Source organism: Triturus cristatus, chromosome 7 (genome assembly GCF_964204655.1).
Source record: "Triturus cristatus chromosome 7, aTriCri1.1, whole genome shotgun sequence".
NCBI lineage: Eukaryota > Metazoa > Chordata > Amphibia > Caudata > Salamandridae > Triturus > Triturus cristatus.
Window position 1 is genome coordinate 1,074,717,301 of NC_140590.1, and position 72,089 is coordinate 1,074,789,389.

The 72,089-nt window shown below is 44.1% G+C and overlaps 1 long non-coding RNA gene across 1 annotated transcript; it reads left to right on the plus strand.

Annotated features, from left to right (window-relative positions):
• The first annotated feature begins 16,521 nt into the window (after positions 1-16,521).
• Positions 16,522-52,648, plus strand: LOC146811112 (uncharacterized). The gene is made up of 3 exons (XR_014965779.1): positions 16,522-16,613; positions 16,698-16,762; positions 50,428-52,648. It is a non-coding gene; the product is annotated as an uncharacterized LOC146811112 (long non-coding RNA).
• The last annotated feature ends 19,441 nt before the right edge of the window (positions 52,649-72,089 follow it).

Consider the following 72,089-nt stretch of genomic DNA (forward strand, 5'->3'; position numbering starts at 1 on the left):
GGGTTTGAGTCGCAGAACTTAAATAACGTCTGTCTCTCATGAATGTAATTCATACTCTTGGTCACCAGCATGTAGGGGGTACACGCTGTTGGCAACAGTTTAGCTGACGAAGCAGCAAAAACGGCAGTGGCAACATATCTGGTAGCAGCAGTTACAAGATCCAAAAGTAAGATTGATGATAACATCTTGGCAGCTATTGCTGCTACAGAGAAGGGTGATAATTACCCTAGAGGTTTCCCTTCCAAATACTCTTATCATTTAAGTCCTGATAAAGTTCCCTACATGAGAATTAACGACATTGGTGACAGATTGATTCCCAATGTGGACTGCAGGCTTTCCTTGATAACAGCCACTCACGAAGGTATGGCTTCTGCCCATGCAGGCGTTTCAGCGACTGTTACTCTCTTACAACAACGTTACTGGTGGCGCGGATTGTATAAACAAACTCGTGCTTATGTCCGTAATTGTGACATTTGCCAGCAGATTAAACCTTCGACTGCTGCGCGTCCACCTCAAACACATTTTGTACATATCTAATAAACCCCTTGGGTGTGTTTATTTGGATCACTGCGGTCCTTTCTCCTCTGATACTGCGTATAAGACTATATCTTAGTTGCAGGGGATTCGTGCACACGTTTTCTATGGGTCTGGCCACAAAGGGGTGCTGATGCTCAAACTGTCATCAGTGAGAATTTTTGCATGTGGTATCCTTCTTTCAGATCAGGGTCCAGCGTTCGCCTCTAAGGCGTACAAGGATGCCATGAGATCTTTGGGGGTCCAAGTAAAATTTTCGTCTCCATACCGGCCTGAGGGCAATTCTGTTGTAGAGCCAATGAACTGTGACTTAAAGCAATCCATGACAGCTAGGGTTTTAGGAACTGGCAGGAACTGGTTGGCCCATTTGTATAGCGTTCAACGTGCACTTAATAATCTCCCTAGAAGGTCTCTGGGTGGGCGGACCCCATACGAAATGATCTTTGGCAGAAAAATGTTTGTCCGGGACCTTGATGGTCTAGACATGGCGGCGGCCGCCGCACCCTTTGACGTAGATGATCATTCTGCTGTGTTACAGAATCTACAAGAGGCTCAAGACAGTCTTGCAAAGGAACACTTGCCCTCCACAACTGATGCTGCACTTCAGATTCCAGAAGCTGGCTGGCTACCTCGAGTTGGTGATCTGGTCCGTGAGAAGGTGGAGAACAAGAAGGAGTTCGGCCCCTCTTATCGTGCACCGGTTCCAGTGCTTGGTGTGCAGGGTACAAGAGCAGTCATTTTACCTCCACTTCCTGGTCGCAAGGATTACAGGTACATCTCCATTGACAATGTCAAACTACAGCGAGTGGACGATTCCTCTTAGAATGACTCCAGCGGTCTATTGTCCATCAATGCTGAGAAATTCTGTTTTGGCTCCGGCAAATACGAACAGGCCTGACATTGCCATCGAGATGTATACAGTTACTAATCCTTTATTGACTCCACCAGCTGGTGGTCCCAATGAAGATACTGAGTATACCTATCCCACAGATGTGTTGTTGCCTGGTGTGCAATCAAGTGCAGTTGACCAGTCTCATTTTTCATTTGACACTAACTCTATTTTTGCTGTTTGGTTTAAAAGACAGTTTTTAATTCCCCCTTGGACTTACATTTGGCTGGTGGTCATATCTATTTTTTTGTTTATGTCCATTGGATTTGTGGTTGTCTTTTTTCGTCTAGTGAATGGACATTATCTGACTGAAAGATCTACAATTAGATTGATTGATGGAACTTTGGCACCCCACTCCTCATCACACATCATGAAGAGGGATCAGACTTTTGTTAATATTACTGCCTGGCCTGTGTTAGATGGGATTGTATGGGATGCTGTAAAATTTCAAATTCATGGCCCTACAGAGGTGATTAATATCCCCAATGTACTTCGTGGTTCTATGGGGGATGTTGTGAAACAAAACATACGCTCTGATGATTGGGATGTCCAAGCCGTAGAGGCTCTTTTTTCTGTTTGAAATATTATGCTGCCTTTGATGCTGAAGATTTGTATTTAGACTCAGCAAATTATGGAGAGTTGTTTTGTTACCAACACTATGGCAATCATTTCCTGCATTAAGCAAACACATTTAGAAATATTGTTAATTACACACAATGGGAACATTGTCCCGCTCCCATTGAAGGCAGTTCCAAAACTTTTGTTAAGAAATTTACATATTTTACTGATTTAATGGGTAACTACACCTGAAGCCTTTTATTTTAAAATATCTGCTGGGTCAGCTTCCAAAGTTATGCTGACACATACAAAATTACTGTATTCAAAGTCCTTTATGGATGAATTGGCTATAGGGGGCTATGAGCTGTGGAAAGATACCATTGATCTTAAATCTGTTTGGGGTTCTAAAGCCTAGCAGGTGCAAGGCTCTGAGGCTTTGCATCGTGCGTGCCTTATCCCGAACCGTATGTTATTTTTAAATTCTACTATTTTTCAGACCACCTGCTTTGGATTGGCTACTTCTAAAAAGATGAATGCCCCTACTGTTCCTGATCTGGGTGCTTATCCAACCTGGGATAATCACACAGATATGTCCCTTGATGAATTGCAGTCCCTAATTACTAATACATCCTTTAATATTTCCACCCTGGATCCTCAGGGATGGTTATTATGGCAGTACATTTCGGATTCATGTCAACATCGTTTTCTGGGTCTGCTCCCCGGTTATACACAGGTTAGAGTAGACCCCCGATTTGAATCTTCCCATTCTGTTACTACCTATTCGGTAGGCAAATTATGTAAAAATTGGCTTAACCCCTTCGACGCTTGTGACGGAGCGGTTCCGTCACGTGCGTCGGTTGCGTTGTGCGCATGACGGAACCGCTCCGTCATGGCCCCGCCCGCGCACGGAATCTTCAGCGCGGCGCGGAAATCCGCGCCGCGCTGAAGGGGTTAAACATTCCACCTCAGTGTCAGTTAAACTTCATTTGTCCAAATTAACTGATGATGTAGATCTGAATGATTTTGTTGAAGGCTCTGTGGGTGGCAGGTCCAAAAGATGGGTTTATGCTATTTACAACGAAGTTTGGAAATTATCTCAAATTGAAGCTGCTTCTAGATTGAGAGCTATTGATGAAACAAATTTAGAAAAAGTGCTTGCTGTCATTGATAATAGCATTAACACTCTTTCTTGCAGGATTTACACATTAGACAATATTGTTTCATCTGTTGTGGACATTGTACAAGATGACATGTCTGTCTTATACCATGGTCAGAATCAATTGCGTTCTATAATGCAGTTTGCATGGACTTTACAAACATTGAAGGCTGGGAAAGTTCCCTGGGACTACATGAATACATCATCTTTATTCTTGCTGTTTAATTTGACAGATAAACAACAATTCATGTCCATGAAGGATGCAACATATTCCCTATTGCATATTGAAAAGTTGGAACCTTTACCGTTCTCTGTGGCCGAATCGAACTCAGCTGTGTGGCTTATCCATGGGTTAATCACACTACTTTTTCCATGTTCAGTTCATGTATGAAACACTATGCTTTAGGCAGATATGAACCACTAGGTACAGCTTTCCTGCATGAAGTTTGGTCACTCCCATTTACATACAGGTGCATGACAGACGGTAAAGAGGTTTATTTAAAAGGACAAGAGTGCACTTCCACACCTGATCATTCAGTAGTTTGTAGGAACATCCAATTGCATGGCGCTTGCAACGTTCACGCCCCAAATTTAGCTTGTATTTTAAAAGGCAATCCTGTGCCAGCGATTACACCAACATTCACGTTATCAGCTAACGGTAGCAATTTGCTTTTAAATAATGAGGCATGTTGCGGGATGCTGGCAGGAATTCCGTACATTGTAACTGTCTCCCAACGAGTAGTCTGTTGTAAGAATGTGCTTTTCCCATCCTCGCATGGGAGACTCGATGTATCCATCTGGCCTTACATCCCAACCTTGAAGGCAGAGTTCAACAAGATGAGCAGAATAAGGGCTCTATTGTCTCAAAAAGAAGTCGCCCTAACTTCCTCTCGTGGAACATTTGTCCTTCACGTAGCTAACACCCACACTGAGGTGCATGCCCTTTTAAATACAGATCTCCCGCTTAATTTCGGTGCTCTGATTCAAACTATATTCAATGCCTCTTCAACAACTGGCTTGGCACATTTTTTCAAAGTTGTGGGCTCCGGCCTTGTGACCTTGTTCCAAACAATATTTGGTGTGATACCGGCATTTTTTCATTCTATTTTTTTCAGTGTCTTCGGCGGGCTGCCATTAATCCCCGCCTTGACTTCTGGTGTGCTGCTGTTGGTTTGTTTGCTCAGCAATGGCTGCTTGATCTATCTGTGCAACATGACAGCCAACCCCGGCTGCTCCAACTGTGCAACCGGATGCTTGAATACTAGGGAACACTACCTCTGGCCACTTTGAGCGTAGCCTATGGATTGTCCTTCCGGTTCTCATACTTTACTTGCGTGCCACCTGTTCTCCATTGCCTAGATTGTCCATTCGAATGGGCTCTGGATTTGTGCCTGTCGAACACGGCGTCTCCTGCCCCGGATTACGATCGACTAATGAGTCCCTTAGTGACTCATGAGTTGGACTGTTCTGGTATCAGGATTATGGCCTGTGGAGCTGCGCACAGAATCCTAGCAAATTGGGATATATATGCGGCAGCCCATGACTTCCTGGCGCAAAGTTATCTTGAAGAACACTCAAGTTGTCCTCTGATTGTGCTAGAGGCTCCGGAATATCGAAGAACATGTATGTTCATTTACTTTATTAGACTGGATGGCTGAATCATTTACTGAAGGCTACAATGACTTCCTTTTGGAGGATGTTGCGATATACTGTGCCTACACGTTGATGGATTAAATTGGCAGTTGACTATCTTACGCACATATTCTCTCGATTTTTTAATTTTTAAGTTTTTACTCCAGACTGGGCTGTGTAACGCCCCTGATTGGGGTTTTTGTTTTAAAAAAAAAAAATTCCCCCAACACACTTTTCGTACTTTCACTACCAATTATACGGATTGGGAATATATGAACTTGGTTCTGTCTCACTCGAACTTGAACTCTGCGTTCCTACATTACTTCCCCATTATGTTCGTGGTCCGATCAAGGGAGGGTGTAGTGAAGAGAGGGTTTTGCCTACACACATTGCTATGTTAGCATAAACGCTTTGGAAGTTAAACGCCATCTTGCCACTTTTCTGCTTTTGCACACAACACTATAGGTAGCTGTTATTATAAGTAAAACTGCTTGCTTGCTTTTTCTTCACATGAGAACGGTCTGTTTTTCACATCCCTAGACGTTCACCGCGACCTTAGTCTGAACACTGTGTGCAGAAACCGTCAAGGTCAAATAACAATGTATGCTGTTGAATTCAGGTTGATCGACCCACGCTTTAGACACAACAAGCACACAGCTGCAAAGAACTGAAACTCGGGTGCCTTTAATATTGCATTACATGCATGATTCAAACACACTTGGATAAAATCTTTCCAGACACAGAGAGCAGTGCTGATCCTGAGATGTGATTCACCTAAGCTGATATTTGAGGTATGGAGTTCCCCATTCAAACCTAGAGACCTTCTATTATTATATAAAACTAGCTTATTAGCCAGGGGAGGGTGGTATACAAGGAATTATAGGACCTGTTTCCACTATCATTGTAACATGATTTCTCCCTTCAGTTTTTTATGGAATTGTAACAATGCTGATGGTTTTATTTTTTATCATTTGTCTGCTTCTGTTAGCCAAAATACTGCATCTTAGAGCACGTAGTTAAAAATAAACATTTTAAACTTTTCCGTGTCTCTGATTACTCACGTTATGGACTGATATGAGAATAACAACAAAAAGGTGTTCTTGATTCCCACCATTCCTGAGAGTATTCTAAGTCGCTTGTTCTGGGTTGTCTAATCATTGGTAGCTTTGAAATGATATGGAGAACGAATGAGACACTGATGCTAGTCGGATAGGGGTTCTGGGTACTGAGGTGAGTTTTTTGGTACACCACAATTCACTGAGGTCCTGGTTTCCTGTGCATAGTTCTGTGCATGAGCAGAATCCCCACAACAGACTAAGCAGGACAACGAGCAATTAGTGTTTTTTTAACCTTTCCCAGTCTTCTGCTTTGTTTTCAATCACTGCATTTCCTCATTGGACGGCAGGTGTTTTCAAAGACAGGAAATTTCAAGACTCTTTGCTGTAAGGTCAGTGAGATGAAGCCAGAAAGTTTGCTGCAAGAGAAGACAATGACATCGACCACCGGCTGCAAAGTCTGACAAATCAGTTGTGCACCGATTACTTGGTATGACACCATTATTCCTTCATTTAGAATCTACTGAAAGTTCTCTTCTTTCTCAAATGGAAGTTTATCTGAGCACAGCTCTAATGAGCCCCGTGGGAATCAATCATACTTGCCTAGCAATGCAGCACCCCATGTATCTGTGAGAGTTGATTTTCTGTCAGTGAAGAACATTAAGAATTGGGCTTATGCTAACATTAGATTGTGTTTATACTGTCCTCCATCTTGCCTCAACATCACATTATATCACTTGATGATTACTTCTGATTTCTGTTCTAAATCAAGTATGGCTAGTGTTCACATGAATAAGGGGAGTGTTATCAAAAATGTTTTCTCATTGTACCAAATCAAGGACACTTCTCACCTTTCCAAGCTCATGCTAAACAGTGTATCTGCTTAGCTGTTCAGTTAAGACTGGGAATGACTGAATTTCAATTTATTACTATCCTGAAAGAATTCTCGAATGTATTCTGTAGTAAAATGTTTCTATCAGCTTGTTCCCTATTTGTACAAAACCTGGGAACCATGGAATACAGAATGTATGAAAGTCTTTGTCTAAAGCCCTATAAATGTATGTGGGTTTTTGTAACCAGGGAGACCCACTTTCTTCACCTTAGAAGGCAAGTCTATGCCAGATTTCACTTGGAACTGTACTGAGTTCCTTGTACTAATATTCAAATGCTTTGCTGCTAAATTTGCTTATAGCATCTTTATTTTAATCTGTCTATTAACTCTATATATAAAGCTTTGAAACAACAATCCTTGTCTGTCATTCTTATGAGAATGTTTCGGAGTTGTTATATGAATTCTGCCAACTAGAAAGAGAGACAGTTCCAGTCAGAGAGCATCCTAACCTACCCCTCTCAGGAAAACAAATACAAGTTGTAAACATTACAAATCACCAGCGTACTAACCAAGTTACTGCCCAAGTACCCGTAAAATAGGAGACTTTAGAGAGCAACACCAATTACTAAATTGTGATTCCAGTCATGTAAACTTCCTAGGTTGTGATTCACTTTGCATACTCAACTGTGCTATATACTGCACGCAGGATGGGGTCGGACTTGAAACCCAAGCAGCAGATGCAGAGTTCAAATTGCAGTCGCCGGAGCCAATTGTCAGGCTATATCGGGTTATCACTCCTGAAAATTTGCCAATACGCTTGAGGGAGACAGTGAAGAAAGTCTGGGATTTTACAGGAAGAGAAATTGGATTGATCAAAGGTGCCTAGCCCTTATAGATTACCCTCTGACCCAATGCTGTTTACACCCAGACATACAAGATGACCCCAGAGGCCATTGCAGGATTCATCCATGATTGAGAGCATGATAGAGCAAGGTATTCTGAAGGAAGTTATCAAGAGTCAATGTAACTCCCCAATTATGCCCATACAAAAGTCAAATAAAAAGTAGAAGATCAATCAAGACCTCCAGAAGATTAACCAAATTGTAGTTCTATGCTATCCTGTGGTACCAAACCCTGCCGTGATTCTATTCCAAATCCCTACCGATGCTGAGTGGTTCACAGTCATTGATTTGTCAGCTGTTTTTCTCTGTACCGTTACACAAAGAGAGACAGTTTCTCTTTACATTTCAGATCCAAGAGAAGACCCTCATGGAGAGTTGTGCCCCACAATGGTATATGGAGAGCCCATCTTATTTCAACCAAATTCTTAAACAGAACCTAGAGTCCCTGCAGTTGCCATGTAGCTCAATACTAATTCAATACAAAGATGATCTGATCACCTCAATGACTAAAGAAGCTTGCAAACAGGACTCTATTGTCTTATTCAACCACTTGGCTAAAAACGGGCATAATGTCTCACTTAAGAAATTAAAATACTGACAGAGGAAAATCATGTAGCTGGAACAGCAAATAGAAAAGGAAGTGAGGCGACTGTCTTAAAAGCGTATAGAAACAGTTCTTAAAATCAAGTTCCCAACTGCTCAGAAACAGGTACGGATGTTTTTGAGCATGGTTGACTACTGCTGACAATGGATCCCAAACTTTTTCTTTGTGGCGAAGACTTTGATAAGGCTGAAGCACGCTGATGTCAATGACCCGGTACCAAAGCATGATGAAAGCATTGAAGCCTTCACGCTCAAAAATTTGCTTTGCAGCACACCTGCTGGAATGCCAGACTATACGAAAACTTTGTGCTCATTTGTCACAAAAAGATGGGTGTGCACTGTCTGTGCTGACACAAGCCCATGGAGACGCCAAAGAGCCCCATTGGCTATTTTTCAGCTACTCTTGATCCGGTGGCCACAGCATTGCCTGGTTGTCTCAACGCGGTTGTAGCAGTTAACCTTAACATACAACAAACTGAGGGAATCATGATGGGCTATCCTTTAATTGTGATGGTGCCACAGTCTACTGAGATCCTCATATCAGATCTCAGCATTGGACAAACAGCAACCAATCCCGCTATGAGAGAATTGTCTTGGCAGCTGAGAATGTTTTCATTCAGAGATGTAATGCACTAAATCCTGCTTCTTTATTACTAACCCCAGAGGGAGATGATGAGTGACTTTGACCATGACTGTATCAGTGTGACCGAGTTGTGCACAAAAACAACGCTCGACATACTGGGTATTCCTCTTCCTGTATCTGACCATACCCTATTTGTCGATACGTCGTGTCTTAGAGACCGACGCAGCATCTTAAGAGCTGCTTATGCGTATGTACGCTGAGCGGGGCAGTGAAAGCTTCTTACTTGTACTATGTAACCTCTGCACAAGTGCCCTTACCCAAGCTTGCTGTACCTCAGAAGGCTTGCGAGTCACCATTTATACTGGCAGACCGCATGGATTTGGAGTTGTTCACGATCTTGGCCAGTTATGGTCACCAAGAGAGTTTCTGGGTTCGGCTGGCACCCCAATACGTAATTGGTTGTATGTTTAAAATTTGCTAAATGCCCTCCAAAGGCCAAAGGAAGTGAAGTATGCTCCACACAAGGGCTGCAGTGACATTTTCACCACAGGCAACCATTATGTGGACTAAGTCGTTCAATACTGCGCTCCTGAGTCCAGCACCTTCCATCTAAATAAACCATGTAACCCAGAGGGAGAGACATTGACCAATATTTTACTTTAGATTCATTGAGATGAAGTAATTACAACACACGGCCACAGAGATAGAGAAGGCTAAGTAGGGAAGGAAGGGTTGCTTGAAAGATGCAGTGGCATTTAGGTATCCAATAAGAGAAAAATGTTTCTTTCGTATTTACTCCATATTTTCACCTGCCTGTGATTGAGAGGCACCTGCATGGTCCAATTCATGTGAGACGGAGGCGACGATGGACGGAGCGCTGAAACTTTTCAGGCACTCACCCCCAGCCACAGATCTGGTTTGAATCCATCATCATTCTTTAGCTCACGTTGCCACCCACTTCAGACCCAGACATATTTAAATCACTCTTGACCCTGTTTCTCATGGGCACAGTCCAGCCCGAACTGCCAAGTTAGGTCTTCCCTGGACCAGAAACAAGCATCCTGGGTCCGATTTCGGTGTAACACCCCTTGACAACCAGGCTAGCTTGAATCCAGTGGCAAAGTGAGCATGGAATCTATGTCTGGGCATACCCTGCAAGCTTAGGGCAAACAAATTAAACACAAGGAGATGATGGATGGAGCGCTGAAAGAACGATGATGGATTCAACCCAGATCTGTGACTGGAGGTGAGTGTCTGAAAAGTTCTATAGTCCTCAGGCAGCATCTCCAAGAGAGGTGACATTTTGCACCATGGCTGCCTGTCATACCTGTAATAATCTCACCAGCATGAAGGATGTAAATGCAAAGGTTATAATCTGTATGCCACATTCACTGCCTCAGTGTCCAATTCAACCGAAACTGATGTGCCAGCTTCAGAAATGCTACCAGCAATGTAACTAAATTGTTCATGCTCCTCAGCAGGGCCGGCTTTAGCGCTGGTGGCACCCGGTGCAAAAATTATTTTTGGTGCCCCCTTGTGGTGTCCTGGGCCCTGGGCTACACAAATGCTACACAAATGAGTGACCCAGATACATAGTTGGGGTACAGGTAACTAGCCACGAGCACATGTACTCAGGCTCTTTAATTGGCAGGGTCACTAGTCCATGCTGGAACACAAGAACATGTCCAGCAGGACACTAAATTCCTCCCAAATTTGATTGAAAACAACACAAAGTCCAATCTGTGGAATTAATGAAAACTTAAACAACAGAGTCTCACAGCATCGAGAGGCTGTCCAGAGGACAGCAGCAGCTGGGAGCATCCAGACATCTCAGCACATGTCCATAGTTTCACCAGCTACCACTGGACATGAACACTTTGTAGCTAGAGTCTGGATTCTTTGACTGCATGTTAGGTGGGTCAATGTCCACTGATGTTCAGTCCTGTGTGCTCTTGCGGTGAAGAGGTTGGTATCAAACAGTTCAAAATTTGGTGCATCAGCAGCGTGGATGAATTCCGCTGTGGAGCTTTCTACTGTAGGTGTCCTGATAATGTAAAATGAAGTCTTGCCAGGACTGAGATGGTGCAGGCACAGTTTGGAATGCCGTCTTCTGCAACCCCTAACTGGCCATGAGCATGTGCACTTGGGCTCTTTTATTGGCAAGGTCACCTGACCGGTGACACCTGTGTTGGATGGGTGTGGGGTGGGTATAAAGGCCAGCCCTCAAAAGAGTGGATGGTAAACTAGTCCATTCTGGAACACTAGAACATGTCCAGAGGACACTCCCCCATGATTTCCTTCTCTGATTTCCTCACGGACAAAATTGCCCCTCATCTCTCCATGGCTACTCTCGCACATACATTTCATTTGTTTTAATGCAATGGTTAAATCTGCCTTTACTAATAAGAATGTATTTCTACCCAAACAAACCCTTTTTATCAACATTAGGAATAGATAATGAAAGACTGGGAAAAAACATAACATCCTAACCTGTTTTATGCAGTCTGCATGCAGCTCTTTGATGATTGTTCATACCAGTCACTGTTCTATATTAGGGTTGTATCTTATGAACAGCTGTAACAAAAGGATCTCTGTGACAAAAGCAGTATTCCACTCGAAATCTAGATCAGTGATCTGCGAGGGAAGTGTTCTTTGCTGCAGGCATATTGACCCTCTGCGCTACTTTATGACGAGTCAAAAGTGCCACTAAACAAAACTCTGATCTTTCTCTCTAGAAGGAACATTAATAAAAAGAGTTATCATGATATTTTTATTTCTGCCTGAAATCTGGACGCACAGGATACTCTGCAGCAGGCACCTTTAAATCTTAAGGTAATGCTACACACACCACCCCCCTTCACAATTCAATATCCAGTGCAGCTACAATGGTCACACCGCCCTAAAGCCGGCCCTTCTCCTCAGAGATCTGTTGAGGGGGCTCCGGCATAATAAGAATAGGTTATATGGTAGACAGCAAGGGCATAGAGACTGAAAGTGGACTGAACATCAGACTGGGAAATGCAGTTGTTGATAGTGTGACCATAGTCGAATGTAAGGATGTTCAGACATTGCAGACCACTGATGAACTAGAATGTATGACGTTACAACGTAAACATTTACAACGCATGTCTTTACAACGCAGTTTTTACATCACAACATCCATTACAATGCATTTTTAGAAACTACATTTACAACGCATTCCATTACATCGCATTATACCATAACAACGCATACCATTACAACGCATATAAATACGTTGCATTTAAGGTAAGTGTTGGATAGTGTAGGGTTACAAATTACTATTCTAACCCCAGTGAGTGCAACAGTAGGGTAAGTGTTGGATCGTGTAGGAGTAACAATTACTATTCTAACTCCAGTGAGTGCAACAGTAGGGTAAGTGTTGGATAGTGTAGGGGTACTATGCGTTGTAATGGTATGCAATGTAATGACATGCGATGTAATGCCTGCATTGTAGTGACATGCGTTGTAATGACATGCGTTGTAGTGACATGCGATGTAAAGGATGTTGCGTTGTAATGACTGCGTTGTAAAGGTAGTGCGATGTAATGACTGTGTTGTAAAGGATGTTTCCCGATGAACTAAGTTTGGATTTGATTATCAACAAGGCTGAAGACAGGGAAGCCCAAAATACAGCCATCAGAGTAGAGACAATTGACACAGGATTTGTGGTCTTTTCTGGGTATTTGCCTCTAGAAGGTCTGCACCTTTGAAGTGAGAGTCTCAGTGGTTGAGACTTGGACCAAAATCAATTTATGCTTTTTTCACCTTCACAGACAATGGTTGAGGTGCATTTTTCACAAACCCAGCCTCCCTATACTCAGCCTAGCATGCCTACCATTGGAGATTTTTGAATTAAAGGTCTGACAAATGGCACAGTTCAGGGAAAGATGTAAAATTCATGAAGGTAACACATACATTTCATGTCAGTATCCTACATGTGGATGTTCTTGACTCAACACGAGCCACATGGCCTGAACCATCAGATTTAGCTGTTTTCCCCGAAAGCCAGTGGTGGCTCTTCTGCTAAAGCGGAGGAGCGTCACCCCACTGCGTGGCAGCAGTGAAGGAAAGGAAAAATAAAATGATAATTACAATGTTATTATCATTTTATTTGTTCCTTCCTGCTGTGGCAGCATGGGGCGGGGCTGCTCTGATCACAGAGCAGGGCAGGGGGGAGTGGTGGACACATCGAAGTGCGCATGACGCTTTGGCCGGCCGTCTCGGGCTGATCAAACAGTCATGCTCACTTACCATGTACTCCATCAAGGCTGCATTACAAGCCCGCAGTCTCAGCCTGAGCGGCGAATTACGGAGCTTAGACCAATCACAATGGTGCATTGCAGCGTTGTGATAGGCTCCAGAGAGCCAATCACAACACTCAATGCAGCGTTGTGATTGGCTCAGGGGAGCCTGGCTACATCCTGGTTGGCAGACTAAGGAGAGACGACACAGGAGATGAGCGGCGAGGAGGTATGTCTATTGTTTTTTTTTACATCTCTTTACCCCCTCGCCCATTCAGATCAGTGCCGAATGCTCCTCCTACTACACGTTAAGCTGATGATTCCATACGCTCAGCAGGAGACTACAGAAGAAGCCAGACAAACTGTTGCTCTTTCCCTACAGGATATCCATTTGCCGTCAACTTGGTGCAGCAGCCGTCTGTCGCATGCTGAGGAATCATCGCAAGGAGGCCGCGGAGTGGACTAGCAGGCATAGGCTGCCCTGATACCAAGGAGCGAAGTTGAGCTCAAGTTGACAGCAATGGGTTGATTTGGAACACCTGTGAGATTCCGATGAGAGTCTGGCAAACTAGGCTTTGGACATTTGTGCATATTTGTGATCTCCCATATGACAATGCTTGCATCTCCTGTACCCCCGTTGCACATTGTAGTATCACTCACTTACAATTAATATATGACCCAGAAAAGTGCAATAATATGGAGCTAGCAAAGTTTATTTCTATCTTTGACCATCACTGCTGACTAACCACACAAATACGTGGGGTAGCTCACTCATATGAATAGCAATATCGGAGTTTAAAATACAGAGCCACATCCTCACCGCGCTATATTTATTAGTTGTCAGTATTACAACCCCTTTTTCTGTTACGGGGAATATCTCACCTCCTCCTTTCCATGCCTTGTAAGTAGGGAGGTCTCTTGATGATCATTAGGTGGCCTGGTAGCAGTTTTTATGACTTTAAGCTCATATATGCTCATACGTCATCGCACAGAGGGCCGGATTTATCATAGTGTTGTGTTGCACTTGCGTCACACAAAGTAATGCAAGAGCAACACAACACTAAAGGCAGATTTACCAAGCACTGCAAGGCCACCTTGTGCAAGGCCAGGTGAAAGTCCCAAGTTCCGGCTGACCGCAATGGAGAGTATTCAAGAACCACGTTAATCCAGCTGAAAGTGTTACCCACACAAGTCCATCGCAAAGAGTTCCGTTTGCAGTGGAGGGGCCCGCGTGGAGCAGGCTGGGATCACAACGGTTATCGCTGTAGCACAAAGATCCTGTTGGGTGTCGCAGATTTGCAGTGGTCGTCACCCTGGGTGGTTCATGCTGTGGCGCAAACTAGCTCTCACGTTGCCCGCAGTTGCTGGCGGTCGCTGTGGCGTGAAGAGTTGGCTCACCGGAGCTTCACATTGGCGGGTGGTGAGGGCAGCAAGATCTTGGAGTGAACAGGCCAGTTCGCAGTTATGACGAATCCAAACCTACAGGACTTCTCCTTTTCTTGGAGAGGGAGCTCAACTGATACAACAAGGGTCTAGGACCTGAGGGGCACCTCTTGGGGATCAGAAACTCACTTCAGCAGAGTCTAGCAGATTTAGGCAGGTCCAGATGCAGGTCCAGATGCAGGTCCAGCCAGCAGGGCAAATGCAGGGAGGCTTATGTCATGTTCCTGTAGCTCAGAACAGGAGGTCAGTCAGCTAACCCTTGGAGTCACTTAAACCTGAGATGAAGGGTGTAGGTCGAGTTTTCCTTCTCAGCAAGCAGGGCAGCAGGCGGCATAGCAGCAAAGTAGCAGTACTTCATACTTGGTCCGAGGTTTGAAGTAAGAGAAGCTTCTAGAGGTTCCCGCCCGAGAGGTGTTTGGAATTTCCATCCTCCCTGCCAGGGCTCCAGCTTGTCTGAGGACATAAAAGACTAGTGTAAAATTCTTTGTGAGTGTTCTCAGGCAGAGACTTTGAAATGTGCAAGTGTGGTAGGTGACAGCTCTGCACCCCATCAAGTCAGAGATGGTTCATCCTGCCACCACCTATTTCCCTAGTTCTCACTGTTTGTGAGAAATACACAAAGACCATCTGCCAGCTACACCTAGTCAAGTGACCCAGAACACAGGCTGCAGGCACCAAATGGTTGGGACCAGAAAATGGCAACTTTCTAAAAGTCAAAAAAAGGGGGATAGGCCTGAACCGGATTTATTTCAATAAACGCGTTTTGATTATTTATACCTTTTCTTTAAACTTCTTTAGTACTTTCAATATATACTCAAACACAGAAAAAGACAGAAAAGTCTACATACAAAAGTCCATATGTGCATTGTTAATTCAAATACATTAAACAACAATTAATTTTACTAAATACAATGAAAAACATGCATTAATAAACATGCATCCAACAGTTTAAATGTTATTGTGCTAACCTTAGCAACAGAATCTGAATGCTGATCCTTAGCTGTCTCAAAGGGCTTTTGCGTTAGATTTAAACAAAGGAAGGGGGAAACACAGGGAACACTTCAGTGTCTCATACAGGGAACTATCCTCCATACACAGACTAAATTAAATGTAACATTCCTCTGCGTTCTTATCTTGTGCCAACGCGTTTTGAGTCTCTGGCATTTAATACTGGGACTCTCGTCAGGGCTCTTGAGTTTAACAGCGGTGTTGTTTGTCTAAAGAAATGGATGTATAAGAATAAGTTTTTCGAATTAATAATTTAGACCCCCTTCTTTTATTTGATTGATTGATTGAAAAGTGCGAGATATAAGCCCTGTGAGAGCCTTCTCCAAGTAAAAGAGAAAAAAGCCCTAGAAAGACTTGTTTGTGTGTCAACGTATGGCCCTGACACTAACAAATTTTGACAAATTATCCTGAACATTTGGCACCTGCTTGAGAACCTGGAATGTCCTTTTCCAAAACCACTGTTCGCATGGAAGAAAAATCCCAGCATTGGCCAACAAATAGTGAGAGCCGACACTTCCACAACCAAGCCAAAAAGCGACCTATTGGCACAGTGGAATTTGAAACCAATTGGGGGCCACCGAAAATGTGGCAACTGTGTAGCCTGTTGTAACATCATTGAAGGCACAGAGTTTGTTCATAACAACATCAAATGGAAACATTCCGAGTTCACAAATTGCAAAACAAGAAATGCAATCTACGCAATAATCTGTCCCTGTAAGAAAATCTATATAGGGAAGACTAACCAGCAGGTTAATACTCGAATCACTCAACATAGGTCAAGAATTAACTTTGTTGAGAAATCCCACAACGAAACACAATTTAAATGGACAGTATTGGCAAGCTTTAAGTCCTCAAAAACACCGACAGATATTGAGAGTGCATTACTACATAAGGAAGCATACTTAATTCTGAAATTTAATAGCGCAATGACAGGCCTGAATAGCATGACTGAGCTATCAAGAATATAAACACTACAATACCCATAATGCAATATTCAAGCTTATCCTAAAGCATTAAAGCTATGACCGCCCAAAATGAAGGCAAAAACTACACTTCCCATATATCTAAGTGAGAAGCCATATTTGGGTGCCTCCATTAGGAACTGCCCGAGCATCACGCGATAGGAAGAGATGAAAACAAATGCACGAAGAATGAGGTATGCCGCCCGTTTAATATCTTAAAAAATATACGAACAATAATCGACAAAAACGCTAAATGCGCTCTGATATTCTTCTTTCAGAAGACGCGAGTAACTAAACTGAAAGTCGGCATAAGAAGATGCGACCATGCAAACATTGCGCAGAGGTACGCCATAACCATAAATCTTTTTGACACATTGCTTTTGTGAATTAAACACTTAGCTAATAAAGCGAAATGTGTTTCAGCATTTGAAAAAATATCGGACCGATTAGCAAGGACTAAGAACGATCGAGAAAAGAAAGCACCCCGTCTTCAGGTATACCAAAAAGCTTTTTAGTGATACACATTAGCGATTTACATGTGCTAAAAGAGCATAAATGAACTAACATCACATTAACATTCTTTGACAGTACGGCCCCAGCAATACAAATTGAGACGAGCAGTATTAGGAATTGCTCAGCTGTAGCATAAGGTAGGAAAAATGGTGACATATAATGTAGCTCAAAAACGGCCATCAGTACGTAAACAAATAGTGTGAGACAATGTATAAATACTGTCCCCATTTTTAAACAGACACAAGCGCACGAGTCGAGACGAGGAACATCACTCGGAAGGTAGAGAAAAAAAACACCTGTGAGAAGGAAACAATGAAATAAAAGAAGGGAGTCTAAATTATTAATTCGAAAATCTTTTTCTTATACATCTATTTCTTTAGACAAGCAACACCGCTGTTAAACTCAAGAGCTCTGACGAGAGTCCCAGTATTAAATGCCCGAGACTCGAAACGCGTTGGCACATGATAAGAACGCAGAGGAATGTTAAATTTAATTTAGTCTGTGTATGGAGGATAGTTCCCTGTATGAGACACTGAAGTGTTCCCTGTGTTTCCCCCTTCCTTTGTTTAAATCTAACGCGAAAGCCCTTTGAGACAGCTAAGGATCAGCATTCAGATTCTGTTGCTAAGGTTAGCACAATAACATTTAAACTGTTGGATGTTTATTTATTAATGTATTTTTTTCATTGTATTTAGTCAAATTAATTGTTGTTGTTTAATGTTATGTGAATTAACAATGCACATATGGACTTTTGCATGTAGGCTTTTCGGTTTTTTTCTGTGTTGAGTATATATTGAAAGTACTAAAGAAGTTTAAAGAAAAGGTAAAAATAAAATACCGGTGCAAACTAAAATTAATGGTTTTGTCCAAGCGTTAATCAAAACGCACTTATTGAAATAAATCGGGTTCAGGCCTATGCCCCCTTTTTTTGTCTTATATATAAATACGTCCCTGCCAGAACCTAACCTCTTGGGCCTAAATCCCTAGTGATTAACTTTCTAACAGTGGCATTTTCAGAATTGTGACTTAAAAGGTACCATACTGCCAAATTGAAGGAGGAGAGGTTGGGGTGTAACATTTGTCCTCCGAATTTCGTAAAGAGGTCTGGCCGGCATGTTAGCCTGAGATGTGAATGAAGCGACCAGTGAAGAAGGTCGGGGAGCCACGTATGTCTTGGCCACTCTGGTGCAATGAGGATCATCTTGGCTGTCGTGGATGCTAGTTGAACAGGACTGCCGGAATCAGCGGAATTGGTGGAAAAGCGTAGAGAAATTTGTTGGACCCATAGGGCATTCATTAATGATTCTGGATGGTAAAACCTGGTGGCGAAGTCGTTGATTTTCTATTTTCTGCTGTGGTGAAAAGGTCAATAGAAGGTGTGCTCCACAAGCGGAAGATATCTTGTATGACATCTTCTTTCAACACCCATTCATTGTTTTCTTCAATAGCCCTGCTTAGCGCATTCGCTTGGACATTCTGAACGCCTTGAAGGTGAGTAGCTGTTTGTTATCTTCAGTTTCCTGGTGAGGAGCCAGTGCCCGATCATCTGGGACTCTTGTGACAGGGCTCTGGACCTTGTTTCCCCCTGCTTTTTCAGACAGCACATGGTGGTTGTATTGTCCATCTGAACAAGCCAGCTGTCGGCTGTGAATGGCGGGTGAAACGCTTCGAGTGCCAGATGGACTGGCGGAGCTTTAGGAGATTGATGTGGTATGTCCTCTCCTTCTGAGACCATGAGCCTTGTATTTGCAGGTGGCCCATGTGGGCTCCCCATCCGAGGAGCGAGGTATCTGTCACGATGGTCTGTGTTGGATCATGTTGGTGATATGGCATCCCCTGCAGGATGCTCGGAGAACACCACCATTTGAGCGACCTGATGGCATGAGGGGAGAGAGTGATCTTGCCTTCCCATTTTCCTGATAACTGGTCCCACTAGTCTTCCAGACACTTCCGGAAAGATCTCATGTGGAGGCGAGCGTTGGAACTTAGAAAGATGCAGAGGCCATCAAAGTGAGAAGTGAGGCGATAATTTTGACTGTTGGACGACACAGTCGCTGGAGAGAGTGACAATTCTGGAGAATGGACGAGCATCATTCCTCCAAAGGGCACACCCTTGCGTGAATTGTGTCTATGGTAGCACCTGAGTAATGCAACTTCTGGACTTGTGTTGGCATAGACTTGAGAAAGTTGACTTGAAGACCCAACCGATGGAGGATTTCGCAAGTCCATTTGAAAGGTAGTTGGGCCTCTGGAAAGGTGGATGCCTTGATTAACCAGTCATCCAGGTAAGGGGAGACAAAGATTCAGTGTTTTCAAAGATGTGTGGCCACCACAGCCATGCACTTGGAGAATATCCTAGACAGTGACTTGAGACCAACGGTAGGACGGCATATTAGTAGTGGTCCTGCTCCACAACAAATCTTAGGAATTCACGATGTTTCTTAGTGATGGGAATATGAAAATAGGAATCGCGCAGGTCAATGGAGCAAAGCCAGTCTCCCTGGTGAAACTGAGGGTATATTTGGTGTAGTCAGCATCCTGAACTCCTCATTACGAATCCATTTGTTGGCGATCCTGAGGTCGAGAATGGGCCTGTACTCTTATTTGTCCTTTTTAGGTACAAGGAAGTACCTGGAGTAAATGTTCTTTCCCCATTCACTAAGGGGGACAGGCTCCACCACCTTCTTGTGACTCAGTGTCTACCTCCTTTTTTAGAAAGTCGAGTTGAGGGGTGGATGACTTTGGTGGAATGGACGGTGGTGGGGCCATATATCTGAGCATACCCATTTTTGACAGTATTCAAAACCCAGATGTCTGTCGTTATGGCCTGCCACTCCGCCAGGTAATATGAGATGCTTCCCCCTACCGGAGTGGGTAATGGAAGAGGATTCAATCCTTTGATTTTGGTTGTCGACCCCCCTGGTTAGGTTGTTGGGCCGCACATCCCCTTGCTGCTTGCGCTGATGTTGGTAGGACCTTTGGTGCTGCTGCTGCAATCTCCCAGTCTGCCACTGAGGAGTTTGAACCCTCTGTGAAGAGAAGCGATGGTGGTAGGGTTGGGACGATCTGCGATGGTCCTTGTATTTCTCAAACCCTACAGCTCTTAAAGTGTCCATCTCCATTTTCATCTTTGCCATTTCGTCATCAGCGTGAGTGCCGAACTGTGTTGACTCAGAAAATGTCAAGCTCTGGATACGCAGCTGAGCATCAGGATTTAATGATGTCAGTAGGAGCCATGCATGTCTGTGCAAGGACACTTCATGAAAGTAACCGTGAGCAACGAGGAGAGAAATCTGCCACTGCAATAATGATCTGCTTAGAGACCATGGCACCTTCTTGGAAGATTTCTAAAAAATCCACTGGATGATCTTTTACGGGGAGACATCGTTTACTACGAATGCGCTACAATGCATTACATTACAAAGCGGTTGTTGTAACGACCTTGTTGTTTCAATGCAAACCATTACTTCGCAAGTCTTTTCAACGACTTGCTGTAGGGGGCGCACTGGTGTTGAATTTACAATCCAACACCTTCCCTACTATTGCACAAACTGGAGTTTGAATAGTAACTAATACTATTCGTAAGTCCAGTGCGCCCCCTACAGCAAGTCGTTGTAATGGAGTGCGTGAAAAGCGCATTCGTAGTAAAGAGACATATTACTTTTAGAAAGTGTTCGACAAAATGTAGAATGGAATCCCACAAGGCTCTGTCGTATCTGCCCAAAAGGATTGTTGCACTGGCCGCCTTCATTGAAGTAGCTGCAGTGTTGCAGACCTTGTGACGCGAAGAATCCAATCTTCTACTTTCCTTATGTGGAGGGGAAGTGGCAAAAGGAGATGTGACGTGAGACTTGCAAGCAGCTAGAATTACCATGGAGTCAGGTGGTAGGTCAGAAGGCAGAAATAACAAACCTTGATCCAGAGGTCGATATTTTTTCTGGAGCCTGGAGGGCGCCAACTTTGTCACAGCTGGGGTAAAAAACAAGTCCATGGCTGGCTCAAGTAGACCCTGCACTAATGGGAGCCAAGGTCTTGAGGCTGTATTTTGGTGGAGCGTCTCGAAGATCACTGAGGTAGATGGTGTTGGAACAGCCATTGGTATGTTCAGCTTAGCTGCACCTCTCACCAGAACGTCTTGAGAGGTAGCTATGTCATCTACCTGTGTGGAAGGAGGTTGAGGAGAATCTAACAAGGTAGGGGAATAGTCCCTGGTGGAAGAGGACGTATCCCCATGATGATGATGGCGAGATCACAACCTTGATGTATAGCGTGATCTGTGATGCGAACAAGAATGCCGTGATCCAGTAGAGGAACACCCAGATGGATGATGGCCATGGCGTGAGCGTTGGCCCGACCTTGACCGGGAGCCCTTGGGGGCCGGAGTGCTCGGTACTTTCGGCACTGGAAGTGGTGAGATGCCATTTGCCAGTAGAGCTGGTGATGTCGACAACACTGGATGCAGAGGAGCCACTAGGGGTAAAGAGGCTGGTAGAACCGGCAACACAGGAGGGAGCGGAGCTGGTGGAGCCGGCAACTCTCTAGGAGGCGTAGGCCATAAAGGCAGAGATACAGTTGGAGAGATAGGAACAGGAGAAGATGGCACCTCTAACAGAGAAGGCAATCTGGAATGTTGCAAGTCAGATTACGAGAAGATTCTCCTTCTTTTAGAGGGGTTCCAAGATCTTCTTGACATCAAGGACATTTCTACGCTGAGTTCCACTGTCGTCTTGACGTTAATCGCCTTCTCAACGTCGCCCACCCCTTCGACTTATGGCTCTCGACGTCGAGTGTCTCCTTCTGGGCGATGGCGAATCAAAGTCCCTCGACGTTGAGGCACTTCTTGTCGTCGGTTAACGATGTGTAGATGGTCTCGATGTCGCAGGTGGGTGCCTTGATGTAGAGCGACGTTTGTGCGATGTAGAGCCAGTCCTCGATGACGAGCATGTCGGTGCCGTACCTCCTCTCGACGTCGACCGCCTCGACCGGGACTGAAAGTGTTCTCTTCCTTAAAAACAACTCAGACATTCCACGACCACTGGAGGTTGAGGGAAGAGCTCTGGTAGAAGAATTACCTTCCCCTCGCTCAGAGGTCCTACTGGCTTGTTGGCGTCTTATTTCCTTATTGCTTTGAAGGCGAATATTCTCCCTGTCATGCAGGGTTCGCCTGCAAAATATCTTGCAGATGTCACAGGAGGCAGGTAGATATAAAGATGACAGGGAGGTGATACAGACCTCATGAGGGTCTGTTTTGGTCTTTTTCCTGCCACAGAGAGGACATTTGTCAAATGAAGAAGGTTTTTCAATGCAGAAAAATACCGCCTTTTTTCTGTTAGAAAAAAGACAAAAATCACTAGAGGAAGACCAAATGTGTGGAGTGAAGCAGTAATCACAGATTTTTAAAGCTAGAGTTTGAAGAAAAAAACCTCTAAAAAGTTTGAGTTCAATGCTCCAAGGGTCCTATCAGCAGGACCAGGAAAAAAGAACTGTGGTAACTGCCTTTGGCTTAGCATGATGGGATATTGGAGGTCACACATTTCTTAAAGGCACAGTCTCCTTTTTCTTCCCTGATAATGGTAGCCTATGGGCTACACTGCCCTGCACATCCTTCATCCTTCTCTCACATTAAAAAGGGTTTGTGAAGGATTTTCTCTGTTACCTTACATAGTTTGTCATGCATTAGTTGAATGCTTCATTGTATATTCACCTTTTGTTGCAACAAGATGAAGACTTTTGTCTACTGTAGCCTATTTCTAAAGGCTGCATAATTACTTTCTTAAGGGACTATTCAAGGCCTTCCTGAAGAAAGGTGAACTTCGGCACTTAAGAAGATATATTGCAGGCGGGCCGGACTATTTTAACTTATGACTATACATGAAAATCCCCTGCGAGAGAATCTGACTTTACCATAAAAGACGGTCTTAAATAACAGTTCTTTAGACACCAAATTCAACATTCCTACCTGTTGGAAACTGAGAGGTATCACTTATTATATATAATAAGGTAACCCAATGTTATCCTATGGTAGAGGCAGGCCTTGCAGTAGTAAAAAACTAATTTAAGAGTTTTTCACTACCAGGACACGTAAAACTTAATAGTTCATGTCCAACTTTTTAAATACACTTCACCCTGCCGGATGGACTGTTTAGGGCGTACCCAATGGGTGACATATGTATTAAAAATAAAGGTATAGGTCTGGCGAAAGGTTTATTTTGCCAGGTCAAAATGCAAGTTTAAAACTGCAAAACACAGGCTGCAATGGCAGACCTGAGACATGTTTACAAGGCTACTTAAGTGGGTGGCACAATAAGTGCTGCAGGCCAACTAGTAGCATTTAATTTACAGGCCCTGGGTACATGTAGTACCACTTTACTAGGGATTTACAGATAAATTAAATGTGTCAATCGGGTGAAAGCCAAGTTCACCATGTTTATAGGAGAGAGCACAAGCCCTTTAGCACTGGATAGCAGTGGTAAATTGCGCAGAGTACTAAAAGCCAAGAAAAACGGGTTTAGAAAATGGGCAGAGAAGGAAAAAAGTTGGGGGATGACCATATAGAAAGGGCCAAGTCCAACATCAGCTGCAGCCAGGAAATTACAACTACATAACAAATTGCTGTTGGCAAAACAATATACAATCCCTCCCTAATGCGGCATAATAAGCATTCTCAAAATGTAAGTCTTCTACCCATACGGTTGTCACAGGGGTAACTAACTCAAAACACTTGTCTATAACAAAATACTGGTCTTCAGGCTTTAGAACAGTGTAACCATCTAACCTCAAAAGCCTATTGGCTTTTGCATATAATATTTACAATAATAATATGGCCTACTGCCATTGATGTAACATTTCTTATAACAAGGATCAGAAATATAGCCTTTGTCAATGGGTTATCACTAGAACCAAATCAGTCCTGCTGTGTTGAGCATAATCCGCCCCACAATGAAAAAAGTGCAATACAAGCACTTTTATTTACAATGGTAGCAGACTACTTCTGCCCAATCAATACCTGTACTAAAAATAATCCACATTTAACAGAGCCAAAGCTCATGTCTCAGTAGTGCTTCTTAAAGCTCTTTTATATGTTGATCCCATAAAGTTGTTTTAATGTAGTCTGACATGTAACCACTGCCATACCACAGGCTTGAATGTACGCATGCCCGGTCGTTAAATCTGCATGGTCTGGCCAATCCAGATACCTCATTTTTCAGCAAAATTGGCATGCAGATGCCCTATGCCGAACTGGGTGGAAACTCAGGAGGAGGAATTCTTTATTCTGTTCCAAAGGTTACAGAGTTCACTTCACGCAATAACTACCTTGATTGTCCATGCAGATTCCATGTTTACATCACCAAACTACACTTTGAATTGTTGGAGGCCAGGCTTGACAGATGAGTGCAAGTGTTGGCCAATGAATTGGGTCCATATGACAATGCCTGCATACGTACTACAAAAATGCAAATCACATATTTATTTATTATTTATTTATTTATGAAGTTTTATATAGTGTGAACAGGGTCCCGAAGGATATCAGAGTGCTTTACAAAAGGATGGAAGGCAGGTAATAAATGCAATATCGACATCAAGTGAGAATAACAAACATGAATAATTATAAAATTACAGGACAAGGGGTCAGAGGAGAGTAATACAATACTAGGTACATAGCAGGCTAGCATATGTACCTTAATGTGGTATGCTATATTTCATTAATCAATTGTGAATTTGGCTATGTACCTGAATGCATCCCAGTAAAGCTTTAGCAGTATTGCAAATTTACACACATTTTGAAAGAGTTTCCATACTGCTATCCTATGTTGTACACTGCACATTTTAGCCAAAACATTCTAGTAAGTATAGACTCATTCTGAAGTTGACACATCAAAGCGAGGATTTCGGGAAGTAGTAAAATCAGCTTTTACTGGTAATATATGTATAATTCTATCGAAGTCTTCTTGCATTCTTCCCACAAGAATAGCCTGGCAAATCTGCATTATCGCCTATCTGTGGAGTCCAGTTTTATCACTGTTCTTGCTTCCATTCAGTTGCATTAACCCCTTCAGTGCCCGCCCCTTTCCCCGCCCAGTGCCGGCCGTTGCATTAGCGGGCGGGGTCTATGACGAGCTGGACTCGTCATGGGCACAGCGCCACCGCGGCCCATGACGAGTCCAGCTCGTCATGGGCACTGAAGGGGTTAAAAACCGAGAATCAACGTAGCACCAAAATGTATGGATTTCAGCCTTACGTGATCTCAACTAATCCGAGATGCTTTGGTCCTTTTACTATCCAATTACCACTCTTATTTTTGAATGCTTGCTGGCTATTTTTGAATTAAACACTTTAGACTTCTATGAACTACTTAGGTTGTCTGGGTTTCCCTTTCAAATCAGAACCTTAACTCGCCCTCTACCACCTCTATTTCAAGTAATACAAATGGAGACCTATTTATCACCTGACCTAATTCACTTGTCACATACAGTGAGGCTTTGTCCTTGCAATCTGACAAGTTTCATATATAAGTGGGCCTGTTACAAACACTAGCAAATTACAGTTTCTATTCGGGGAAAAGCTCACGTCTCTTATTGACAGCAGGGTTAAGAGGCCTAAAATAAACTACGTTTCTGTAACTGTTCCCTAGTTATGTTCACGAAACTGGAAGATCACTCCAAGAAAGAGCAGTCAGCAACAATGCAATTGAGAGTTGAGTTGCAAGCAAGACCACTGGGGCAAGATGCAAAATTATCAGCGCATTCTCAAAAGGTTTTTACTTCAAATTTCACTGAAAAGGATGCTTGGAATTGGGATATTTCTCCACCCCTTTCATCTGAGCCCATAGCAGTCATCACTCGTGCAACAGCTACAGAATCCTCAGATCTCAACATTCCACTGCCAGGAAAATATGTAAATAAGTATGCTGCATAAAAAATGTAAACACTCTTACTGCATAAAACATCATCAACAAGGATGAAGGGAATGGGGACAATACTCTTGCCGTTGAGTGCACAAGTCTCTACTGCTAGAATAGACCCAGAAAAGGCAAAACCTATAATCGGAGGCATCCCCTTATCCACAGGAAGAATCACAAAAGGTTAAAGAAGTTATTAAACTATGATAAGAAAGGTATTTTTCTGAACTCCATAAGGACTATCAGGTGCATACATCAAGAAAGCTTTTGCGAGTCCTTAATTGCGGTTATTAAGGAATCGCAATTAAGGGCTCTCAAAAGCCTATGCATGTAGGAATTGCTATTAAAGTAGCGATTCCTAAACATACCTTAATTGCGACTCGCAATTAAGGAATGGCTTCCCATTCATTCCTATGGGCCTATAGGCCCATAGGACTGAATGGGAAATTGAATGCGAAATTTGCGAGTACCAATAGGTACTCGCAAATTGCACATTCAATTTCAAGGGTTCAAAGGTGTCAAACTGACACCCTGTTGCACCCCTGAAATTGTGATGTGCACCCATGTTGCGCACACACATGCCTCAAGGGCATGTATGTGTGTAACCTGAAACCTTGAAAAATGCACTTTAGTGCATTTTTCAAGGTTTTTGTAAAATACAGACCAGAGTAATTTCTCTGTATTTTGTGTCCCCAAATAGCAAATTCGCTATTTCTAAGTGCTTCTAGCATTGTATTTAAGGAATCGCAAATTGCGATTCCTTAAATGCAATCCCAATTTAAGAAATCGCAATAAATTGCGATTTCTTAAATTGCGAGTGCCTTATACTTTAATGCATCGCAAAAGGCCTTTTTGGGGGTGCAAACGGCCGATTTTTGCAAATCGCACCGTTTGCGTTCGCCAAAACCTTTGATGCATGTGCCCCTATCTGCGTTAACGATCCAATATCAGTAGGAACTTATACTATATTGTTACGTTCCACTGGTGTCTCCCAATTGTAGAAACAAACTTTGGTGTAAATCACAGATTCATCAGCTTCCCATGCCATACAATGGTTCCATCTATAAGAGATGAAGTCCCCTTTTCTCGCATTAGTAGCACTATAGGTAGGGAAATATTAACACCTTTTCTTCAGTCAATAAGCAATTCATTAAACCCACTTGGTCTTTCTTTTTACTCTATTCAGACCGGAAGCACCAGACTACAAACACTTCCTGGTCTCCCCAGGAAGATTCTAAAATGCATATTAACTATAGCCTTATCGTACTGATCGATCAACACCCATATAGTAAGATCCAATGCGGTGAAGATCTCCTGAACCTCTCAAGCCCTTTTTACATAAGCCAATAAACCCGATGAGATTAAGTTAACTGAGCTCCTCTATCTCCCATTTGACATTTTCATAACCACGACCACCTACCCAGCACTAGACAAGAAAATTACAATTCGACTTTTATTTTGTCTCTTACCCCCAAATGTTTGCTGTTGCATCCAGATTATGAGTCACAGGTGTTTGAAGACCTATTGAACGGGGGTAGAATCATTAAACTGTTGTCTATCTGCCCCTGTGTCAGTCGTCTGACCATCACGGCTATGGACTATACTGGTTTTATTCTTTGAAACTGTAAGAAATCAAACTTTGACACCAAAGCCACTTGGCATTCTGACAAAATAGCATTGGATCTATCAGACATCAGCATCTTTAGAATTGGGGCATGCTCTTCAGACAATCAAACAACCAAAATCTCCCTCCCAATTTCTCATAAAGGAAAAAGAAACGGCTAATGTAACACGCCAAGTGACTTTGGTAGGAAAAGCCGCTCATCCGTCCTGAAAGACAGCCAGTGCCCAGGCAACCAGTCGCCAGTGTTTAATGACTGAATACAAATTCATCTTGACTAGTCTCAAGTAAGATGGCTGGTTAATTCCAAATCTAGATTAAAAATATGCAGGAGCTGGATTGCAACCACAGATGCACAAGTACAGCAATCGTCGTGTTAGACACTCCTCCACAGTGCAGCAAACTGTTTGACTTTATTTTTATATTATGGAATGTTGCAGGCCTCAACTATACCTTTAAGAACCTCTGAATGCTTACATTTCCTTGGTAAATATATTACCACGTGCTTGCAAAAAACTTGAACCAATCATATCAATTTAAATTAATATAAAGGTTGCAACCCCCCCCACCCTCCCCACAACTGCCCATGATCTACATAAGGGAGGGCCAACTGGCAGTCTGGGTACCTTCATCTTTAATTGTTTAGCAGGTGCTTTCTGCCGTTTCTCTTGTGGCACAAGTCCAATAGTATCTTAGTAGTCAAAAGCACTGGCTGACTCAAGATAAAGAAATTGATTGTTGTAACACTCTATATTCACACCAATATGAAATTAAACCTATTATTGATGACTTCGAATTTGTTCTAGGAAAGGTGGGCAAAGACTGGCTGGACGTTGCATTAAACCTTGTAGGGGGCTTGAAATAATCTCACAATAACACCAATAGATGACCGATCAGATGAAATTTCTTTAGAAAATCCCAACTCATGATATCCTAAAACAAAGGCACAACACAATTAACAGAGAACTGCTCCACTCATTAAGTTCTGCAGGCTGTAAATAGTGGTTTTCCACTTGATCACCAAACAAATTCACTTACATCTCCCATAGAGGCATGCTGGTCTTGATTATATCTTTATTCAATTGGATCCTTTTGCTTATTGAAGTGAAGTTAGCATCATTCCTTTGATACATGGGCTCACACATGAGTCTCCAACCCAGAACAGGAATGGTCACCGCAAATCTAGGGATGCCAGTTGTACTAGCCCACCGAGAAAGGACTTCAATTGTCCTTAAGCTGGCAGGCACCCATCAGAGCACTCAAAGATAATTTCCAACAACTAGTCGCAGAACATGAATGGTCAGTAGAAGATTACACTTGAGAGTATATTGTTGCTTATATGTAATAAAGTCGACATTCAAAATGTCAACTACATTAAAGTCTAGGTGAAATGGTTGAGATAACAATGTTGTACCCGTTATTATTGCATATGACAATTTAAATGTTTTTGAATTTTAAGTCATTTTTATTACATGGAATCTTACATGCATCTAACTGAATGCTAATAACCCCCTTAACTGTTCCGATCCCTGAACCCATAAAACCCAAACTATCCCTTAATGCTGCCCTTCCCTGAACCCTAGACAATCTTTACTTCCTGTTAGCCCTACCAACTCCTTAATATTCTTTAAAGTTACCCCTTCCGTGAACCTAAACCCCTTGCTACTCCTTACCACTATGTTTACCACAAACCTAAAGGCCTCTCACTACCCTTAATGCTACTCTTCCTTAAACTCTACAAACTCGTTACTACCCCTTAACACTACCCATCCCTAAATCATAAAAGTACCTAACTACCCCAAGACAATTAATTCCTGAACCCTACTAATTCCTTACTACCTCTTAAATCTACCTTTCCTTGAACCTAAAAACACTTACTTACCCTTACTGCGACACTTATGTGAACCTTAACAATACCTGTACCACCACTTAATGCTAACCTTGCCTGTACCCTAAAAACACTTTAATAACCTTTTATGATACCATTCCCTAAACCTAAAGACCCGCTACTTCCCCTTGTTGCCATCCTTCCCTGAACTACTACCCTTTTATGCTGCACATTGCTCAGCCCTAAAGACCCTAAAATACCCCTTAGTAATACCCTACTCTAAACTAAAAAATATCATTTACTATCCCTCAATGCTACTCTTAACGTATGTAAAAACCTCTTACTTACCTGATTCCAACTCTTGCCTGAACCGTAAAAACCCTTACTATCCCTTAACACTAATTTCCTTGAAACCGAAAATTACTTACTATCCTTTTCCGCTACCTATCCCTGAACCCTAAAAACCCCAAAACACCCCTTAATGCAGATCACTAAAAGCACCTAACTACCCTTTAACATAAATTCCTGAACATTACCAACCCCTACCTACACCTTAACAGCTTTCCCGAGTGCTAAAACCCCCTAATTGTCCCCCACCCCTTAACCAGATCACAATAAATGTTCCCCTTTACCTTAGCATGAAGATTCCCTCTTGCTCCTGCTTCCATTACACTTATGTTTGCCCTGTAAGGCATATTATGTTTTGATTTTTTTTTTTTGCAGCCACAAATTTTCATTCAATTTCTTCAGGAGACATTTTGACAGCTTTTTTGCAGTCAAATTTTCCGGAAAATATTTTGACAGCAAACCATATTTTTAACAGCTTACCGAATTTAGCATCCTTTTCCTCTGCACCTTTCAGTAGTGGTAAATATAATACACTTTCTATTTGCAGCGGGTTTTCCTGGTGATCTAAGATGGAAACATTGTGTAAAGAAAAACAAATTAGGCTTCAAATAATGCATAATTAAAAAAAGTCACTAATATAAGAAAAGAATACAGGAAGTCAATTTACAAAGCAAAGAGGGCGTGTTATGACCGGCTTTTGCAAATGTTTTGCTATCCATAATCCTAGAGATTCCAACAGACTTTGGAAACTCATTAACATGCTCAATGCAGACATATAAGTCTCAATAAAATATTGTCTCATCGGAATCTTGGGGAATCTACATAGCCAGCTTTTATATTTAAAAAGGATCCACAAAGACACTTTTGTTGCCCCCGTGCACTGGCCCAGTAATTGTTTCAAACTACACAGTAGTTAGTTGCTTTTGAAAGTCATACTGATGGCTTCACATGCCACGCTGGCCTGCCTCCCGCCCTGCTCAAACCTGAAGCGAGCTTTTGGTCTCATTTTTGGCTCCTCTCTATCGCACATGCCTTGAACATTCTGACATCCTGAATTTTTTGAGGGACCTGATCATGTGTGAAAGGTGATCCCTTTATCGCTAGAAATTATGCCATTTTAGATTTTGAACCAACATTTTATGTATATTTGCTCTTGAAGGATCTACAGGCATGGTCTGACAAGAATCATTTGATTCTACCCCTGCAGACTGGATTATGACCTTCTTGCAGCATCCCAGACAATAAAGTAATTTTGAGTAAGGTGGTGTCTTTATATTAAAATACCTGGGTTCAGATCCAGTTGGGGCTAGACATGCATTGCCGCTCATATTAAACAACCGTGGCCTCAAGCAGGCATGTGTGCTTGTCCCTCTGCTACACAGTCTGTATACTGCCTATCTTGCCCACCAGCTACACTTTGTGAGCTTATTTTACCGCAAACTGCATAGTTTCGACAATATGCAGTTGACGGCGTTATCTGATATCACTGCTTATGGACTGCAGATGCCTATGAATGCTCTCCAAAGCTTCAACTGTGTTAGCAAACTAGAAGTCAACATCAATAAAATGGTCTTTAGTACAAATTCAGTTCAAAGTCACACCGGGTCTCTAGGTGAGAAATTCATTGAACGTGTCAACCTAGAACTATATGAGAGTTTGTTTAGATTCTTTAGGCAGTACTAAATAACACCATTCACACTGAACCAGAGAGCTCACACTATAAACTTTGCCAGACATACATTTATTTCCAACTATCCAGCCAATCTACCAAAGCATTTCCTGATTACTCAGGTGAAATTCCTCTCAGCTCATACTTACACCAATGACACCTTCCCGGGCACGTTTGCCAACTGGTTGGCTTGTGCCCAACATGCCTTTTTTAGATAGTTACGTGACCTATCTCAATTGTTTATGTAATGTTGGATTGGATTGGAATGGAAAGTATTTCTACAGGGTAAGATTTGCTCCAGTTGACACTGTCAAAGCTCAGATCTGAAGCAGGATCCAGCACAACTTCAGCGTTCATTCTCACTGTCTCTGTCAACTTTACATTTTTCTGAATCTACGTCAAGTACTTTGAATTATCCTGATCTTAAATATCCAGTCAAGCACCAACTACATTTATGTTCATACTTGCAGACTGCTTCATCAACCTATACTCCACAGTTAGGTTGACCTCAAACCCCAGGTATAACAATCCCACTTACCTAATACACTCGGCACAAATGTTATAGGGAGAGATTAATGTTAACATATTAGATTATAGAGATGGATGGCAACTGTACAAATGGGTGATTGATAACTGTTGGCTTTGATGGAGCAGAAACGAAAACCTTGACATTGTTTGCTCCATGGTGGTCGTTACTTGTGGAAATCACTTTCACTTGCTGCCAATGTCAACATGCTCAGTTCATCTCTAGAAGTGTTTGTGAATAATACTGCTTCCCAGCTGCTGAAGAGGGCTGTCAAATAGTTTGATGATTCAATTAGATCATTAAAGGCCCACAATGTTCCCCTAAGACACAGGGTGCTGACAGAATCTAAAATAAGCGTTCATTTTATATTTCATTTATTGCACCTAGAATATATTTAGGAAACATAAGTGTTTAAGCATTTTATTGACATGTTTTATTAACCATACTATACAAATTACAGTGCCCCAAGAAAGATCTTGAAGATGGGTCAGCCAGCCAACAGGGGTTGCCAGGGCTCAGCAAAAATAGTACAAAATATGCAAAAACTGCTAACCTACTTGCTCCCAAGGAAAAGAAGGACCACAAAATGATGGGGTTGTAAAATGTTAATTCATATAGCAGAGGTATGACGTTTACCTGTAATCAGCTTCACATAGGTTAGAAACATTTGACAGTTGGTGCCTCTGTGAGGAGAACGTGTTTATTGTAAGTAAGTACTGCCCTACGGCACCACATTAGGCAAAAGCAACTGGGAATACCAATGAGGAGTGGGAGCTAGGAGTCTCTGCTCCTCATTGGAGAGAGTTCAGGTCAGATAATTAGGTGGTCGACAGACTGTATATAAATGCCATGGCTTTTTCTGTGAACTGAATTTGTGTGCTCCAATATCCTTTTCAGTGGTATGTGAATGAAATTATTATATATGTTAACATTGGCTACAGATGGTTCCCAGTCTCACCACGGGGAATATTCAAGCATGTTAACATATGAAAGTTCCAGTGCTGCAGTAGCTGTTCTTTTCATTTGAAAATACGTTGATATCTTGAATACTATCATCTCTTGTGAAATGGCTTCCTCACAAGTATATTTTTTCTTCTTACCAGCTGCCCCAGAGATGTTGGGGTCTGGTTGGGATTCTGGTTGTGTTCTAGCCTGCTCCTAGGGCAGGTTTTTTGTTACATTTAGAGGTCAAGAACCGCCTGGATGCAAAGCCCAGAGTTGGTCCTCAGCCAATCTGTTTTTGAGGCCATTTGTCCTCTGGTATTACATCCCATCTTTGAGGCTGGTGTTGTAAGCAGTCGCGGCGTCAAATAAACATCTGGAAGTAGAACTGGACTGGCATATTAACTTACCCCACCAGTCATTCAAGCAGGGGTTGAATGAACAAATCAAGCAGATTTTCGGGTGTATATACAAAGCCAAATTTAGGTTGCGCAATCATGCATGGGTGACCATCGACACATGCTTGGCACCGATCGGGTAAACCTATATGAACACTACCTTAAGAAATTATATAAAAATAAAAGTGCTCCAAGCCAGACTTAGGTTTCTATCATCAATTTATCGATGTTCTTGCAAAATGGCACCAAGCAATGAAGAACAAGGATTGTAGGCTTTGTCAACCTCTACAGGAAGGCTTTCTCCATATTCTTTGTATTTGCCCAGTTTTACTGCCTTGATGCAAAATCTACCTCTGAAACAACTTTAATTCAAACAGCATTAGATCTTGTCACCTAGCAATCCTATTCTGTATGAAAGGTTTAACACCATAAACCATAGCGTGTTTAGCAGAATTTATTCAAAAAGAGGAGTTACTTTTCAAACAGACCACAACTAAAATGTCAGGAAACATAATGGAGTCAGTATACTAGCTGCGTCCATGATTGGTTACCAGCTTTAGTGCCAAAATGCCAGGAGTGTGAAAATTGACAGATTTCATGAACATCATACAATTTGCACAACCAACCACAATGCAGAACCTCAGTCTGTCGACGACTACTAGGGCGTTGAATATGCATAAAGTCTTCCATTCAGAACTGCTTAATCAAAGTGGAAACTCATTTTTGAAGATCTTAGATGCTCAGCATCAACAATGACCAAACCAACAACCTGCGACCATCCCACTTCCATCTTACTTATGTTGCACATGATATGGCTGCCATCACTTGGTGGAACAGAACTTTGATAATGCTGGATGAACTGCACCGCAGCAACTTGCTGTGTCATAATGAATGATGATGTAATGCACTTCAGCTTTTGTATCACAATGAACGTATAAATTCAGAATTCATGTCTAATACTGTCAGTGATAGAACTGGTGTCAGCGAGGCGCCACATATCTTTTTACTGCACATCACCCTAGATGGAAGTATGGCACTTTACCTTTTGTTGGACCTGGACTCCGATAACTACTGACAAATTGTATTTTAGCTTTTTACTGTCCTTCAATTAGCGCTAGTGCATTGTTGTTATATCCTGCCCCGTTGGTCTGGTCTGGTCTTGTCCTCCCCTCCTCTCTTGTCACCTTGGTTCCCTCTTAGAACTCTCAGGTGGAGGCTGCTTTGGAATGTTGACACTGCACCTCCCCTGTAAGAGTGGCGCCTAGGACTGGCAAGCTGAAGGTGCTTTGGATTATTCTGACTAATAAAAAACTTTCTACTTACCTTCGGAGTTCTTACTTACTTCATTTTGGCGACAAGCTTAGGGATGCTGTGACAGGGAAAGCGCTGCACCTTCCACTGTTGATTTTCGCCTTGTCAGTCGTCTGGAGGTCCTCTTCAAGACAGTGTTCCTGCTTTCTTCAAGTTTCAAGAGGTGACCGTTTATGCCGTCTCTGTTGTCCTTTCAGGTGGTGAGTTATTTCTGCTGACTCTGTTCCTGCAGAGGTTGCGTGCCAGTAAGGACGCTTCACTTCTCTGTTGAGAGTGATGTTGGGTCTTCCTTGTGTTGCTGCATTCTTATGGCGAAGCCCTGCCTGGTCATAGCATCTAGTCCATGCATGTCACAGTCCTTGGCAGATGTTAGAGGAGCATCCTACTCTTCTGTTCGTGCCAGCCTCTGTGGTTCTCTTGGTGGATTCCTTCCTGGCAGCGCTTTGGCAGCATTTCAGGTAGGTTAAGGAGCATTCACAGTCGCGCGGCAGCTTGGAATTCCGCCGCTCTGTCTCACGCTGTCATTGTGCTCCAGTTTGTTACGGATAGCATTGGTGGCAGGGCATGAACTTCAGAACAGCCGCCCACTCCTTGAGTGTTTGTTAGGCTCCAGTGTCTCTGACTGGCGGTTTCCTCTCACCGCTTCCCTCAGCTGTTCAAGGGCGGCGGCTGTGCAGCAGTATTTTTCATCAGCTGTTGGAGCGCTGTCTGGAAGTTCTTCATTCTCACTTCAGCGCTCAGTCATTTTCATCTTAGAGCTGTGAAGTCTCATCACGGCAGTGTTTTCCAACGATATTTCTTTATGAGGCAGGCTGCACTTCTTGTAGAATCCGTGTAGGGAAAGTTTCCTCAGTCTCCTCACAGGAAGTTCCCGTCCTCCACCCAGCTCTCTAATTTCACAGCTTCCTGGTGGCAGTTCATTGTCATAAAAGAAGGACTGCTACATTCACAGAGGAGTTTATTTTCCAGAGTTTTCTAAATTTTCAGTTACATTCACTATTGTCAGTGACATTCTTTGTTTTATTATTGGTTTTCCTCTAGCGTGATTCACAATATTGTGCATTCCATTTTTCATAAGGTATAGTTCCATCTGCTTTTGTTGTTTGTCAGGTCCAGCACTGTTCAGTCTAGAAATTCAGCACTCCATTATTCTTTTTCTTTACCCTCTGTTCAAGTTACAATGGCAGGTGCAGGCATGAATCAGTCACCCCCCTTTTTAACTGAGGTAGGAGAACCTGACATACCTTGGCGAAGGTGGGAGGGTATCTTTAAATCATACCTCATAGCTATTGGGGGAGGTAATTTTTCGTCAATAAGAAAACAGCACATTCTCTTGCACAATTTGGGTATTCAAGGTAGGAAAGTCTATGAGGATATTACAGGAAGAATGATTGATGAGGAACCTACTGAGGAAGAAGCAGGAGTGGATGTATATGAGTACACTTTAAGGAATTTAGAGTCGCACTTTAAAGAAAAAATAAACGTTGTCTTGGAGAGACAAGTTTTTCGAAAGAGGTCAAAGAAATAATGAGAAAGTTTCCTCATGTTGCAGCTTTAAGAGGCATGTCAGCCACTTGTGATTTTGGAGCTCTTACGGATTCCCTCATCAGGGATCAATTAGTTAGATGCACTAATGACATGAAGGTACAGGAAGAACTACTCACCAGAAATCCTGATCTTTCTGAAGCTAGAAGTATAGCTAAGGGCTCAGAACACACAGCATTGTGCATTAAGGAGATGAAGACTTCTGCGGTGTTGAATAAAGAGAAAGGAGAAGCCAAAAACTCAGTCAGTGAGGAAGTTGTGTGTAAAGTAGGAGAGAAGAGTAAAGAGGTTTCCCGTAGTAAGTCAGATAGCTTCCAGTGCTTCCGATGCGGTAGTCCCAGCCACTTAGCTAACCATTGGAAATGTCCTGCTAGGAGTGTGGTGTGCAGGAAGTGTAAAAAGAAGGGTCATTTTTCAAAGGTCTGCAAAGCGTTCAGTGCGAGAGTACACTTGATTAAAAGTCCTGAACTGGAGACGGAGAAGAATAAAGCATATGTCTTTCTGATAGACCAAGGGGAGATGGAAGGAAAGGATACAATATCCCACATGTGACATATGTCTTGATGGTGAAAAATTGCAAGTATATGCAGACTCATGTTCCCCTTTTACTCGCATTGAGAAAAAATTGTTTGAAGAAAAGTTTGCAAAACATAATGTCAAGTTAGAAAATGCTGATATTTGTCCTTCTGGGTACAACAAAGAACACATTCCTTTAGAGGGGATGGTGAGAATGAGAATTGTGTTCAAAGACAGGCACACGGTGGGGAAGGTATATGTTACTAAACAAGGTTCAAGCTTATTGGGGTGGAAACACCAGAAAGAATTGGGGATCACCCTGGACCCCAACAATGTGGACCAAGTGTTGTTAGTTGAACCTCCTGTGATAAGAGGTAACCTCACCAAAGAGTTTCCTGATGTATTTACTGAAACATTAGGAATGTTGAAACATTATATGCATAAAATCGTACTTAAAGAAGGAGCTTGCCCTGTAATACACAAAACTCGCTCAATTCCACTACACATGAGGGAACCTTTAAGGTTGGAACTACAGAAACTTGTCAACCAGGGTGTCATTCAAGAAATTGAGAGTTCAGATTGGTTGGCACCCATTGTCCTCACCACCAAGGACAATGGGAAGAACATTCAGGTTATGTGTGGACTTGAGGGATTTAAATGCTAACATCATGGTTGACAGACATCCTTTACCAAGGATACTTGAGATGATGAGTACCATTCAAGAGGCCAAGTTTTTTAGCGTACTTGATTTATCCTCGGCCTATCATCAGGCCAATCTTCACCAGGAGTCTCAGCTGTTAACTGATTTCACCACTCCATTTGGCAATTTTAAGTTCTTGAGGATGCCTTTTGGGCTGGCGTCAGCCGCCTCAGCTTTTCAGAGAATAATGCAACATATTCTGAAGGATTGCATTAAAACTATGTGTTTTCAAGATGATATACTAATAAATGATTCTAGCGAACTTGAGCACAATTCAAATGTTGGTATGGTGTTGAACAAACTTAAAGAGGCTGGGTTCACAACAAAAGAAAGCAAGTGTAAATTAGGTGTGACATCTGTTGACTATCTAGGTCACACGATTTCTGAGGAGGGCATTAAGCCTAAAATTGACTTGGTAGAAGCTGTGAGAAGAGCTCCCACATGCAAAGAGGAGATCCTGTCATTTTTGGGTTTGGCAGAGTATATGGCCCAATACATAAAGAATTTGTCAATATTGACTCAACCTCTAAGGGACCTGCTAAAGAACAGTACTACATTTGTTTGGGACGGGGATCAAGAGAATGCATTTGAAAGCATAAAAAAAGCTATTATTTCTGCTCCATACATTGGAAATTTTAGAGTGGAAAGAGATACCATCATATCCACTGATGCTAGCAGCAGAGGAATTGGGGCTACACTTTCTCAGAGAATTAACAACAAGGTGAAGGTGGTGGTCTTTGCCTCCAGAGCCCTTACGGGAGCTGAATCCAATTATTCTACTGTGGAAAAGGAGGCATTGGTCGCTTTGGGTCAATAAAACATTTCAAATTCTATGTTTGGGGTTTACCATTTGAACTATGCACAGATCACAAACCGTTGGCGTCTTTGTTCACAAAAAAAGACATGGAGAACATGACCCCTCTCATTGCGAAATGGGGTTTAGGCCTTCAAGGTTTTAATTTCAATATGGTCTATATACCGGGGGCAAAGAACAATGTTGCTGATTTTCTTTCCAGGGCCCCTGTGGTGGGAGAAGGGGATAGCTCCTACCCCAAAGAAGTGATTCTGGAAATTACCCTTTCTGCTGTGTCACAAGATCAATGGGATCTCCATATGGAGCAAGATGGAGTCCTTAAGAAAGTCAAAGATTATGTCATCAAGGGGTGATCCCGCAAATGCAAGGACTTACCTGAGGAAGTGAAGACATTTTGGAATGTAAGGGATGAGTTGTCGGTTGAGGGGAATATTCTTCTCAAATCAGACAAGATAGTTCCACCGGGAGGGTTAAGGAACCACATTATAGATCTTACTCATGAAGGACACTTGGGGGGAAGTCTCAGTAAGGCAAGATTAAGATCTAAGTACTGGTTTCCCTATATAGGTCAGTTGAAGGAAGAGAAGGTGCGTGACTGTCATGCCTGCAGCCTTAGTGACAAATCTAAAAGTCTGAGGCAAATTCCCCTTATTCCAGTTGAAGTTCCCACAGTTCCATGGGACAAGTTGGGACTGGATATTGCCGGTCCTATCCACGCATTGGGACCTCAGGACAAGTACCTGTTTGTACTCATTGACTGTTATTCCAAATGGATCACACACAAGTTTGTGAACAAGATCAACACAAAGTCCTTCACTAGCTTTTTAAGTGAAGTGTTTTCCAAGGAAGGTATTCCATCCACGATTATCACAGACAATGGTGTACAGTTTATTTCGGATGAAATGAAGGCGTTTCTTAAGGATATGTCTATTGCACATGTACGCACGCCTTCATACTGTCCTAAGGCAAATGGTGAAGTGGAAAGAGCAAACCGAATGTTAAAAGAGACTATACAATTAGCAGTTGCTTCTGGTAAACCTATTGAAGAGGCTGTTAGAGACTTGCTATGGTCATACCATACCACACCCAATCTCACCACTGGGCATTCTCCTTTTGAGCTCTTGAGAGGAAGGAAGGCAGGTCCCAAGTTCTCTCCCAATTGGCTGTGCCAGAACAAAGAGGTCATTGTTGACCCGGAAGAGTTTAGGATGAGGGTGGCAACTAAGCAACAAGGGCACAAAGAGAAGTGCGACAAGAAATGGGGTACAAAAAATAAGTCCTTGAAGCAGGGGCAATGGGTATTGATCAGAAAACCCTATGTGGCAGGCAGCAAAGGTGACAAATTCTATGCTCCTGAAAGAATCAAGGAAGTGAAGAAGAATGTGGTGATTCTTGAAAATGGGAAAATGTGGAGTATGGATCGTATTACCACGTGTCCTGACAGTTTGAGGCCCAGAGATTAAACAGGTCCTAGTACCAGCAGTACCCATTTTGAGAAAGTCCTGGGGAGAAGAGGGGAAAGACCCAAGCAATCTCCCTGTTGGCACAAAGATTATAATATGGTGTAATAATTTAAGTTCTTGTGTTTGTTCAGATGAACATAGGTCTTCTGTGCAAGACCACCTGCAAGTGGATGTCATATTGTCGCTGTCATAATTTTTAGAACACTCCTCTGGTTCTTTGAGCCTGGTCTTCCCTATAAGACCATTCCTCTCTTACCTTTTCTTCTTTCCCACCTCCCTTTTCCTCCGTCCTCTCTCTCTCTTATGTGCCCTCCTTTCTCTGTTCATCTTCTCCAGCTCCTTCTCTCTCCTATCTTTCTTCACCCTTCCCCTTTCCTGCTTCTCTTTACCCTCAGGAGGGAGATGTGTTATATCCTGCCCCCGTTGGTCTAGTCCTGTCCTCCCCTCCTCTTGATACCTTGGTTCCCTCTTAGAACTCTCAGGTGGAGCCTGCTTAGGAATGTTGACACTGCACCTCCCCTGTGAGAGTGGCACCTAGGACTGGCAAGCTGAAGGTGCTCTGGATTATTCTGACTAATAAATAACTTTCTACTTACCCTCGGAGTTCTTACTTACTTCAATGGCATTTTATATCTTGCTGTTTTTTTCAGGCCGTCACAATGATTTTAATTTCCATCCTCTACTCTTTTTCTCTGTGTTTTCTTCTTGTTGCAACAGATGAACTGGTTTCACTTCTGTTTTTTATTGCTCGATTACAATGGTTTTTATTAATCGTGCAAATAAAGTTGATTATTATATTTGAAATATACGATCAACATTGTATATTACTGCTGACGCATTTGCCATCATTGTTTTGCCTTATTGCCGACTAGGTGTTCTCTAGACCCATTATCGTTTTTTAAAATATAAGATAACATTGACAATCAGATACTATAAAAACCTAGGTATCAGTACATAGGTAAGAGAGGGACTTCACAGCGGGAAAAATCGAGGCAGCGGACACACCGGTTTGCAGCATAAGCCTCAGTCGGAGGTGACGGGGTGGGGGGGGAGAAGTGGCCCTCAGTCCAGTCACTGTTTATTTGTTCCAGGCTTTCGCGAGCTGTGATCGGAAATGGACAACTTGCTCTTTCAAAAAGAAAACATAGGTATGCTGTACGATGCTTAGAATCTTAATCAAAGGCCTGCTGTTTACTGGCTTAGCTAAAGTAAGTATAGCGCCTACTAATGGCATGGGATTGTTAGGACGAGAAGAACTCACTAACAATGTCAACGTTTTTCTTGCTGGTGTCATTTTCCATGATGTGCTTCACTGAATTAATTTTCATATTCGGTGTGATTATAATTTACATTATATGCACTAGGTTAGGATTTCAAAATATATGTCCTTTTTCTTAATGCTTTTAGTGTGTTATTCATCAACAAAAGAGGGTATGGACTTCCACTGTGTCCCTGAACTCACTTTGTGGAACTGATAGTTACCATGAAACACTTCCTAAGCATTATTTCTCAGTGGGTTGTGCACGAGTTGCACTCCAACTGGATTTCTATTTCGTATTGGCACATTGAGTAAGTTCTTGCACCAGGGTTAGAAATCAGACTCCGGCGACACGGAGGGGGTCACCCACAGAGAACCTATCATTATGGCACCCTTGGTGGTACACGGATTATCTGAATCTTTTAGTATTTGATGATACACTCAAAAACATCACTACAGTATAAATGAGACGCCTGTCGTAATACTGGCAATCGCCTTCTGTTTAAATATGTGTCCGTGTGTTTACTGTAGGTTTCAAAAGTCTAGCTTGACAAAGGGTATTCCCCATTCTGTGGTATCTACATTTTAGATTTCCCAGTTATTAAATCTGTTCACTAAAAATGGTGCAACCTATTGCGATAGGTAAAAATTACAGGACACCAGCTACACAATATCTTCATAACAAAGGCATCCCTAACACAGGAGGCGCTGTAATATTTGTTGTAAATACACATGCTGCATACCCCTTTGAAGTTCCTTTACTCATGGGTGGAGTTTGATGCTGTAGATGCCAACACAGGGCACTTTCACCAATATTCATACATACATATATACATATTTAAGCTGGAACCAGTAGATTAACATGCAGAAACTTCAGCATGCAATAAGCGTGACAGTCCATGTTCTTGATAGATCACAGATCTAAAGCTGAAGACCACCCACAACACACCCACTGGGGACAGACACCTTTGACTACCACCAGATACAGGTGCCACTCTTGGTCAACCACATAGACACGTCGTAAATCAAGGGGGAATGGATCACTTGTAACCAGAAGTAGAGGTTCGTAAATCTAGATTTGAGACTTTTAACACCTAGATAGGTGTTAATGAGAACCCTCAATAGCGTATTTTTCGAGTGGTTTGGGCGGTTTGGGCGGTTTATCTTGATTCTCCGCCTTTAGAATACGCGTCAGCATTATCATTGGGTCTCTTGTTTGTCATGCTGCCTCCACCTGGAGGGAACCACTGCTTCTTAGTAGTGATCAGTAATAGTAGTGCAAAAGTGATGGTGGTGAGGTTAAAAGTGTCGCACCCACACTACCTTCAAGAGATGATAATTTATTCTGGTGGGCGTGTGGGGAGACTTTTAAAAAAAGAGGTGGTGCTAAGGGTTAGGTTATGTAACCAGAGCACTGTAGGTGTCCATATCAAAAGGTCGACATGTTTCTGCCCATTCAATGCCCCAGGAGGGGGTCGTGGGGCATTCTTCAGGACCTATTAGTAGTGTGAGCTGTTGTTGTACAGTTCAAGGAATTGGAACAAATGCTGTCTTCAAACAATGTGATAGATAGCTACGTCTCAGAAATATTGTTGCCTTAAGACGCATCCGAGTTGCGGTTTTGCCTTGGCAGCGTCAGTATCTTGCCTCAGTTGCGGGCAGAGCACGACTTGTGCTGACGCTGGCGGGCAGGGCTCGTGGACAACCATCAGAGAATGCCTGAAAGTCCAGTCAACGCTTCCTGCCACAGTACCCACGATCACATACCACCATACTTGTTGCAGCATCAAATGGTGGTAGTGTTGTCCGTCTGTACCTGGACTGACTAAATGATGGGAGAAACACCTTCTGGGAGAACTGAATGCCATGTAGCTACAGAAGATAGATATGACGTTTCTGCTCAAAGGGGGACTAAAAGTCCTTGAATCCACCTCCTTTAGTTGACTGACCGAGCCCAGAGGTTATTCAGTCACTAACAGAAGCTCTGATTGTGGTAGAGAGAACAGTCGGCTGTAGGTCAGGTTGGCTTAGGTCAGCCACCACTGAGAGTCCCAGGATGCCTCGTCTGAAATACAGATGTTGCCCGAGAGGGAACTCCAGAGCAGAGCCATCACAGTTTGAGTTGTCACTGCACATCCTGCTTGTGCCAACGGGCACAAGGGGCCAGCAGATTGCACAAAGCTAAGGCGGCTCAGAACTGGCCACTCTGGAACTAGGAGTGCACAGAAACATGAGGATTGTAATTTGAATGTCCTGTACTTGCTGCATGGATGGAAAGGCCTTGAAAACCACTGCACCCAGGATTGTCCCCTTCAAAGAGAATCCTCTGTGTTGGCTGCAGATGGGATTTTGGCTTACTGATAGCGAATCCCAGAGATGACAGCAGGGTGATAATTGCCTGTAGGCCGTCTGTGTCAGACAGCATCAACCCGACTATGAAGAGCCAGTCGTCGAGGTATGGTAATAAGTGCTTCTCCCACTTGTTATGTTAGCAGTTTTATAAGGAGCTCAGATTACTCCAGCTAGGAGCATGCCCGCACTAGTATTTCTACCCTATAGGAACAGGAAAAGAACGATGCAAGAAAGTAGCAGAGACCCTAAAAGGAATAAGGCACTCAAGGCATAAAAACCATGCCAAACCACTGTGAGGACTGTAGGGAATTAACTCAGTCTAAACAGCCAAGTTTTTTTTTTCCTGATGGTTGCCTCAGCAGGTTCTAGTCTCAAGTAAGGCAGAAGGGTGGAGCTTGGAGGCTCAAAATCCAAAGAAACAATCACCCATCTGGGCTATTTTAGCACAAGCAATCACTGCAAGTGCTGTTCCAGAGGATCTGAGGCTGCGGCCAGGTGAGTAGGGCACTTGAAGATGGGCTGCAAACACCATCATCACTTTCGCAAACTCCTAGAGAACTGATGTGAGGCCCTAGTGCAGGACGGTAAACTGATATTGTTCCGACCCAGTCACCAACCAAAGGTAGCATCAGTGGGACTGCAGAATGGTCACATGCAAGTATGTGTATTACAAGTCCAAAGACAATATTCAGTTTCCAGGGCAGAGATGATCTGGGTCAAAGTCAACATCTTGAACTTCTCCTTCAAAACAAAGGTGTCCAGAAACCGAAGGTCTTGGACTAACACACCTAACCGCTCTCCACCATGGGAACTCTCTCTCTGGCCCACTTGGCTAGCAGTAACTGAACGTCTTGGGTAAGACTTGGGGCATAATATGGCAAAGTCTGAACACAAACAAGTAGAACAGGAGGGCAAGCAGACATAAAAGGGAGAGTGTAACAATATCAACAACCTGCAGTACCCATTGGCCTGAGGTAATTTCAAGTTAGGCAAGCAGGTACAAATGTGTTATGCCCCTTATCTATCCTTTGGGCCATGAAATGGGAAATCAATGAGTCATTATTACAGTTGCAGCAGGCAGCAATGAGGAAGAGGACTGCTGTCCTTGCTGGGGATCCCTGCCACCAGGCAAGGCCCCCAAGAGCATTTTCTGAAATTTTAGTAGATTTAGACTGGGATAGCAGGACTAGGGAGAGAGCCATAGCACATCTGTGTTTGAAGCACAGAATCAACTCCTTCTCCAAAAACCCTTGTGTCATTCGAATGGCATATTCATAAGGGATGCCTGCAAGTCGTCAGAAAAACCAGTTGCACGTATTCACCCATGACTCCTTGTCCTGAAGGCATCGAAGAGGGCACCGCCGCAACTTTGGTCTCACCGACGCAGACGCCACCGAGCTGCTGCTTGCACCGCGACCTGTGGGCACTGCACTCCGCCGCTGCTTGCATCATGATTCAAGGGCACCACCCGTAAGTTACACGATGCACCGCCCTCATCCCGCACCGCAGCCTTGGCCTACCAACGCCGGCGCCATCGACTCCAGTTCGTCAGCCGACTAAAGCACTTCAGCAACGACGCCGCCGCTGCCTACATCGTGACCTGCCAGCACCACGATGAGCACTGCATCACTTCACACCGTGAGCCTGGTCTCACTGACGATGCCAACTGACGATGCCATCTTACGCCGCCACCAAGCCGCTGCTCGCACCGTGACCTGAGGGCATCGCACGCTGCACAGCTGCACTTTGCACCGCAGCACCAGACGCCTACCGATGCCAGCGCTCCTGACTTCAACCGCGAGGAGTTAGATCTGCAATACATGTGACTTCAAGGGCCCGACGACTCCAGCATCGACCTCCAGAACCGACGCCTGTGGGCGCCGTGCTTTCGCAGCTCAACGAAAGGCCGCCGACGCCCTGCATTTCTAAAGGTACTGTTTTGTGGGTTTCCGCAACACCGTAGTTGGCCCGCGACACCGCAGTCAGCCAAAACTGTTTGGATTTGTTTGTTCACGACGCCGTGATAGCCCTGGATGGAGCGATCGACTTCAAGAACTGTATTTCAAGATTTTTTGATAAACTGAAGATTTCTAAGTACTGTATTGTGGATTTTTATAATTTTGGTCTTGTCTTAATTATATAAAAATATTGGATATCTTTCTAAACTGGTGTGGTGTCCTTCTGTAGTGCTTACACTGTATTACTGTTGGTTATGTGAAAATGCTTTACACACTGCCTCTAAGATAAGCCTGACTGCTGGTGCCAAGCTACAAAGGGGGTGAGCAGGGGTTATTTTTAGAAGTGTAACTCCCTTATCCTGACTAGAAGGAAGGGTCCCTACTTGGACAAGGTGCAAACCATTGCCAGCTAGAGACCCCCATTTCTAACAATGGAGCTTTTACACCGTGGACCAGAGGCCTCCAATTTCTAAATTGCCCAAGTGTCCTCCACTGCTTAGAGATGGCGTATCAGTCACCAACATGAGATCTGGACGTGGCAAGAATGCCTGATGCTTGTCAGATGTGCATCAGCCATCCATTAATGAAGGTAATGAGCCACCTTGTTTGAAATGCAGATGTTTTCCAATAGGTACCCCAGTGTTGAGCCCACTGGAGGAGACCGTTCCACTGGAGGGCCCACATATGCCAATGGGCAGGAAGTATAAGCAGCATGTACAAAGACAGGACACCCCCCCAAAGTCTCAGAACCTTTATCTGAAACAGGAGAATCATGTCCCCCAGTCTGTGCCAAGGATGGGTAGGCCTTTGACACCATGTGTTCAGAATGGCAAGATAAAGACAATCCTCTGTACCAGACAAAAATTGGATTTTGGCTCATTGTTTGAGACTCCCTAGCAAAACGGTAGTGACAGTCATCTGAAGGTGGTACAAAACTAACTAAGATCAGCTTGCCTTCAAAAGTCAGTCATTAAGGTATGGAAACATGAGTATCCTTATTGAGAAGGGCAGCATTCACACACATGACCTTTATAGGGTCAAGGTAAGGCCAAAAGGCTGGAGTGTGAATTGGTGAAGGTGGAGATACTTCCTGTGGAACTTCAGGACTGACACATAGAAGTACATGGCCTACAAGGCAAGGACAACATCCCGTCCTCTCGGTCCGAGGCCAACAGACCTGGGCAAGCACCAACATCTTCGATATTTCTTCATGAGGAAGAAACTTTAAAACCTGCAATCTAAAACCAGCTTCAGGATCTGGAATAATAGCCAGAACTCCTCTCCACCTTCTCTGGCACAATCTTTATCAAGCCCTTGGCTAGCACCATCTGCAGTTTGAGAGGGATAACACTGACTGTTTCGGTACAAACTAGCTACGGTTGGGAGGAAAGGGAAGGCTATAATGAAACTGAACCATCTGAAGGACCCACTGGTCTTAAGTAATAGAACATCTGTGGAGAGACTATAATGAGTTGGCCCACTAATCCCTGCCACCACTGATGCCAACAGGTTGTTGGAGGAAAAACTTAAGAGGTGATGCTGCAGCTCCAGGCGAAGAGGAGGAAGACTGCTGCTGCATCTATTGCTGGCCACAACCTTGGCCACACCCTTGCTTTTGTAGCCATTAAAAGGCTGAATGGGTTGCTAAATAGGCCAAGAGGGCTGCCTCTGGTGATAGGCAAGACCCATTGAATAACAACAGCATTTTGTACTGCTGGAGGAATTGGCAGGCAAGAAAAGGTAGCCCCCATGAGTGAGCCAGTACTTCTATCCTTAACGTTTTCCAGAGCTTAATCAGTGTCAAAGGGCATGTCCATACGTGAGGCCTGGAAATCCCTGGAAAATTCACTGGTGAGCCTCCAATCATGCCAACTGATGACCAAGCTGGTATCAATAATCCAGGCCACAGAGTCATAATGTTCAGGCCAGATCTCAGGACATTTACTGCATCTTGGCAGTATGTATTGTCTGAGCAAAGGAATTACAAACCTTCTTGGGCATGGCAGACAATCTCACTGCCATGTCCTATGTGAGTCAGTGTAATGGGCCACGAGACAACCCACATTAAGAGACAAACCACATTCACAGAAGAGAAAATATTTTTGCCCAAAGTCTAGATGCTTTTAGACTCCCTATCTGATGGAGCAGTGGGGATATATTTTGGGTTTATGTTGCTCATAGAGGCCTGCACCACAAGACTTCAGAGAGAAGGGTATTGTGTCAGGAAGGCCCTATCACTGGGTACAGGCCTCTGTCTGCGCGCAATCATGGTTTACTTGTAGGGCAAAACAATCTTTGCACCCGGCCACCATCAGAGTGTCTGTTAACGACTTGTTTACCTGAAGCATGGGCTATAAAGTTGTAGGTTCAAGCAGTGAAATCTCAGCCCTGCAAATATAACACTTATGCAACTCTGCATACTTCCACAACAAAATAGAGGTTCCTCTCTGGGAGCCCCCAAGGGCAAAGTCAAGCCTCTTTAAGATGAAGTGTTTAAGCCACTAGCATTCTGTAAATCCAGATTTAGTATATCATCCGTGTAAGAAGTTCGCACCCATTTTCTAAACCTGAACAATATCGGAATCTGAGCCAAAGAGTGCCTACACCCTGCTGCAATGCTGCCTTTGAGGCAAGCTGATAGAAGTCCTCTTCATAATGGAGCTGCCTTTACATGTGGTGTAGCATATTATAAAGAAAGCTCTGGCTGATGCCAGTTCTGGATCTGCTATTGGAATTGGACTAGGGTCCACAGTACAGATCATCAGGCCCAATGATGGCGCTGCTGCCATTGGAACCACCACAGGGGCCAGTGGTCATATGGGTGAAATGCATCCAAAGCTGAGGCGTAAGGGGTCAATCTGCGCCTGAGAGCGGCCTGCCAGACTAAGTCCAACTAGAGCTAGCCAGTTCAGTGGAGCTCACAGGCACACCAGAGGGATCAGGAAAAAACGAAAACAGTTCCAGTCTAGCCTCCTTGAAGGCCTCAATGTGCTGTAGTGAGGCCTTTGTAGGATACAGACTGTGGGGACTCTCCCTGGCACAAGAGCATACAAAGAACTGTGGTGGGGATTCCTGTACTTATTCTTAGACTTGTTCCTTGATTTCGCCTTAGAGTTTCCCAAAGGTTGAAGAATGGGACTGGGATGCGCCCTGCAAACTGCAGTACGATACAGCACATTCAGCGTTCGGCACAGTTTAAAGCATGTCCGTCAAAGTGGTGAGAAGAGACATCTTGCTCGTGGTAAAAACAATACAGAAAAATTCAGCAAAAATGCTTAAAACTGTACTAGGTAAACTCGAGATACACCTCGAAGTGCTCGGATAAAGAAGATCTCTAAATGTGCTGAGTATCTGATTACAGTCCTCAGGCATAAACAAATGCCCAAACTCTCAGTCTTGGTGAGCCAGGCAGTCAACTGAAGGGAATACAAGTTGTGGATAGGTATTTGTCCCTTTTTCCTTCAAAGCAGTCATATGTCTGGCTTGTATCAAATTGAATGAGCATGTTCCATAATTCTGAATACCAATATTGAAGTGCCCCCGATGGGGCTACCAAGATCACCTCACATTGTTCTCTCTTGGTTTTGAATAGCACTCTGGGAATCAAAGGGACAGGTTGGAATGTGTACAGGAATTTCCATGTTCAGTGTATGATGACAGTCTTCTCCTTGCGATTCTGGGCAGTGCCATCCACTTGTGAACTTGGGAAATGTGTGCTTCTGGTCAGTTGCAAACATGTTTGATTAAGGAGCACTCTATCTCTCAAATACAAGTCTAATTGCTTGCTGTCTATCTCCCATTCTTTATTACCTGACAGTCTGCTTCATTGTTGTGAATTTCTGTTAGTGTCCTGTAGAAACATTGTTTGATGGCCCAAAACCATAAACTCTGTGCTGCCTTTAGTAATAGAAATGATCTATTCCATCCGTGCTTACGCACATACCTGGTGGTCTTATTGTCCGGACGAATGCCTAGAACTTAATTGTCATCAAGGCAGAAACATGTTGACCAATTGCTAGGGTATTTATTTTCAACCCTATATCACCTGTTTTTATTATTTACTATCCCATAGGATGGAAGAATAAAGTTGTTGCCCCTACGGAGATAGTTTTTAATACACTTTTTCACATTCTTTTTTCTTTCTTTCGCACTCTGCCCCTTATTGCCCCATTGAGGTAATAATAATACTACATGCTTTGCACTCCCGCTCCTTCCCTCTAGGGGAAGTTGTAGCCCACAGGGGGTCCCTTGCAGTCCCCCTGTGTTGGAGGAACCCAATGATGAAGCATGTCACCCTCGAGTGAGTAAGGGTTTTCGTCCATAACAGGAGATCTCTGATATCTATTTGATCTTTGATGGGCACACCCAGAACGTAATTCTCACACGTGTACACAGGACTTAATTTCTAAATTTGTTCATGTGGGCCTTGACCCACTCATTTGCAGGGGTTATTTCCTTGGGTTTGTCCCCCCTGACCTGGTAGCACCGGAAACACTTGATCTCAGTGACACTAACTTCGCACACGCTTGAGCGCCAACCTTCCTCAAACTCAACCAAACCCTTCACCACTGTTACCATTGTAAAACTGGTTCTACTGTAAACCACGACCAGTTTACTAAGGACATTACTATGTGTAATTGATTGTTTTAATTACTTCCTGATTTCCCTCCCTATATATCTGTTCTATTCTCACAAGCACAATCCTTTTTCCACACTCCCCCCTGGAGCAACCCTCTTTTCTGTTTTGAAACGTTCTATACAGTGATCTGTTATAATAACTGTGAGATTAAACAGTCACTATTGATGCTATTTATGGTTCTTGTGTGTCTTTTAGAGGATCTACTCAATTGAATTGAGAAACTACTGGGGTACACTTATGATGTGACTTGAGTTCTATCTCATGTTGGCATGAAGGCAAACTAAAGAGGTTTGGGAGTGGCGGATGCCAGGGAGGTGGTGGACTGGGTCGACCTCTGGTATGTGATCCACATGGTTTGATGGAACTATGACCGCAGCCATTAAAAAAGGCTGGGAAGCCTGCCGACCATTTTGTCTGGGTGGGAAAGGATGCTGTTGGGAGCACTTACCATAGCCACAGAAGGGCGAAAAGCAGACTGGGGTTGGCTGGGAGTCATGGATAGGCCCAAAAATCTGGCCGTAGCCCTGCTGTCTCAAAAGCACTCTGCCTAAACGGCAGAAGTATATATCTTACTCTAAAAAACATGACTAAGGAAATTACCATAACCATTTCCATCATTCTGATATATATGTTTTATGCACTGTTAGTATGTTATATTAAATTGTTATTGACTAAATACAAACAGTTACCTGTGTTTTTTGTTTTCAGGAGCCAAGATGAAGGTTTACACATAAATAGCACCTGCACATGAGAGCTTCTATGGCAGTGTTGTATAACTCATAACTCTCTGGATCAGGAGCAAGAGACAGTTGTCGGTATTCCTTTTCTCAAACGGGGTGCAAGAAGCAATATTCCATAGGGGCCAAGAAAATCTTCTGGGTGTTCCCCTCCCATGCATCCGCAAATCGGGAGTATTACAGCAGTGCAAAGTTTTTGAATGTATAGGCACACTGCTACATTACTATGGTTTACTGGGGTTTATCGGGTGACAGCAGGGTATCATTGGAGCATTGGAATCTATGAAGGATCCACTGCTGGAGGTAACTACCTTACCGTTTCCTCATTATCCTAACGATACTTACCTCTTGTTCTGCTCACTCTTATTCATCCTCGAAGTGCCACTCTTCAAGCTTCAAGGATTCAAGCACATGAATCTATAAAAGATATCAATGCTGTAGAATTACCATTAGTACAGGTCCAGCAATTTGCCAAAGATCAAAAGAATGCTGTAACAGATTACCAATACAGTGTCCGGATTACAGCATTTTACCAGGGAATAAAACCATGTGCTATGGCCAGTATGTTGCCACCATTGTGCTGGGGCCAGCATTTTACTAGGAATTACTACCACTTTGAAAAACTGAACGCGGGAATGAGTGACTGTTACGGGAGCGGGGCATAGTCTCAAAGTGAGGGGATAAGTGTGGGAGGAGAGAGGGCAATCAAGCAAGAGTGCAGGGTTTCCTCTGGTGCTGCATCCCCATGGACAGGATGAGGCAGTGTAGGCACTGCTGCAGTGACTCCTAGCTATGCAAGCAAAATAATACACCTTTCAGCTCTTACAGCAACTAGCTGTGTGGTATGCCTAATGACATGCAGATATCCCTTTTCTATGTTAACCTCAATGGGCTTTGCCTATGTTCTGATGCTGCTAAGCATCAGTACCAAGGCGAAATCTAAAATCAAGGTCCAACAGTGACATACGAGGAAAATATACCCATCACCAAATTGGAACATATAGGAATATCACAATGTGAATCTCTAACAAAATGAAACCAAGCTTTCTCGTGTACGTTTACTACAAAACAAATCACCAAAAAAACAGAAAATGTACACATGCCATTCTAGACACCAAATCACACCTTAGCATCAAATACGCTAAGCTATATATTCTGTGACCCAACATTTGGTTTAACAAAACCAAAAAACCTGCAATGTAATACCATTACTTCTGGACTAGCCGCTCAGTCTCTTCCAAAACCTCTTCGGACCGACTCAAAGTTGTATACACACAGGACGCTGTATAGTGAATGTTACAGACATTGTTCCAGTCCAATGGAGCGACCATTCATCTCAATAAATCAGAATATCCCCAAAAAATTCTAACCAAATTTCATGGGACAAAATACAATGGAAAAGCTATGGATAACCCTGAGACACATCTTACAAAAATATTCTGATGGAGTCGAAGATAAACTGAATGAAAAACTAGGACTACGTAGACACTGCCTCCAACCAAGTTGTCCCTGAAGAATGTCAAGACAACACGTCAAGACAACAAAAAAGAAGCTGAAGAATTTGAGAATGAAAGACGTAAAAAGATTAGGTGTGAGTGAACATGTTACTTTCCTTCTGTAACTCTTTCTAGTGGATACTGTAACCACAGATTCCTCACCTTGTGAACACTCCCAGATGTCGGACTGGATCTGGAGATCTTCCTTAGCATTGCTATCGTGCACCAGCAGCTGATGTCATGCTGCTTTGAGTCAGCTTCGCCCTGCTCCAGAAGTGATGCTCGAGCCAAATACACTCATGTGACCCTGGGGGATTGTGTATATATTGTGCCATAAGGAATGTAGTAATATTTTTTCTCTTGTGTAGGCAACATTGGTTTGAAGACATAACCCCCGGTCTCTTGGCCTAGGCAGGAAAATGAACAACGTCTAGTTAAGAATCTAACGTCCGCTTGGTGCCTTATGTAAAAACTAGGACTGGTGTTGTACTTTCAATGTTAATGTTATTTCACACGATTGTCTAAGTTTGTTTCACTTGTCATTTTTGTCTTTGAATTTTTTCATTTTTAAGTGGAATATAACATTGTGTATAAATGTGTTTTTGTAAATGTGGTGTTCTATAAATGAAAAAATATTTATTTGCTTCGCTAATCTAAATAATTTAAAATAAGCTAAATAAAGCAATAAGAACCCTATAATTGATGGTCTAGGGGATTCTCTTAAAAGTGTGCAAACTAGTCCTTCTGGACACACTCTTTTCTCTTGAAGCCAGATACACGCCACCCCTCGGGGCTGATGTGAGCTTATTTCTCGGTTGTTAGTGACATACGATATGGTGCTTACTAACTGATCAGATATGACAGTGTGCATATCTGTAGTGGGATCCTTTTAATGGATGGAGAAAAAGTCCATTCCACAGAATGGGGAGGAGGGAGGGCGATGAGGAATCTGTAGTTAAGAGTATCCACCAGAAAATACACCAAAGGTAAGTAATTAGTTCTTCTGGTTGATAATCCTAACCATAGATTCCACACCTACTGAATACATACCAAAGCAGTGCCTCCTAAGGTGGCTGCCTGTAGTGGGTCTGAATAACAGGAATTACACCAGGCCAAAACTTATCCCAGCATCCAGAGAAAACACTTTTCATAGATGGACGCCTGGTCGCTAGAATGATTTCTACTCCTTCAGGAGGAAGATCAAAAGCAGTCAACTGTTGCTGCTCAATTGTATGCATAGAGGGGTACATTGCGCAGTCCTGGGTGCAGGACACTGCTAGTGCGACAGAAGATCTTCCTGAAACCATAGCCTGATTGGAGGACAGATGTTCATGCTCAGAAGTTCTGAGTGCCACACTCTCCTGGCCCAATCTAGGATTACGTGACCCAGTTGTTCCTGATCTTCATCTGAACTCTGGGCAGGAGAGGTAGCGGCAGGAAGGCATACATGTGTCCTGAACTCCATTCTAGGGGGAATGTGTCTCAGAGAGTGACAGCCTTCTTGGGAACTCCAGTGTGCAAAATAGCTGACTTTGATCAACCACATGCCTCCCTCAAACCAAGATCATCCACTGAGACAACAAAGCAGGAGGAGGGCTCGCCATCATCCACAGAGACGCCATCAAATGCACGGCCCTGGTCATGGAACATGAACTTCAATCTCCAAACTGAAAGAACCACCATCAAGGAAACCCTTGTGTACCGCCTAAAAACCAGTTTCACACAAAACTTATCGCAGACTCTGTTGCCCCCTACCCTTTCCTTCGACTCCAAAGAGTACATACTCCTCAAAAACCTCAATTTCCACCTAGATACCCTAACGGACCTCAGTTCCACAGATTTCTTCGACTGCCTGAACAACATCGGACACACCCAACTCGTCCACGACCCCACACACAAAGCAGATTGGAGCAATGTACTCACATCCAACCAGACAGAATACACCGGCAATCTGGATCTCAACATCAGAAACTTCAACACCTGGATCACAAACTGCACCAACACCCTCGCACCTGTCAAACACACTAGACACAGAAGAAGCAACAAGCATGCCAGCTGGTACACTGAAGACCTCAGGGACTCCAAAGGCCATTGCAAACAGCTAGCGAGGCGTTGGAGAACCAGCAAAAATGCCACACATAGGACCACTAACAAACCTGCCCTCTACCACTACCACCAACTATGGAAAACAAGGACAAGAGCCATCACAGCAAGAATCAAAGCTAGCCTCAACAACAATAGAGAACTCTTTGCTATCGTCAAGGAATTATTCAACCCTCCAGCCACAGCAAATAAGGTCACCCCATCACAAGAATTCTACAACAGTCTCACTGACTTCTTCCACAAAATAGCAACGATCTACAGAAACTTCAACCCTCAGCCCAAACCGTCAGACTACATCTACCATCCCACCACAAGCACAGCAGTCGCTCAGTTGACCAACTGGAGCTTACTCACCCACCAGGACACAACGTCCAACACGAGGACAGTATACGCCGAGGCCTCCATTCGACCCATGCCCGCACCACATCTTCAACCTGGGTGAGCCTAAAATAAGCCTCAAACTCGGAGCAAGACCTCTGACCTCCTGGTCAGGGACCTGCTCTCTTCCCCCTGCAGCTCCAATGATAAGTGCCGCTGCTCTGTGCACTGCTTGGTCGGGTAGCTGCCCTCCTCACACTCAACCCCAGAAGGAACAACAACTGCCGGCTGTCCACACTGAACACCACCCACGGCCAGTTCTCCTGCCGCCACTGCACCTTCACCACCCTCCAAACTACCACGGCCACCACCCCCACCCTCTCATCAGACGTCGCCTTCTTCACAGAGACTTGGACCAATTCCACCTCCAACATCGCCACTGCCACCCCCGACGGATACATGATCCAGAGGAGAATCGCCTTAACCGCCCTGGAGGGCTCACCATTGCACATAAGAGCTCCCTCCAACTCATGACCTCCAGCTCGAGCGACAGCCCGCCCGCCAACTAACACCTCTACTTCCAGATCAACACTAGCCCCAAAACGACCCTACGAGGCACCTTCATCTACAGACCTCATGGACCTCGAACTACATTCACCACTACCATCGCGGACCTCATCGCACCTACATGCTCATCGTAGACCTCACCTTCCACCTTGACAACCTCAACGACCCCAACTCTGCCACCTTCCTGGACAACCTCACCAACCTCGGACTGAAACAACTCGTCACCACCCCCACCCACAAGGCAGGACACACCCTCGACCCCATCTTCGCAGGAGGTAACAACACCCACTTCAGCCACACCTCGCAACCCCCCCGGACGGACCACTACAGCGTACACTTCCACGTCGACAAACTCACTGCACCCAAACCTGCACCCCACCCTCCACATAGGAACTGGAACAAGGACACTGAGGAGCAGCTCACCTCCATCCTCAGCCGCACCGCCTCCGTCACCTTGCCTGACGCCAACCTCGCAGCCAAAGAACTCCACAGATGGATCACCAACTGCGCAAACGATCTCACACCCATAAGTAACTCCGACAGACCGCGCCCCAGAAAAGTCACCTGGTTCACCGCCGACCTCCATGAATCCAGAAGCACCTGCAGACGTCTCGAGAAGAACTGGAGAAACAGCAAATCCCTGGAAGACCACACCACCTACAAGAACACCATGACGGAATACCACCAACGCATCAGATCCACCAAAAGGACATTCATCCAGAACAAGATCCTTGCCAACTCCAGCAACTCCAATGAACTCTTCAGCGTGATCCAGGAATTCACAAAACCCTCCAGCAAAACACAGACATCACCCCCTCACAGGCCCTCTGCAACAAGCTCAGCTCCTACCTCCATCTGAAAATCAAGGGCCTCTACGACAACTTCAACGACCGGACACTGGACGCCGACACCACTCCAGCAACGCCAGCCAGCCCACCATCTCCTCCTGGACCCCAGTCACCACCGAAGACACCAAAACAACCATGAAACGCATCCACTCAGGAGCCCCCATGGACCCCTGCCCCCGCACATCTTCCACAGAGCCTCCGCCATCACACCTGAACTACTTCACACCATCAACGCAATCTTCGAGACCGGCATCTTTCCACACGACTGAAAACATACGGGAGTCAAACCCCTACTCAAGAAGCCCTCAGCATATCCCACGAACTTCAAGAACTACTGACCCATCTCCCTCCTCCCCTTCGTGGCCAAAGTCACTGGGAAGACTGGCAACGTCCAACTAACTAAATTCATCGAAGACAACTTCATCCTCGACCCCTCCCAATCCAGATTCTGCAGCAATCACAGCACTGAGACCGCTCTACTCGCCGCCACAGACAACATCCGCATCCCTACCTGACCAAGGACACACCGCAGCCCTGATCCGTCTCGATCTCTCTGCAGCCTTCGACACCCTCTCCCACAGCACACTCACAGCCAGGCTCCATAACACTGCAGTGAAACAAACGCGTTTTTCTGTGAATGACATTCGTGGAGCATCTGATTTTTCAAGCCCATGGAACTTGACAAATAGAAAATACAATAGACACAGGATGTCTTTGCAATAACCTGCGACTACGATTATGTCCCTTTCTGACCTTGGAGCTTGAGGGCCCTTATATCTATCTCTTCACCACCTGCACCGGTGACCTAAGGGAGCCCCCCTACTTGGTCCTGATGAAGACCCTACTGTAAGGACCCCACTTGCCTACACACAATCCCTGAGTTGAAACGTCAACGGCTTTATTTTGTTTTTACCTTTTTGGACAACAGTGATAGATTCACCGTGTCCCCTTTCTCGTACATTAAGGTGTTGTAAATAGGTTAGCCCTGCATAAGGCTGGACTGGTCTTTTATGAATTGGAAGTATACATGAATAAATATGTTTAACATGAACATTATCTTTTGTAATTGACCTAACAGGTGTTGGTGATGTTTATATTTCATGTCCAAGTTTATGTCCACTGGGGCCATTTTTTCTTGTACCCGACTCCACAAAGCCTGCATAAAGGGGAACTGCCCTCGACAGGCTCCGCTCCTTCCTCACTGATAGAACCCAAAGAATCAGACTCTCACCCTTCCTCTCCGAACCCACAGAGATGAACTGCGGAGTACGCCAAAGATTGTCGCTCAGCCCTATGCTCTGCAACAACTACATGGCTCCCATTGTCAGACAGGACAGACTCAGCATAGTATCCTACACCGACGACAACAAGCTCATCCTCTCCCTCACCAAGGACCCACTCACCCCATGCTCAACTTCCAGGAAGGAATGAAGGGCGTCGCATCCTGGATGAGCAGCAGCTGCCTGAAGCTAAACTCCAAGAAGACAGAGGTCATTGTCCTCGGACCCTCCACCTCTGCATGGGACAACACCTGGTGGCCCTCCGTCCTTGGCAATCCCCCCCCACCCCCACTGACCATGCCTGAAACCTCGGCATCGTACTAGACTCCACTCCATGACCCGACAGGTCAACGCCGTCACCTTCACCTGCTTCAACACCCTCCGCTTCCTCCGTAAGATCTTCAAATGGATCCCCCCCGAATCAAGAAAGACCATCACCCATGCACACATAACCAGCAGACTGGACTACGGAAACGCCCTCTACGCCGGGATCAATAAGTCTCTGCTTCACAAATTCCAGACAATACAGAACACCCCAGCCAGACTAATCCTCGGCATCCCACGACACAAACACATCTCCCAACACCTGAGCAGCCTCCACTGGCTCCCCGTCAGAAAGAGAGTAACTTTCGAGATACTCACCCACGCCTACAAATGCCTACACAACACCGGACCACAATATCTCAACGACAGAATCTCCTTCCACGTACCCCAGAGGAACCTATGATCCGCCAACCTCACCCTCACCGAAACCCCAGCCATCCGCAGAGCAAGAATGGGTGGAAGATTCTTTCCCTACATTGCAGCCAAGACCTGGAACAAGCTCCCGATAGACATCAGAAGCGCCCCCACCCTGCACATCTTCAGAAAGACCCTCAAGACTTGGCTCTTTGACTGACCAGAGCTGCCCCCCAGCGCCTTGAAACCCTCACAGGTGAGTAGGGTACTTAAAATCCCCTGATTGATTGACCATCATCAATGCCTCAATAGCAACCACCACCTTCATAGAAAGATGGAAACAATCAGTGCCCTCATAAAGAAACAATTGGCAGATCCCAGCAAATGTCCCATCTCACTACCATGTTTCCCAGCCAAAGTCATGGACAAAACAATCAACCATCAACTTGCCGTACACCATCAACTTCTGGACAGTTCACAAACTGGGTTCCACAGCAACAAAACAGCCCTCATCACAGCCACAGACATCTGCATCATACATGATCGAGGTGAGACAGCTGCGCTCATCCTCTACCTCACTGCAGCATTCAACACCATCTCACACCATACGCTTGTCATCAGACTCCGCCACGTAAGAATCCAGGGAGCAGCACTCAAGTGGATCACCTCCTTTCTCATAGGAAGGCCCAATGAGTACGCCACCCACCCTTCAGCCTCCGAACCCAAGGAAATTATCTGCCGAGTCCCAAAAAACTCAACTCTAAGGCCCACCCTTTTCAACACTTACATGACACCTATGGCCATCATCAGATCCTTTTTCGCTGACAACACACAACTCATCCTCTCCCTCCCAGAAGTCCCACCACCAGGAACAACTTGTACAACTGCATGACCAGCGTCGCAGAGAGGATGTAGGAAAACTACCTGAAGCTCAACACAGACAAGACATATGATATTTGGAAAAATTAACTCCTCTTGGTGGTCCTCAGAGCTCAGCCCCAGACACCTCAAAATCATCCTCAACAGCAACCTTACCAAGGCCTTACATGTCACCACCGTCACATCCTCCTGCTTCTTTATCCTGCGCATGCTACGCAAAATCTTCAAATGGCTCGCCCAGGATTCAGGGCGCACCATCACCCAGGCCTTTTTCACAAACAGACTGGACTACAGAAACACACTATACAGAAATAGCAGCACTCACCTCCTCCAAAGACTCCAGACCATCCTGGACTCCACTGCCAGACTCATCCTGGACCTCCCTCGATGTACCCACATTACTCCCCATATTTGGCAGCTGTACTGGATACCCTCACAGGTGATAAGCCAAACTCTACAAATCCACAAACATAACAAAACAGCGTTCTCCCCATTGCTGGAAGAAGCCTTGCACCACCTTCAGGTGTAACTGGTGAGGATTGTAGTGCCAGATTTGAAGTGGTGTTGGGCATCAGCCCCAGAATCTGGGCAGACCCTAAATGCAGATACCATTGAGGACAGATCCGCTGACAGTAGCAAGCCTGGGGCCTACTCCGATCCTTGGGACTTGAAAGAGCAACAGAAGGAACCGGAATAGTGCAGAAGATGAGCAACATGGCTTCCTTGAAATCCTCAACTTTGTTGCGGCATCTCCTAAGGACCCAGAAATTCAGGTCACTTTGGCATGAATGGAGAATCAAGACTGGGAGGCATCTTAATGTCCTCGTGACTTCTCCAAACAAAAGTAGTGGCCGCTCCTACTTCCCATATTTCCTTTGTAATTTGGAATCACCTTGGGATTCATGCAAGAAGTTGTACAAAGAACAAACTCACCAGGGACATATCGGAAGGGGATCGGTCACAGACATCTGCTTGCGACAGTACTTACATGGTTTACACCCCATTGTCTTCGGGTGTGACTTAATCCCATGCACACGGAGAAAAAATATTTGACAAGCTTGAGGGAGCAAAGTCCAGATCCAAGTCCAAAGGTGCGGAAAAAAAGGAACTGACATCGGCACACATGGGAGGCACATATGTGGCTCTGGTGTCACTTTCTGGGGTGGGGCATATCAGACGTAGAGCAGCGTAATGCCACCTGCTGGCTCGCAGGAGCAATGCTGACAAAAGACTACATATCTAGTCTGGTACCTGGGGGTGTTCACAAGGTGAGAAAACTGCGGTTAGAAGTATTCCTCAGAAATTAATCAAACAGCCTACTAGAACAAACACCTACAAAGACTATAGGATACACAAATCATGCATCAAAAAGGCCTACTACTCAAACAGAATTATCACTGACAAATGTCCCTCAAGTATGGTTGATTGAGAATTTTGCAATCCAGGGAGCACAACACCATCAACAGTGGCAACAAAGGAGCTCATTGGTGAAAGACACAACCACTCTGTCTTCCTTCAAGGGTGTGCCACTCAGGGAAGCCAATGTGCTACTGAGAGCAAGTTGTCCAACCAGTGCAATTTCAGATCACTCCCCTATAACCTTCCCCCAATGCACCTCTTACTAGCTCCAAAGGCTATGCACTGCTCTCTGACACCATAATATCTGCCTTCAAAGTGCTGTAGATAAAGCACAAGGCAAACTGGAAAGGGCCAATATTTTTCAAGCAGACACTCGAGAAATGCTCCCAAAAAGGATTGTACTCTCCAGAATGACCCTGCAACGGTTTCACCTTATCAACTGCCATAGTGGTACATCCTTCTCTGTCCAAACTGATAAACTCTGCAATTCACTCCCAGGAAACATATGGGTCACATAGATCATCTAGAATTTAAAAGGATAGTGAAAACATGGCAATCCCACCTTTTCATCTCACGCTATAAAAGAGAACAACGGGATCACTATCAACAGGAAGTGGGGGCTTTGTCTCACATGGGGAAGTGAGAACTTTACTTAAATGTAAAAATAGTTTTACAGCTTGAAGGATTTTCTGGATTTAGATGCTCTGTATTATTCTGCCTTTTAATATTTGGGTCTGGAACTGGCCCCATTCCCCCCCCCCCTATTTGCAGTCACACTACATACAGCTCCAGCTGTTGCAAAGAGCATTATACACAATACTCCACAGAGCCAGTCCTTGATCAAGATTGGGTGACTTATATATGAAGCTCAGTAGCATTGCTCTTTTTTATTGCATTCCTCCCTTTCTGTGTGACAATCCCACAGGAGCTTTTAGGTTTTGCTGTCTGTGGATAAGTCCTGCTCTAAAAACAGCACCGTTGCTAAGAAAAGTCATGATTAAACACTAGTTTGCTGCAGCAGAAGTGCTAAATCTACATCATCGATTTCTACTTCGATAGAAGACTACTATAAAGAAGCTTTGGCAATGCTCATTAATCATACTTGTATATAAAGTAAACATGTCCAACTGGCATTAGCAGTACTGGCTTATTTTCGCAGACCAGTAGTTGGTTATAGCGATCCACTTATGAAGTCAGACGCACATCCAAAATGCCCTACTGTAGGGGTCTCCATCTTCCTTACTGAATTGTACGATTTGTGGCTTTATTTTATTCTTATGTATTGCTTTCTCACCTCTTGTTTAGACTAGCACTTCTTCTATAGGGGAGGCAGAAGGGCTGAAGGGGATTGCAGAACACTCTTCAACCTGCAAAACTAATCTTACAGGTAAACCTCTAAAGCATGCATTGCCATATGGCTGCAGTGCAGATGAAAGGTATAGATACATTAGCTATGAATCCTAATAGAATTCCCTTCTTTCTGGAATGCTTGTGTAGTAAATGTGATCCCTGCTACTTTGTACCATGCATAGATGGTTATTTGCTGGTGCAAGTGAGATGAGAAATTGATTCCTTCTGCTGTAGGTAATCCATTACTGCTCTTCTCACCTCTTGTGTGTACAGGACATTGTATGACTAAGCTTTTGGTTGTTAGAAAGGTTCTGGTAATTGTATCCTTGATTAACGTGGGGATACTTTTAGAAGGAATTATGTATTTGTCCTCATGACTCTCCTGACCTTGTGTATTTGTAGGTATGGTTCTAGAATTGTTAGGGCTTGTAACTCACTGTACATGATGTAATGGCAACCAGGAATGCGGTCTTCAACGTTGGTTAATTTGAATCCCATGTTGTACACTGGTCCGAATGGTGCTTTCATTAACTAGATTATTACCAAGTTAAGATTCCACCTTGGTGTGGGAGCTTACTTTGGCAGTGCATCCCCTTTCAAAGAATATTTTGATTAACCTTTTTGCAAAGAAACTTCTTCCTATAGTGGGGCTGGTGTATTTGGGTTTGAGAATGTTGGGCAGGTAGGGGGATTTGAGGGGGTCTACAGTGTCTGACTTCTAAGCCCTCAGGATCCATGCAGCTAGGATGTAGCTGGTTGTCTCAGGGTGGCATACCTGTCCCTTTTGTGCTGTCATTTAGTTCAGCGCGTAAGGTAATTTAATATGCCTTGTGTCATCTCTACCAGATTTGAAAATCATGTTTGTCTGACCAAGTGCATGGCTATTACCATCAATCTCACAGCTGTCTGTTTACACTTGCTTATCACTAGTAGAATCAGTCGAATGGGGGATGGGGGGGAATAATGATAAATTCCTTAATAGGGCAGGGATAGGTGGAGAGGGTACTTGGACACAACGTTTTAGCATTTTACATACACTGCAAACAAATATATATGTGGTGTGCCCCACTACTGTTCTGCCCTCCCTTTGAGATGCTTGCGGATGGATTTCAAAGCCAGAAAGGCTGTCCTGAGTTCCAGAAAGGTTTTATTTCACGGGTTCCATTGACATCTAATTGTCCAATGCCACACGTGTTATATAATAATCACATCACTGTTGTCAACAGTAGTTTGAAAGATCTACCAATAGTGATGTTTATTACCTTTCATCATGTTATTTCCCCTTGCACCTACTTTGTCATAACCACTATGTCTTCGTTTCCACTCCCTTGATAACTGTGCCCATTGGTTCTGGAGTCATTCCTAGATTGCTCTCATATGTAGACTGGCAAAAGGGATTAGAAGTATGTCCGAGGCGATCATGCCTATCAATTTCATCACTGTTCTCACGGTCAGGTACAGGCAAGTCAGCTGTTTCAATGCCAAAATTCTACTTATCGCGATGGGTGATCGGGGATACCCTGCCATTCTACATACTAGGAAAAGGATGGGTACACTTCAGAGCCATACTCAGGTGGTGGTGACGGCATAGCTCGATGTCAGCAAGTACTTGGGATGGGAAGGCAAATTAACCACCGTGACCCCACTGTGGGATAGTGATCACCTTGGTGAGGTAAGGAAATGAGTAGTCATATCAGGTGGAGTCTGTACGGATAGATAAGCTAGGAGACATCTGGAGGGGAGGGGTGGGGGGGGCGCTTTTGTCCTTCGAGAACCTGCAGGCAGAATATGATCTGGCACCGGGGGGAGAGATTCCAGTACCTACAATTGCTACACGCTTTGAGGTGCCCCCTTATCAAGGGAGAACAATTAACGGAGTACTCGCCCATGGAAGACTGACTGTTGCTGGACCTTAGGCCGGCCAAAGCGCTCTCCATGGCCTACCGGAAGATAATGATTAATTCACCAGATCTCTTTCGCTCTCCGTGGGAAGCCTGGGAGGGCGATTTAGGGCTCGTAGAAGACGACGACCGAGAGGAGGCCATCCACAGTCCTGGGGAAATAGCCTTGAGGGCTCGCTTTCGTCTTATACAACTGCGTATATTACTATTCTCAATCTAAGCTATACCGCACGGGCTGAAGCCAATTACCAATTCAATTCAATTACTTTATTAGGATAAAAACATATCCATAAAAGAACAAATCTCATTACAGCACATAAAATGCACAAATTAACGATAATCATAATATCAAATATAAAAGACAGATACGATAAAACATTGTTAATAAAGTGCACATCGTAACGCGGGTGCACACAGCACTTTTCAGGAAAGCGCCTACACGAAACACCAATTCGTCATCTTCCAAATGGAGGATAGTCCTATAAGCGGCTTCAAGGTGAACAGGTGATTTTTTTTTTTAAATAAAGGTATTAAAAGCCATTTGGCGTACTTTATATAAAACTTACAGAAGAATAAAAAGTGTAATGTAGTTTGCCCGCTCTGTCCATCACAAGGGCATGTCAAGAAATCTAGGCTGGCATGAAAGCAAAGAGGTAAACAAAGTAACAATTTCACTGTGCCAGCTCTTAGACTGAAAAGGAGTCCCCGCTCCCAACGGCCTATAGGTTTTGTGAGATAGCTGGCCAACTGATATAAAGTATTCTCAATAGACATAAAAGTGGTTACAGGTGGTTTCCTGGACTCCCTATTAACTCTTGCATTACTATAATGCCTCTAGAGAGCCATCAGGAGCTCTTTTTTTACTTACAGTGTCTATCTCATTTGAGCTTACAAACATGTGTTAATAATTAACCCTGATTAGACTCAATCTCACTTCAGCTAGTCAAGGAATGTCCATTCTCTTTTCACACTTAAGGAAATCTCCGATAATCTCTCTTGTAAGAGACGTCGCTGGAGGTTTCCAAATGGCTAGCCAAATAAGAGCAGGGCAGGCCTTTATATAATGTTCAATATAATGTCATTTTAATTCGCTATGGCAAACATATTGGGATGTAGAGATAGGGGCACCTAAAAGTTTGACAAAACATATTTTCCTCACGCTGGATACTACAACTCTTTGAGAAGCCCCACACCTCTGCTCCATAGGTTGCTGTAGGTATGTACTAAACATTTTCAAAAAAAACTTTAAATGGCTAAAATAGCCCCCATCCTACTAGGTTGGGGGAGACTAAGAACCGAATGAATAGCTTTAGAAAACGTATTCCTGCAGTATACCATATGATAAAACCAAGAGCCATTAGCAACAAAGACCAACCCCGGATAGGGAAAAGTGCTAGTGCATTGTAAACTTTGATTACCCATGGAGACGGAAATTAAAAGGCGCTTCCTCGGCCCGCTAGCGATTAAAAAATATTTTTTTTAAATTAGTGCATAGGTCTAAACTGGCCATAAAATCAACAAAATCCCGCTCTAAAAGGTGTAGGGCATTAGGTGTGCGGCCCATAAATACTGTATCGTCGGCGTAATAGGGCGGGGAGTGTGTTACCATTAACTCTGGGGACATCATTAGTGAGCACTGTCAGTGATTTGTGTAGATTGTTAATACATAGAATAAAAAGTAGAGGGGCCCGAACACATCCCTGCCTGACCCATCTACAGACTCCAATGTCATTAGAGACCTCCCCACCAGTGTTGATCCTGACCAGAGCTTTCAAATCCTTATGAAAATATGCAAAAAAGTGTATTAAAACCTCGTCTAGCCCGTATTCTAAATAAAAGGACCATTATCATGACCGATTAACATAATCAAAAGCTGAAGTCAGGTCCATAAATGCCAAATATATTGGTGACCGCTATGCAATATTATATTTCCCAATTATTAGGTTGAGATTTAAACACTGTTCAATAGTGTCAACTTTACTCCTAAAACCTAGTTGACATGGTTGTAAGATAAAATTGTCTTCAGTCCATGTTTTAATCTAGTTATATAAAACCCTACCTAAGATTTTCAAAGTATTATCAATCAGGGAGATAGGCCTGTAACAGCTAGGTTGGGAGCGATCACTCTTTTAAAAAATTGGGACAATAATACTAGTTGACCAGGTACTTGGTAGCGGGGCGTTACATAGATTATTAAAAACATTTAGCTTTATTGCCCAGGTTCTGGTATATAGCTTCCTCAACTTCAAGTAGGGATATTAATATCCCTGTAGGGGCTCAAAGCTCATACGGATCTTGTCATATGTGGGAGCTGTGTATATCATAGAAAAGTGAGCCTCTCATACCTCGCTAGTTATATTACAGCTGATTGGTGTTAATGATTGTCCTATTGCTCTCATGTCTTTAAGAGCAGCCCAAAAGGTTTTCCCATTCTTTAAACTAGCGCACTAGCGAGAGCATCCCATCGTTCATTTAAAAATTCTTCCTTTCTATGGGAAATAACCAGCTTATACTTCTGTCTGAGCGACTTAATTAAAAGGTGGCACCTCGGGTTGGTTGATTGGACCTTGTGTAACTATTAATCACTTAACACTCGTTATTGAACCATCTCGGTCCCTCCTGTGTAACAACATCAGGTTTTGATAACGCAGATTTTAAACCCCCTCGGAGCTTAAAAATTGCGCCAATTACCTTGGGACTGGGTTCCTGTACTGACAGACAGGAGTTGATAGTCTCAAATGATCTCTAACCACTGTATGAAACAAATCAGCGCTATTAACCCCTCGCCATACTAATCTTAATTTGTCTGCTGAGGGTATTAAATTCCTAGCTCCACATTCTATTTTATACATCGGCCTGGGGGACAATCTCAGCACCATTTTGATGGGGTTGTGATCGCCGCGGTGAGTGGGAACAACCTCAGCTTTCATTAAAACGTCCTCAAGGGCGGGAGAAATGAAGATATAATCAATAGTGGTGGCACTGCCCCTTCCTCTGAATGTTGGATCAGATAAATTTTTATTATTAGTTACAGCAGCAATATCCATAACATTACTCAAATCATGATTTCGCAAATGTTCCTTTAACTCCACACCCCTGTGGCAAATTGTGGCAAATTTGTCCTCTGCTGCTGGGCCTTGGAACAGTAGTATTGTCACTTGAGAAATTAGCATTAAAATCGCACCACAAACAGATGCCAGCTTTTTTGTGAGAACAGTTGCAGTTCTTTAGGGTGGTGACAAAGTCAAATAAATTAATGAAATTTGTATTGGGAGAACTGTGAAAGTCATTATTATAGAAATTAAGTAGATAGATACCCCCTTTTGTATAATTAAGCTTGAAATGTATCACTTTAGGTGAGTAAAATCTTAACACTACTCCCTGCGGCGATGTTCACCCAGATTGAAAGGCTACCAGACGGTCGACGAGATTTGTAAATTGGGACTACAACATTAAAACATTGAAACCCTTCAAGATATATGTCTTTAGTGGTCCAGGGTTCTTGGCACATAAGAATGTCCTGCTGTCTAACTAATTCCAGCCAGTCTGCGTAATATATTTTTGATTGTAGACCAGCAATGTTCCAGCTAAGTATATTCAAATCTAGGTTATCACAGGGCTTAGGGGCAGTTGTAGCAGCGTGATCCTGTGTCTTAATTATATGTGACGGGCATATAGATGTATGATCGGCCCCATAAGTCTCAGGGGGCAATAATAGTCAATCCTGGATATTCAGATCAGACAGTGCTGAAAATGTGTTTTGGACAGCTGGTAAAACAGGCTCATTTAAAGGGCATATGGAGGTTGGTTCATAAAAGCAGCCCAGTGGTAGAGACCAAATTTTTGACGGCTTGGTAATTGTAATCTCCTGATTCTCAACAATGACCTTACCATAGATGGTCTACGAAAATTAATAACAATGCAGTCCCCTTCGATGTTCTTAAGTAAGTCACCTACCTACCCCAATCTTCGTACCATGATTATCTTTCACATTTAACACATTGAACCGCTTATTCTTAGACAACCAGCCACACATTTGTTGCACAGTTGATCCCAGGTTTGATCCCGGCGGCAGGCCCAGCACATCTGTATTAGGCCTAGGATGGATCCTGCTCGGTGGGAAATATCTAATACTGCTAAATGTGCCCAAATTCAGTCGATCACCAACCGGTCTATTAATAGGTTCGAGTGTAAGAACAGGGGGCACAAATGAGTCGATCCCAGCTGAGGTTGGTGGACCGTTGTTAGAAAAAAAAGGTTTTGGCGCTGTATTAACCTTAGGGAGGGGGCACTCCCTTAATTGAGTGCATGTTTTACAAGAGGATACAACTAATGGGTCAGCAGATGAGCACTTAACAGTAAACGGAGGGTTGACTTTAGATTAAGCAGTGGGTGAAGGAATAGCGCCTCCCCCTCGCCCCCGGGACAACATTAGTTTGGACTCTCTCTTCCCGTTGGGTGAGTTTGTTCATTACGGCGTCGAAGTGACCCAAACTCTTCCATACAGATGTACATTTCTTGTCTATCCTATCACTAATCCGTGAGCATACGGTATTAATGAAAGCATCCCAAGATCTGGTGCAGCCGGTGCAACTTCCATCGGAGTGCAAATAGAATGACTAGACTTCCTGCTCGACGCTTGTCCCGATATACTGGCACTAGATGATGATTGCATCTAGGAGGACAAACAGTTGCAGGATGGACTAGTGCATGGGGGTGGTTTCCTTTTGGTACAGACAGGCTTCCTTTTAAGTTTTGTAGCCAATGCTACTGCAGTTGTTGGGGTACCCGTAATTGGCTAGGTCTCGGATATGTAATGCCCTTGGGCACCAGGAGTGGTCCCACTAGGAAGCAACATGTTATTAGAGCCAACTGTCTGATGCAAGGGGTCGCAAAGTGTAATAGTAGGTGCTGGGTCAACTGATACCCCTCCAAGTGCAAAGCCAGTCTGAACTGCCTCACTTCCCAAGGACAATCTGCGCTCTGTTCATTCTATCTAATTAGACATGATGCTGACCACCCTCTCCAGCATGCTGTCAAGAGTAATGGCGGAATGCAGAGGTGGTGGGCCAGTACATTTCCCCATCACAGATATTTGGCCAAACTATTACCAGTCCAGTTATTACGGGTGAACACTCACCTCAAACCTCTAAGCCGGCACTCCTATATCACTTGAATAAGAGTGGGCCCAGCCCAGCCTCTGCTGGCCGCAGATGGGCCCCTCCGGGTGCGTCCCGCGCTGTGGGAGCCCGGTGCTGCTTAAAGCGCCTCCTGGTGCGCGAGAACGTGGGCAGCGTGTCTGCCGCAAGGTTGACTTGGGGCTGGAATTCTGCTTCCCTGGTGTGGTGGTGACGGGCTCCTGCGCTGCTGCTCAGTGCGCCTCCTGGCGCACAGTGATGTGGCAGTGATGAGCTGAAGCAATTTGGCCCAATGTTCTCTGGGTTGCGGAGCCATGGGTACCTTTTTCCACACACTCTGGAAATGTCCTGAGATCCATCTCTACTGGAGGGAGGTCATGGCAGTCATGACTGCAGTTACGAGCTTGGAGCCATCACTAGAGGTTAGAAGGCTGCTCTTGGGTATTTACGGGGAAGAGAAATGGCCCAGATAGCTCAGATTGTGGTTCACCCTGGCAGCAGGGGTGGCTAAGCGAAACATTGCAAAAGCAGGGGGAGCAAGTAGACCCCCCCGGATATCCGGTACTGGAAGAATGATTTAGATTGGTGCCAACTAGAGGAACGCGAGGTATATATCTGGTTGCCCACGCAAGTAAGAGAAAGTATGGGGCAACTGGACACAATATATGAGGGCCTAAGGAGGACTGGGGCATAAAAAGGATCAGGAAACATCTCTTGCCGAACCTGCTTTGGGGTTGGATACAGCGCCTAAGGCAATGTATGTACACTATATCTTACAAGATAATCACTGCCGCAGATGGATGTAGTTTGTAACACCCACAATTGACCTGCACTTTGTATTTTATATCTGACATGTATTGTTGTATGCTGAGCAACTATTGAATAAAAAGATTCATATCAAAAAAAAATCTACCTATCGGGAATGATTTGGCTTTCACGGAAATTAGTGTTGCCCACAAGAGTACCCTCTCATATGAAAACTGGGGGATGATTTCTCCAAGCTTAAGGAGAATTCTACGTTTGTGTAGTATTAGACCAACTAATTGTAGGATTTTTTTGGGCACTGTGACAGCAAATGTGCCATTACCAAACAGTCATTCAAGTAAAGGTGCATTTTTCTCTTACTTCCTCAAGTACAGTGCCACCACTGCAAAACATTTTGTAAGTACCCTCAGTGCTGATTTTATCCTAAATGGGAGCACTTTGAATTGGTAATGCAGTGTCGACAAAAACCTCAGGTATTTTCTTTTATCTGCTGTCCATCAAAATGTGATCATAGGTGTCCTTGAGGTCTTTGCTTGCCATGTAGTCCACTTTGGCAGTGGGATGACTTCTTGTGGTCTCTTGGATAAGGGCTGCCATTTTGGATTAGAGTCAATCAGTAGCTTGTAGAGCGTGACTACTACCCTGTAAGGGTTTCAATGTGGGGAGAGGGGCTCGGGCTGCTGGTCCATCAAGGAGTCAGATCTTGAGGTCCTTCCCGAATTGGGCAGGGATGGTGATTGCCTGAGGTGGAGCGGCAGGGTGTTACAGGTTTTTGCTGCGAGGTGGGAGAAGGATCCTCCTCCGGGTGTGGTGAGGCGGATACGTGGGATGGCAGCCAGGGCCAAGTGGACGGAGCAGAGGGTGGGTATTTGGAATGCGAGGTGGTGGTTGAGGTACGCAGGTCCCGCATCATATAGGGCTTAGTAGGCATGTGTGAGGAGCTTGAAGGTCATTCTTTTGTTGACTGGGAGTCAGTGGAGGTCTCTAAAGTGGCTTTTGATGTGGCTTCAGCGGAGGACGTGGAAGATGAGTCTGGCGGAGGCGTTCTGGATGTTCTGCAGTTTCTTGATGAGTTTCTGGGTGATGCTGGCGTAGAATGCATTGCCATAATCGAATCTGCTGCTGGCGAGTGCGTAGGTGATGGTCTTTCTGGACTCGATGGGGATCCATTTGAATATCTTTGAGAGCAGGCAGAGTGTAGAAGCAGGATTATGAGACGGCATTGATCTGGCGGTTTATGGTGAACGAGGAGTCCAGAATGATGCAGCGGTTTAGTGCATGGTTTCCAGGTGTTGGGGGGGTTCCCAAGTGCTGTGGGCCACAAGGAGCCATCCTAGGTGGCGTGGTGCAGCTAGTATGAGGACTTTGGTTTTCTCGGAGTTGAGCTTGAGGCAGCTGTTCTTCATCCAGGTGGCAACAGCCTTCATCCCGCTGTAGAAGTTGTTCTTGGCGACTGTGGGTTTTTGGTGAGGGAGAGAATCGGCAGGGTGTCATCTGCATAGGTGACGATGGCTGTGAGCGGGGCCATGTAGATGTTGGAGAGTGGAGCTCAGGGAGGAGCCCTGAGGCACTCTGTAGCTGACCTCTGTGGGTTCCAAAAGGAACGGCAATAATCGGACACTGTGTTTGGCCAGTGTAGAAGGAGTTACTTTTTTCTCAGAACTCAGGCACTCATTGTTCAGCATGAGGAGTCCTTTAGGCTCAACATCATCTTTCCCTTACCCACCCAGTCCCAACCCCCTTTCAGAGTCTGCCATGTCTTTAGACTGGTCCTTAGTGGTGTCTGTGTTTCAACCCGTGGGTCCATCGACCACCGATAGCTTTGGTGTCAAGGGTTTTTAAGGACTTAATATCCAGTTGGTTCTCCTGAGATGCTCTGCGCATTTGTGTTTGAAGTCTTTCAGCAGCTACCTTTTAGAGATAGACAGGGTTGTCTTAACGGTCTGACCCATCCCTATGCTACTTAATTCTCTCCAAGAATTTCATGAGCCAACAACCCCAAGTACCTGAGAGGGTCGTTTGGCCTGTGATTTCATCATGGCATAGCACGTTCACACTGTTTCCCCCTCACTTGAAGAGTTCCGGGAAGAAACGCCTTGCACCCTTCAGACTTATGGTACTTAGGCAGGAACAGGCTGCATCCACAGTTTGCCCTTTTATGCAAGTTTGTGGTGGCACATTAGAAGTATTTTTCATCTCCTAGAAACATACACTCCGCTTACCCAGGTATTACTCCTTCCCATTCTATCTTCTGTTAAGAGTGGGTCACCCCTCGACCTGGCACCTCCCAATATTCTGAAACTGGTAGCACCTACTGTTGCCTCTCCCATCACTAATCTAATCAATGCTTCCTTAGCATCAGGCACAGTCCCGCCCATGCCTGGAAAAAAGCAATGGTGAAAGCACTTTAAAAAAAGTCTCACTTGGATCCGTCTGAACTGGGCAACTACCGCCCCATTTGGCCTAACCCCGGAATCAGCAAAATTGCGGAAACATTTGTCAACCGCACACTCTTGGCGCACCTTGAGGCCCATCAACTGCTCCACCCCTCACAAACAGGCTTTCGCCCCTGTCAAGGCACCGAAACCGCCTTGTTAGTGGTAGTGGAAGCATCAAGAACAATTCTTGATTCTGGAAGATCCACTGCCATAATGCTCCTCGACCTAAGTGCAGCCTTTGACACGGTGAACCACCGTACCTTGGTTCACAGTCTCAAAAAGGTGGGAGTGACAGGCACGGCCCCATCATGGCTACAATCCTTCCTGGAAGATAGACACTTCCAGGTATTCGAAGGTGACATTCTATCCAAACCCTTTCCGCCGCAGTGTGAAGTTCCCCAGGGATCCTCCCTGAGCCCCACTCTTTTTTAATGTATGCATGGCCCCTCTAGCAATATTGTATCTCCCTTTGGAATCCACATAGTCACATATGCTGACGATACTCAGCTAGTC